This window comes from Triturus cristatus, chromosome 7 (assembly GCF_964204655.1).
Source record: "Triturus cristatus chromosome 7, aTriCri1.1, whole genome shotgun sequence".
Taxonomy (NCBI): Eukaryota; Metazoa; Chordata; class Amphibia; order Caudata; family Salamandridae; genus Triturus; species Triturus cristatus.
In genome coordinates, this window is record NC_140590.1 from 1,804,724,822 (window position 1) to 1,804,796,910 (window position 72,089).

The window sequence follows — 72,089 nt, forward strand, 5'->3', positions numbered from 1 at the left end:
CGATGCTCGATCTCCGGATCTACATTTGAATAAGACCCAAGATTCCTTGGTATTAATGACTCCCACTGAGGAGGAGGGGGTGCTGGGAGTACAAGGGTGCCTAGACCTACCAGATCCTCTGATTAGTGAGCCCCCTGATATTGCTAATGGACTGGCTAAGTCTATAGATATATCCATGCCGGCAGCATTAGATGGCACACGTCTGGATAAAATTAAAAATCGGTCTACTACTAGCACCAAGGGGGTGCCGTCAAAAGATGAACAGGGTCCCTCTTATAAAAGGAGTCGTACAAATAACAAATTACAGATCCCTATCAAGAACAAAAGAATTAGCAAAGCTCACTCCGCTAATATGCTTCCAATTCAACCTGGAAGCATCTGCCCTGCCAGTGAAGTTATGATCAATGTCCCGCTTGATGAACAATCTACCACAACGGACATAACCCCATTCTTCTGGATCAAAATGGAACATCTGATTAAGAAGTCCTGGGCTCCTCTCAGTGAACAGTTGGACTCAATTAATTCTAGACTGTCATGCCTTGAATTACTTTTATTGCCATCTCGAGGTAGGGATGGGAAACAAGTCTCAGAATCTGGGGATAAGCAAGCTGGGAGAGGGGGGGCGGGGTCTAACACAAACCAGGGCACAGAGATCCCACCCTTTGCCCCACGCAAGACAGCTCCAACTAGTAATTCTACTACAGCCCAGGGTAATCCACCGGAATCTGCCCCTCTTAACTCACCAAGGGTAGTGCACCCAGATGTTGGGGGAGCGTTGCCACAAAGAGAGTTTGAGCCGACTGTTAATCAGAAAGTAGCTCCGCTTATGAATATTGGAGATTACAGTAAAACTCCGTTACCCACCATCCAGCTCGCCCCGGAGTCAGCTCCTTACGTAGTGGTTCTGGCAGGGGTACCTTCATTAGGTCCGGGCAAGGGGCAATTATATCAGGAGCTTAGGAATAAGTCCATTCACTGGCTCAATAAGAATCGCCCCCTCCCATTACAGGTCTCTGCGGAAATTCTTCATGTCAGAAGAGTGGGCTGGGTGGGGAACAAACCAAAGTCTGTAGGGGGGGATTGCATAATTGTCAATTTTAGAGACAGGAGGACGGTGGAATATATATGTGACTGGTTTGAAAATGATCTAGGTACAACCATCCTTCCTTTCCCCCTGTCCTATTTTTATGCAGTAGTACCTCCAAAAAGGGGTAGTAACCAGTATTATGGAGGACAAAAGGCCCGGTGGAATGTGGAAAATATAGAGCTGGCTAATAGGTTTGAAGTGCTTTCTGGTTTGGAAGATTGCGACTGACTTCAAAAGATTAATCTTGAACAGGAGAAGTCTAATACTGCCCCTAGTGAGGCAGCGGTGGATACAGTACATAGGGTAATTGCTCTAGACAGTTCTGGGTTTAATACTGCCCCTTTGACTTCCACCTGTAAAATTCTGAGTTGGAATATTGCGGGATTGAGAAGTAAATGTAAGGATAAGATTTGGTTGGATGAGATAAATTCTTACGATATTTTGGCATTTCAGGAAACGTGGGACACAGACCTTAATTTCTGTATAGATGGGTATTCACATTTTTTTATCCCTGCTAAACCGGCACACTATGGAAGAGCATTGGGAGGTTTAGCTATGTTTTTTTCCCTAAATGTAAATGGCTTATTAAAACAGATTGACGCGAGCTGCCATAACTGTTTAGCAGTGGAGCTATCTCGACCACATCACAGGAAACTATTATTGGTTAATTTTTATAATTCCCCAAATAGTGATTGTACAATTCTATTTCTATCACGTTTAGAGGACTTTTTAAACGCCTATCAAGCAAATAATCCATGGGCTGAGGTTATTGTTATGGGTGATTTTAATATTCATCCATGTGGACTAAATTGTATATTCAATAACTCAGATGGTCCCCCATATTCTGCTCCAATACATTTTGAACATACTGAGCAAGGAGAGAACATAGAGAAGCTTTTGGCTACTATTAACCTCTATGAATCGGGATGTACCAACGGTGGCCCGAGGCTAGCTACCTTTAAGGGCACCGCCATTGGTACAATCATAGATTATATCTTTATGTCCGCTGCAGTCCTAAGTAGTGTTGTCTCCTATAAAGTAGGGTTTTCTGTTTTTAGTGATCATAATCCAGTAATTTTAGAAATGGCACAGGGGGCACAATTAACACTCACAGCGTCAGTGCACAGAGCCATTAGCCGTGAGGTGACTTTATTGGATCAAGGCAGGAGACTGAAATGGTCGAAAGTGATCCCAGAAATGTTTTTAGGGGAAGTCCTTTCCAACTCAGAGAAGGAAGTTAATATTTGTTTGGACACTAATGCGTCAAACACAATGATCATAGGGGCTTTTGAATCTATCTGCAAACAAATTAGCAGTAAATTGACAAAGCAAACACCCCCTGTATCAATTAATAGAGGGAAAAGGTGGTTTGATAAAAACTGCACTAGAGCACATTCTGCCCTCCTGAAAGTTCTAAAGCAGTGCGCGAGAAATAGGGAACAAATTAGGGGGTTAAGGAAACGTTATAAACAAGCCATTCGGATTAGAAAAAGTCAGATTAAAGACGAGGCATGGGACAAACTTTTGTCCCGGGAGGTCCTGAGGGACAGTGGTAAATTTTGGCAAACCATTAATGATCCTTACTTCTCAAGTGAGGATAAACCTTGTCTTGATTGTAACATTCAAGATGAGCAATGGACAGCCCATTTTGAAAAAATATATGGTAGTCAGCGGGCCGAGAGTCGGCAAGAGTTTATCTATAATCTGGAATCACCGCCATTAGTGGTCTTTCAGGAGAGTGAGGTACTTAAAGCAATAATGGAGACCATGCCAAATAAGGCGCCAGGCCCAGATGGGGTCCCGGCAGACCTTTATAAAAGTCATCCTAAATTTTGGGCAAGGATACTGACCAATATTTGTAATGCCTCTGGCTCAAATATTACCCCCGTCTCTTGGTCAAAATCTACTATTATCCCGGTATTCATAAAAGGCCAAAGAGATGATCCAGCCTGTTATAGGCCTATCTCCCTGATAGACTCTGCTGTGAAGATCCTAGGCAGAGTCATATTAGCTAGATTGTCAGAACATCTGGAGGGCAGGGGGATCCTTTCTAATGCTCAATATGGATTTAGAGCAAAAAGGAGCACCATAAATCAATGTCTCAATTTACAGCTCCTTATTAGCCAGTATTCTGTTGCTAAAAAGAGTTCCCTCTATATGGGTTTTATGGACCTTTCAACAGCATTTGATCTAGTTAATAGGTCAAAGCTGTGGCAAATTTTAATTGATATGGGGATTGATTATGCCTTAGTTAAATTTCTCGCCGATCTCCATTGTGGCTTGATTGCCTCTATACGAGTCACACTAGATGGTAGATGTACAAGGTATATCAAATCTGAAAGAGGAGTTAGGAAGGGGTGCATTTTGGCCCCCCTGCTTTTCACTTTATACATTAATGCATTAGAACCTGCCCTGAAGGATGCCTCCTTAGATGTTCCGAAAGCAGGAGTCACACCTATTCCAGTTCTCCTCTATGCAGATGATGCTGTCCTATTGGCCCGCACAGGAATTGGGTTAAACAAATTGTTAATGAACTTTGATAAATTTATGGACTCACTTGATCTAAAAGTAAACGCAAAAAAATCCCACGTAATGATAGTAGGGGCTCAAAGTAAGAAGAAAAATATAATGACATTTTTTTGTGGCAAGGACGAGGTTAGTAGGGTCCCTGTTTTTACATATCTAGGTCTCTTATTCGATGAAAAGGGGTCCTGGGGCCCGCAATTGAAACTTAAAAGAAATGCATTTGCAAGATCCATATCAGCCCTATTGGGTTTCTCAAAACGTATAGGAGCCAGACCCATGGAAGCTATGTTTAAGGTTTATAAGGCAAAATGCCTTGCAATAGCCACTTATGGCTCTGAGCTCTGGGGGTACGTTGCTGAAACCCAGCAAATTCAAGTGATGGAAAATAATTTCCTAAGAATCCTGTTATCCTTGCCACAGTCTTCCCCTACTTTTTCAATACATGCGGAGACGGGGCTGGATTATGTTGTGGACAAAATGAAAATGGCCCCGATAATTTGTTGGCTTAAGACCTGGCTCAATGAAGAGATTTCCTTGAATCATCTGATATTAAAAGATTGTCTGGCATTAGATATGGCTAGCAAAATCCCGTGGTTGGCATATATCGAATCAACTCTTAATAAACTTGGCAGACTGGAGATTTTTTCAAGTCCAGACACTATTAAGAAAGCAGATCTGGATTCAATAAAACTTGCTGTGGTAATTTTTCAACGCACAGAAAGAGAAGATCTTGAGTTGAAAAAACCTATAGTAAGATTGCACTTTGGACTAGTGAGTTTACCTGGCCTGGAATCCTACCTTAAGTTAGTTACACACCCCTTTCATCGTTTTCTGTTAACCAGATTCCGATTTAATTTAATTCATCTCTCTTTGGGAGATTTTTCTAAATGGGTGGCTCCAGATAAAGCTGAGCCCTGCAAGTGCGATAATTTATCGTTACAAGACACATTACATTTCATTATGTTTTGCAGGTTTTACACAGACATTAGAAAAAGGTATTTAGTACCATTGCTTAAGGATACTGGGTTTGTTCAGGTGAGACCAGCGCTTGTATATCTACAATTATTGAGTAATGTTCGGACAACTTTTTATGTTGCCAACTTTCTAGTTGCTGCTGTTCGCATTAATAAGATGAAAAAAAAAGAAGAGGCCGACCTGAGTCTTGTCGTATTTTGACCTGGTTTGACGTTGAGATTTTTTATTCTGATTTTAACAGCTGGTTATGACTTTTAATGTGATTTTAGCCAAATATTTATTATTGATGTTTTTAACTTGTATGGAATTTTTTATTATATACCCCTGTATGAATTTTTGGGAACGTGTCCTAGATTCCTGTCTTTTTGCCTTTATCAGAATTGATTGACGGTGTTATATCTGTTTCCATATTGTATCTGTTCATTGATGTAATTTATTGTCTCTGTCTCTTTTTGTGATATTAATTTTATCGAATAAAGTATTTGACTGACTGACTGACTACTGGACTAGCCCAGGGGCTGCCTGAGGGTTCAATGACTCCCAAATCCAACATCTTTTGGACTTCTGTCCTTTTACAGTCGCTGACATGATCAGGTTACTTGTAGATCTTATTCTTCACAGGCAGACTGTCCCGAGTGTCCACTTCATGAGTGCACCAGGTGGTCTGACTTGGAGTCAGAGAAAACATATGTCTAAACTGGCTGAGACATTTTCTGCAGTCAGTTTTCTGCTGGACAGTGAGGCTGCCTGCCAAGGCTACACCATCTACTGATCCATCATCAGGGTTCTGAGAGAGCACGTCAGGGAGTGGGTCACTCTCTTCCTCCTGTTCCTCATCTGTAGCCATGAGCAAGCCCATGTCTGTAGTGGTCCTAAGTGGAATGGCTTCTGGGTACCTAGTGGCATGGTCCACCACCACCAGGATACATCTGTGCCCGGATGCTGTTTTTAGATCCTTGGGACCAACAAGGTCAATCCCCACCCTCTCAAAGGAAACCCCCACCACAGGTAGTGGTATCAGGGGGGCCTTTGTGGTTCCACCTGCCTTGCCACTGGCTTGACAGGTCACACAGGAGCGACAAAACTCCTTAGCCCCTAAACTTCAAAGGTATTACCAACCTCCTGGAAGCACCAGACTTGGGGTCTCTACACTCTGAATAAAGGAGTCCATCATCCCAATAATGTTTATGGGTGCCACTAGCATTCCCAGCAGCCTCATCAGCAGCTTGCTTTCTGAGGGGTTCAAGAGAGGGGCAGGTTTTCTGTTCCTGGGTCAGATCTGCCCTGGAAGACCCCCTGTCCCCAATAATTCAACCTGGTCAGGTTCCAGCTCCTCTGAGACAGTTCCTTCTTCAGGTCCAAGATCATCTCCCTCAGGAGGCTGATCTGTATTCTAAGTCAGGGGGGAAGGCACTACCTTAAGCCTACTGCTCCTCCTCTTGGGAGGCACCTGGTTCATTCTTCCAGAATCCAGGGCATGTCCAGTGTTAGACACTTGGGCCTGTGACCTAGTCACAGCAAATACATGTGCAGGGATCCCTAGCATTTCTACATGTGTTCTGAGCTCCACTTCAGGCCAAGCTGAAGTTTTTAGATCACTGCCAAGCAAGCATTCAACAGGGAGGTATCCACTTACCACAACCTTTTTGAGGCCAGTTACACCTCCCCAGGAGAAATTAACAACTGCCAGGGAATGGTCTGTCCTGACATTGCTAGCATTGGTCACTTGGTACATTTCACCAAGTATAATCTGCCCAGGATCCACAAGATCTTTTGTCACCATTGTGACACTTGCTCCTGTGTCCCTGCATGCCAAAGCCTATTTTCCATTAATCAAAGGCTGCTGTCTGTATTTGCCCAAGTTACTGGGACTCACAAATAATGAGGACATGTTCATGCCTCCATCACAGATCAGGACAGCCTGAGTTGGAACTCTGACTAGGCCAGAGTCAATCTCAGAACCCAGGGTTAACCCTACTACACCCTTATTTTGAGTATTACCACCACCAATTGTAGCTGCACTAGGGGGAACAGTTGCCTTTGGGGCAATGGAAGCTGGAGTTGAGTCTTTGGACTTGGTGAAATCACTAGTCCAGGGAGTTTTCTGTTTACAGATCTTGCACCATGGTTTCTTTTGGCCTTTTCTTTTATTAGATTGGGATTCCCCCCCTTGAAGAAGATTTTTTGGGACCTTGTGAAGACTTCTGGTCTTTACCCTTCTTCCCACCCTTGTCAGAGTTCTTAGAATCTTGCTTCTTCTGGTCACCACCTTGGTTCTGAACCTTCTGCCTCACCCTGATTCTGACCCATTTGTCTGCCTTCTTTCCCAATTCTTGGGGAGAGGTCAGATCAGAGTCTACCAGGTACTGATGCAACAGCTGATTTTGACAATTATTGAGGATGTGCTCCCTCATAATTAAATTGTACAATCCTTGAAAGTCATGCACCTTGCTGCCAAGTAACCAACCCTCCAGATCCTTAGTAGCACAATCTGCAAAGTCCACCCAGTCTTGATTTTGTGCCTTTTGGGTATCTCTGAACTTTAACCTATATTGTTCAGTGGTTAGGCCAAACCCTTCAATCAATACACTTTTCAGACTGGAGTAATCATCAGCATTCTCCTCTCTAACAGTGAGGACCTTATCGCTACAAAGGAGAGCCATAAGATTGCTGCCCACTGCTCCTGGGGACCCTTTGAACTTTATAGGCCCTTTCCAGTGCATTAATCCATTTGTGGATGTCATTTCCACTCTGGTAGGGAGGGACAATCGTATTTAGGTTTCTATGGTCATTAGACCACTTCCTAACAATAGGGAAGTTGCTGCCACCATGGGACTCTAGTCCCATCTTCTTTCTAGCTCTATGGAGCTCTATGGACTTTCTAGGGCTATCTGATCTCCCTTAATTTTCAGCTGAGCTTGCTCATACTGGAGCAGTCTCTCTCTCCTTTCCTGGGAGGTTTCCCTCCTGTGAGCGGAGATAGAGGTCCCTACAGATGAACCAGAAAGGTTAGACTCCACTGAGGGAGATCTGGACCTTCTAGGCCCACCACCAACTCTCTCAGGAGGGATATTGTTGTCCTCTTTCTCATCTTCCAGGGGAGCTGAGTTTTCCAGGTCAAGATCGTTGTCATCTTCTTGGTCAACATCAGAGGTATGGTCAAGGGGAATTTCACCCCTAGACCCTTCCTCATCTGCTGCCCCTCCCACTCTGCCTACCCTTTCAGACTCTATAGGTCTTCTGAGATCATCCAACAGAAGTACCTCTATGAGACGTTGGTGCACTGCCATCAATGTGAGAAGTTGGCCTGGTATATGCTGTCCACTATTTATAGTGGGCACCTTGCACCAGTCCAAACAACCCCTTATTGATGATAGGTTAAAGACAACCTTTATTGAAAGCTATCCTAGTGGTAGCTATGGGTAGCAGCCTTCAGGCTAAGTCTTGAAAGAATGTAAAGCAGCTTGTTTTAGCAGTCTATAATCTCTTGAATGGCTAAATTAAAGGAAACCACACCAGGTATATATATATAAAATATATGCATTTATTACTAAACACACCCTGCTAGTCTCTTTACGGGACTAGAGGTCAAAACACATAAGTTACACTTCAAATATTACAGTAAAATAGCATAAATATACTTTAGGCCCTAGGGTCGAGCCAAACCATATACTAAAATAGTGGTATAAGAACCACAACTTAACTAGACACAAGGCCTAGAGCCTGTAGAATCGATGGGACTCCAAGGAACAACCCAAGGTAGTGACACAGGGGACCCACGGGGTACGTGTGCAGTGTGAGAACACAGCCGCGAGTTCCCGTTAGCTTCTATGGGGAAAGTCGTGATTAGATTTTTAAAGATTAGGGACACTTAGAGATGGACTAGGGTCAACACCCACGGGAGCACCGGCGTACTCGAGTTACCTCACCCAGGGAAGTTGGGTGCTTGGTGTCAAATGGTGTTGGGTCGCGTCATCATTTTCAATGGGAGCTGGCAAAGAAGTGCTGCTGCCGGGAAGATGCGAAGTGTCCGAAGAGATCCAAGCCCAGATCAAAGATGTGATGAGCCTGAAAGCAGAGGGGACAGAGTCTGGGTCACTTTCCAGTGACCAGGGGCACGATAGACGAATGCCCACCGATGACGGGTGTTTCAGGTGAAGAAGGTGAAGCTTGACTCTTCAGCCACGAGAACCAGGAGGGGTCGAGGACAACCAGGAGCTGGATTCGAGATGCTCCACAAAGGATGTCGAGTGCTGCAGTGTCGGTGCCCGGATTTGACCCAACAAGCCTTGGCAACAGCAACCCACGCAGAAAGGAGAAAGATGCTTCGGTGCAGACCAGCGCGGTCTGAGGGACTGTCCATGTAGTAGGGAGTCAGAGCACGTCTGGAGGAACCAGGGAAGCCCAAAGAAAGTCAGAGTTACCTTCACAGGGGCCCATCAGTCGACGGACCAGGGATTGCAAAGTTACCTCGCGAGTAATCACAAAATGGCAACCCACGGGTCACTCGGGGGGACTAGCCTGACAATCTTCAGTGGATTTCCTCCTCGTGGTGTGGGCTACATGTAACCTGATGCGTAGCATCAGGGGACATTGAGAAGCTGATGCACTTGCAAATGTGCACGGTGTCCAGGGGTTCCGGTTCCACATCACTCACGATGGCTGCGGGTCTCAGCTTTTCTGGGGACTTGGGTCAGCCTCTGAGAAGTCTGGAAATCCTCTTCCTCGGCTGCAGATACTTTGGAGTATGTCGGGAGCTTCTGAGATGCAGACCGGCAATTGCTTTGTTGCCGCCTGCCAAGCAGGGGAGTCAATCCTTGACCCAAGGGAGATTTCTTCAGTCCTCTAGTCTTGAGTAGAGCATCGAAGTTCCAGGATTCAGTTGCAGAGTTTCATCCAGGGATATCTACAGTTCTGCTTATAGAGGTTCCTTCTTTATACCCAAGGAAGGGGGTGGACTAACTCAGGGGACCTACCTATGGGAGGGTTTGGAAAGAGGGGTGGCTACACCCATTTCCTTTGTCCAGTTTTATGCCAGAGCAGGGGCTGGGAGCCCCTGAACCGGTTTGAGCTGGACTATGCACAGGGACACCAATGTGCCCCCAGTGCAGGACTTCAAAGCACTCTCAGAGTGCACCCACCCAGCCCCAATACACTAAAGCCTGTCTGGGAGGTGGAGACACCTCCTTGTGACAAGAAACCTATTGTCCAGGCCTCCCCTGCCAGAGTTTTGGTCAGCAGCAGGAGGCCAGACTTGTGTCTGTGGCTGCAGCATCCATTTTGTGGTGCCAGGGCTCTTATATGTTGGTTCGGGTATACCAGTGCTGTCATGTCTCTCCCTCTAGAAGGATGGGATCATACTCCATCAGTTACTGGTGTGGGGGTATGATTCCAAGGTGTTTGTCACCAAACACCACATGTTTCCATGCAGCCAGTCCAAAGTTAGCATTTACCATTTGGTTTTAATGCACTTAAGAGTTTATGGTCAGGCTGCATCACAGACAACCCCGGAGAAGAGATTCCGAAGGCTGCAGAGGGGCTCTGCTCATGCCTGGGCACCCTCTCACACAAAACCAAGCACCCTGTCTTCAGGATTGATAAGGCCTGCCATAGGGGTGACTGATGTGCTGTGATAGGTGAGATATAGTGAACCTATATCTCTGTAAGGGGTGCATGCACCACATTACCCAGGCTGAGGTGGCAGACCTGTGGTGTCATTTTGGAAGGCTTTCCGGGGATGGCATAATACATGCTTCAGGCCCTGGTAGGCATCAGGGGTGCCTGTGCCCTGGGTACATAGTATACCATATACTAGGAACTGATAAGGGCACCCCAGAATCCAATCTGTGGAGTACCTAAAGTACATGGAATCAGTTTAGAGATGAAGCAGCTAGGCTGGGGTCCTGAATAGCAGGGCACCAGCCAGACTAACATCGAAAAACAGTGTTAGATCAGCAAAAAGTGGGGGTAACCATAGGAAGCAGATCCTACTCTCCTACAGTACCCACCTTAGCAATGGTGAATAATGATTACCGATTCTCGACACCGCTATAATATCGCTATACATGTAGAGTGCCTGGAACACCTTGTTAATATCAGGGCAGGTAGGATCCAGCTCGACATGACTTTTTATATGTTGTACGGTGCCTAAACCCATTCTTAATTTACCCATACAGTTAAAGATTGTATTACGATTTGAAGCTTTAAGGAACACCTTCCTTCTAACATTATCTAATACTAGCTGAATATTCATATATCTTTGATCATCGCAGCAACAGTTGGGTAATATCTATGTGGAAAGCTTGCATGGATGCTCAGGGAATCCTGTTCATGCTTTATGTTAAATTTGGCCTTGAGTATTGTAAATATATTTAATGTTTTTGGGTATTGGATTTCTTCTAGGGCGACCTCCCAGTCCCCTTTCAGGTCCACCAGTTTAGCCAATTTCCCAGTATAATTGGAAATTTGATTGCCCGGGAACATGTCCTTAAAGGAGCTGAACGGTAGGGTAATGTAAAAGGGTGTTGTCTCCATCTTTATATCTGCGGTGAGACCTCCCCATACTCACCCACCCTGCAGGGAGCTGGTCAGCACCCAACAGGTAAATTTCTCGGGCCATCCCCGTCATTTAACAAATGCCTGCCTATTAGCCCCACTACCTTTCCTTATCACAATTTTTTCAACCCGGTACACCCTGTGTGGATCACCAGGTACCTTTTGTAACTCCTCCTTGTAAAAGATCCCAACACCATATTCCCATCATAGTCCTTTAACCTGTGAATATATACACCTTCTTTTAACTCCACACTTTCCACTATAAATATCTCATTGCTAAGAGTTCAATGGTAACCCTTTGTAAATACCCCTTTCAACTTTGAAACCCTTACATGGTCACCTTCTTTTATAGAGGCTTCTTTAGCGTTGCAGCGAAGCACCTCAATACACAGTTTGCCTCACCATTAAAGAATTATCACTCATTACCTCTATGGGAGCCATTTTGATGGTTCTGTAGTAACTGGTGTTCTAAACATCTATGAAAGCCTGCAGAACATCCACATATTGGTAGGTGTTGTGGGCCATAAAATATTGGCACATCTTTTACGTTATGTTCTGTTAAAATGTTCTATCACAGCTTCTTTTACCTTTGTGTGAATTACAAAATGATGAACAACGTGCTGTTTTAATAATTTCTGAAACGCTTGGATTAAGAATTATTTTCCTGCATCTGTTCGTAGTTTTTGAGGAGTTTGATCTTTGCTGAAGATGGCTTTAAAGGCTTTGGTGATGCTAGTCCCACTTAGTGTTTAGTGCTTCTGAAAAGGTGTACTTGGACTATACATCTATGACCGTTAATATATATTAGAACATTGGAATGCTGGAAGCTCCATTGAAAACAATGGAGTGCTCCGGGCTTATAATGGCTGGTATAAGCCCGGAGCTCCAACATTCCAATGTTTCTTTGTTCACAGCTCTGGCTGTGAACAAAGGCTTCAGGGAGACTGAGAGGATTTGAATCCCCTCGCGCTCCCTGAATGCTTTGTTTTATTTGTTAGAACATTCTGCCCTCTAGTGGCAGAATGTTCTAATAGCCTTCTAGCCCTTCGTAGCAGGGCTATACCGGCTTTTAAAGTGCAGCTGCTTTGTTAAAGTCCCTCGCCTTCGGCTCGGGCCTTAATGATGCAGCGGGCCTTTAATAGCCGGTATAGCCTGCTACGAAGGGCTATAATGCTATATTGAGCGAGGTTATTATGCTGTGCAAGATCTTGAAGACTGAATATGTCCGGCAGCCATTGATGATCTATTTTTTGCATTAACAATGGTATGTGTCCTCTTAAAATGCCTCCTTGCGGTCTTTTGGAGTACAAATGCCTCTTCCTCAGATAACAATGTCTTCACCAGCACTTTTTTTGCTCACTGGTTTTCAACTAAAATTCTTCTAAACAACGCTTCAGCGCTTCCAAAGCTTTGGACCTCTCTTGTATCGTCAAAAAGCTTTCTTAACCCATCCACTGTCATGTTATCCGCCGCTACAACTCAGGAAATTAAAGATGCATGATTTGTGTAAGGACATTTTGTTAAAAATAAAGAATGCTAACAAAACAATACAATTTGTTGTCTTTTGACTACATATAGATAATATGGGACATTCTACATACATTATCAGGGGTAGGGCAGCTAATCTGCACCAGCGTCAACAGTTTTTATATATTTACAGACTTAAGCTCAATGGCTTTAGACAGGACTTCTCTCTCACCCCTCCTATAATTTCATACACTCTGGATACTGACAGCTTTAAAAACGTAGTACAGTTCTAGGTGGGACAATGCAAAACTTTTATTTCTAAAATAATCTTCGGTCAAAAGCTCCAAGACGCTGCCTAAACTGGTCATCAGCGATAGTCTTAAATCATGTGTACACCCTGCCGTAGAGGGTAAATGTGCACGAGTGCCCCTCGCTGGGGGAGGAGTCCCGCATTGTTTCACGGATCAGCACAAGAGATGCGGTGAGTGGAGCCTTTCATTGCTGGGCCCCATTGCGCTTTGCCCTGTCCCCCGCATTGCCGGCTGAGATCAACGGCCACACCTGTTGCACGCGACCTACTGAGGACCCCCGGCCTCGCTGGCATTGCGCCCCACTGGGCCCGCTGTACCAGGGGGCGTGCGGGCGAGGCGGTTGAACTTCCACATCGTTACCGGAGGGGGGAAGAGGTTCACCACTGCAGAGGGGGAGAGACCCGCAGCCTGACGCAGGGGGCGTGGCCAGCATAGGGTCCCATATCCACCGGGACAAATCTGTGCGCAGCCATTGTTCTTGGGATTAGAGCTGGGGCACATCTTTACCGGTGGGAAACAGGCCTGGTCTGGTCCTCTTGGACATTGGCACCTTTTCCATCCAGTAATTCATCAGCAAGCTATTTGTGGCGGTGTGGCCTGGGTGCACCCGTACAAGCTGTGAGTGGACAGTGAGTGACACCACGGAGCGCAGTTAGGCCGCAGGGGCCCGTGGGCCGAAGGTGACACAAACAAACAAACTGGACCGGTACACCGTGTCCAGGGAGGTACAACAGCCCCGATTGTCCAGAGACGCGGTTCCAGGGGGTTTGGGTGAGGAGGAGCAGGAGATCTCACTTAAGGACGTGATGGAAGCCATCACCGGTGTCAAGTCTTCCCTGGACACAGTGGCAATAGACGTTAACCAAATTAGGGCAGACCTGGCGAAACTGATTGAGAAGGTCATACAAGTGGAACTTACCACAACTGGTCTTGTCAGCGATGTTGCCCAGCTTCAGGGGGAAATCCGTGACCTTCAGGACTTTCGCAAGCCTACTGACCTCAAGCTGGATGACTATGAGGGCCGTCAGCAGCGCAACAACCTCCGTATCCGAGGCGTTCCAGAAAAATCGGAAGGACAATCCCCGGATCTCTTGGTCGAGGACCTTATCCTTAAACATCTGCAGCCCAAAGGACTCAGTAAGTTCTTCGTTATCGAATGTGCCCACAGGGTCCTGGGCGGCCATCCCAAACCGGGCGCTCCTCCGCGGCCCATGCTGGCAAGGGTTTTGAACTATCGTAACAGGCATGTCATCATCCAGAACTCCAGGGCAGGCGTGCCCCTCCGGTATGAAAATGCGGATATTTCCTTTTTCCCGGACTTTTGCACACAGAGAGTACAGCGTCAGAGGAGGTCGTTCATGTCAGTCAAACGAGACCTCAGGCAGCGGGGTTTGAAATACTCCATGTTGTTTCCGGTGCATTTTCGGATTGAGGCGGAGGGGAGAGCGTGGTTGTTTGAGCATCCTGAAGCCGCGGCGGAGTGGATTGAGCGCCATGGAATAGGGAGTCTAGGCGATCACTGCGGCAGAGACAGTGCGGACAGTCGGTCAGCCTGAGACGGTGACGTGCTCAGAAGTGGCATCTGAACCGAGTAATTGGGGCCTGACTGGGGGTGGGCCGGGGGGTTGTCTTTCTTTTCTTTACTTCTGTGTATTGGAGTTAATGGACTCAATTGGACCTGAAGTATTTACTTTCATAGGGGTATACATTGTACCTTTTCGGGGTCGGGAATTGGAGTGCTTTAATTTCCCCCCTTTTTCCTTCTCTTTTCTATCTTGAACTTTTCTGGGGTGAAAGGCACTCTGCAAGTTTTAGGCCCAGAGTGCAGGGCAGCGGGGTGGGGGGTTGTTGGAAGGGAGAGTTTTGTTTTGTTTATGTGGTATTCATTGCATCAGTGACTTCTATTGTAGTTTTAATTGCGGAAGTAGACATATGTACCGTGTCTTCCACAGAGGATATGGAGGACTGTATACTTTGATGTGGCAACAAGTTGGGACGGTAGGATTAAACTGTTAAGTTGGAATGTCAATGGATTGGGGGACAAGATAAAGCGGATTGTGGTCCTTCAATACATCAAGCGTTAGGCCCCAGATGTTATTCCACTTCAGGAAACTCATCTTATAGGCAACGTATGTAAGGCATTGCACAGAGAGGGTTACGTGCTGCTGGCCCATGCGGGATTCACCACGGGCTCCCGAGGGGTGGGAGTCCTGATGAAGATGTCCTTCCCCCTGGTAGGGCAGGAGACTTGGACAGACAACAGGGGGCGATATGTCGGGGTGTCGGGCACGTGGAGGGGCATCCAATCACCTTTTTGACGGTTTACATGCCCCCGGGTCTCCAAGCAGTTACCTTTAGAGACCTTGGAACACTACTATTGGACATCCCTGAGGGTCTGTTATTGCTAGGGGGGGTCTAAATTCAGTGATATCAGGTACATTAGACGGTCACCCCCCACGTGAGATTGCCCGCTCCTCTGTCTGGCTTGGTGATTTCCTGGAAACTATGGGGCTGGCGGACAGTTGGCGGGCCTTCCACTTAAATTCGTTACAATACACTTTCCATTCTGGGGCGCATTGGAGCCTATCCCGGATTGACTATTTCTTGATTCCCGCATCTCAAATTGCCCATGTCCGAGAAGTCAAACATCTCACTAGAGGCATTTCTGATCACTCGCCGGTATGGCTTCATGTGGCCCTCAATTACAAACAGGTGGGACGAGTGGCTCCCATTAACCCCTGGGACCTTCGAGACCCTCACATTCACAGGGAACTCCTTACTGCTATAGACAACTACTTCACTGAGGATGAGGGCTCTGCAGCATCCTCGCAGACACTCTGGGAGGCCTTTAAGACGGTCATCCGGGGCCATGCCCTCTCTCTGATCTCGGGGAAGAAGAGGGAGCGCCTTCTATTCTGGAGCCAGCAATCATAGTCTCCCTAGATGCCGCCATGGCATTTGACACCATCGAATGGCAATATTTGTGGGCGGTGTTGGAGAAAATGGGATTTGGCCCTAATTACATACAATGGGTGCAACTATGATACTCCAGGCCTTTGGCCCAAGTTGTAGTCAATAATGAAAAATCGGCCACCTTTTAGTTGGGTAGGGTTACAGAAATGAAGATCCCCTTCCCCTAGACCTTCCAAAGTAGAATTTGTATGCTGTATTTTGTCTGCTGTTCCCACGATGCCTGATGTACTACTTCTTCTGCAATGTCTATTGAAACGCTGATGTTTGTTTCTCAATTAAAAAGAAAGAAAAGTTTTACAAAAAAAAAAATCATGCGTACAGCATTCAGTCGTTGTAGATAGCAAAGCATTTATAAACACTTGGTTTTACACTCAGGACTGATCCACTGCATCGCAGTGGGCGACACACAAAGCGTCAGATAACGCAGAGTTACAGAGTGTATTTCAACTATTTTTTCTTACAGCAAGATGTATATTAATCTGGCAAAACATGTGAATCCTGGGTGTAACTCGCAGGCATCTTGCACCGCAATATTCTGAGGCTTGTCCTAAAAGTGAGTAATTATGTAACATTACATAATACACTGATGACTCGCTACCTAGGGACTCAGCATTTTTTCAGGGGACTAAAGATTTGATTATTCTATTTTTAAAATACATATCACACACACATCTTTCTATGACTCTTTCTATAATCCTTCTTTCAAAATATGTGCACAGCCGTTGCAAACGGACGAGTTTTGAGCTCGGTTTTGCTCGAGTATTGGATTTCCTTGAATGTTGTTCACAAGACCTCAATCTTATCAGAGTGGACATATTTCTTTTCCTTGGTCAGCCCATACACTAACCTTAACAGTTTATATGTCTTGTTGGGGTCTAGCAAACCACATATATCGGTGGTTGAGTTTGAGTTGTGTAGACACTTGTGAGCCTCCTGCTGTAGATCATAAATTTTATGGCAGTAACAACGGTTACAATAGTCACTTTTGACACAGGTGTTCACAACAGTTGCAGCAAAACTTTAACAGACCATATGGCATCATAGGGGACGCTGTAAGTTTCCTTTTCAAAATCTGTGATACTATAAGCTTGAACACATTTCTTATAGGGTCCCTTGTTTTGACTTGTGGAACTTTTAGACTGTTTTGAACAGAATAAGCAGCACAATTTACATTGTTAAACTTTGGTATCTGGCCCTCTACCACAGCTCTTTTTACTGATACTTTCTACGGTTCAAAACAAGTAAGGAAGATACACTATTAGTTTAAATAAAATCTAGATGTATTTAGGTTAAGTGTCTACAGATTTTTTTTTGCTAATCTCTGCATTTTCATTGGACTTTCAATCAATCAATCAATCAAGGGAATTGTAAGCCCGCTATTCACTCGTGAGGGTCTCAAGGTGTTGGGGGAGGGGGTAAGCAGCTCCGTGCAGTTGAAGAGCTAGGTCTTGAGCATCTTTCTGATTATGTTCAGGGAGGGGGCGCATCTGATGTTGATTGGGAGCTCGTTTCAGGTCTTGGTCGCAATGTTGGAGAAGGTTCTTCCACCTGTTCTGTCTCTGCTGATGCGCAGGGTTTTGGTGAGAGCAAGGTTGGCAGATCAGAGGATTCTCTTGGGTACGTGGAAAGAGATTCTCTCGTTGAGGTATTGGGGTCCGATTTTGTGGAGGCATTTGTAGGTTTGGGTGAGTATCTTGACGGTGACTCTCTCCTCAACTAAAGTGACTCTATGGCTGCTCTGAAATCTTAAGAGTCACAAAGGTCCATTGGTGCATAACCGTCATTGTCATTTACATGCAGCTGTTGCACTACTACAGTCTCTGGAACCCCTTCCCCCAGAGACCCCATATCGTCATAGAGCAGGGAGTGAGGAGGGGCTGTAAATTACTTACCCTCCTCCATGTCAATGGAATTGTTTTCAGCATTTACTTTGTTACTTGAGGTTTTGCTACTGCTGCTGGCACCCTTGAAAGGATGAGGGAGCTCCTTAAGACTTAGCGCATCCATCTGACGGCAGAGGTCCTCTTGAAAACCAGTAACATCATAATAACCATCTTTATGGACGATCTGCTGCGCATTCTCATCCATGACCTCCTGTGTCAGGACACAGTAATATCTATCAATAGTGTTCAATCCCCATCAGAGGGCATCAGGGTAGGACAACTATCACTTTCTAAATGACAAGTAAAGGAATCCATGCAGTCTACTTCCATGTCTTGGCATTTCTTGAAAAATTGGGGACCATTACAGAAGCATCTGAAACTTTGGACTGTTGTCTTCATCTACCACTTTGCTCCCATTTTGGGACGACTCGTGTCTTAAGTAGTTGAAGAACTGCAACAAAGCTATTTTTCTTCTATAAAGTGTTGTAGTGATTGCCTGTCAGAGGAACTTGCAAGGCATGCACAGCTTTTGGAAACATAGCAGCATTTGTTGAAACTTCTATTGTAAAAAATCCAAACTATTACAATAGCATAAGAAAATTAGTACAACTAGAGGGTCAAAACATGCCTGGGGACATCACAATAAAATAGTGAAAACTAAACACAACACAACAACTACGGAACAAAATAACATTGCAACAATGCAGCACAAAAACAAAACAGTACAAACAACAACAGAACACATCTTCGTAACATCTCCACCCACCAAAACTTCACATACTTTCTTATACCATATTACCAGCTATAGAAGTCTGTTTTTATAATTCAATGATAAAATGAGTTTGGAACAAGCAAGTACCTTAACCTGCAAGACAAGAAATAATACCAGTCAAAAATGTTCTGTGATTTGTCAATGGTGTTATTCATAGCAGTGAAATGAATCAACATTACAAAAACTTGCCTGTTAAAAAATGCCCAACTTTAGAAGGCTCTGTAGTGGCTGAGTTAGGGTCTTGATAATGTACTCTAGATCTTTGGTTTTAAAAATATTGTTTTGGATGATTATTTTATGTCTTGTGGTGTGATTTTGAGTCTGTCTGTACCAGAGAACAAAGCACAGGTAATATTGCATGTGAAACAGCTACAACACAGCAAAGTTAGCACCATAAAACCACCTAACTCATCAAATGTATATGAAACAAAGTGATATGACCAATCTTACGATCATTGTCTTTATTGATGAACACAAAATATTGATTTGGATTGGCAAGGATCTACTAAATGCCTTTTGTGAATACCGAAAGTCGTAAAGTTAGGATTTTGTCTCAGTGTAGTAGCAGTAAAGTTAGGAGTCCTAACTTTACTACTACTAAAGGCCTTCTGTGAATACCAAAAGTAGTAAATTTAGGATTTTATCTCAGATTAGTTCTGTGAATCGGCCCCACTGATGGGCTGATAATAAGCGCAATACTCAGCTTTACACCTGGAATAGCCACAGCATGGGGCCGATGAGCCACCACTCACCAACAAACAAAGAGAATGTCTTAAAGAATGCTCACAAATATCACTGGTGGACATGCATGATACAAGGGATTACCAGCATATTACTAGCAAGGGCCATACATAGTTCAGGGATGGGTCAGTATTCTGCATCAATAGCAATCATGTTACAACTATTAACACTGCTACTGTTTTGCAGGAACACACAACATGTCAATAGGAATGGCTGCACTTTGCCATAGATCGGACTCATTATGGATGAATGAGTCCAACTCTCTTCCTAAGACACAGGCATCCTCTCACCCATTTGTAGAGATATATCCACCCATGCATTCTCACTCCCACATTGGCACACCCTATTACACATATATACATTCAACCCTCTCTTCCTATCCCTTTCTTGTTATCTTCCAGGTGAATTTAGTGGTCCTGGCCTACTGGACCTGGCCCCCAGTAACTGTTCTTCCTGGATTGAGTCATGCTGGGAGGTGGCAGTTGGTTGCCTGTGGAGAAATACATTAAACCCAGGTCCACTCCATGTAGTGCTACAGCTTTCCAGGACTCAGTAGAGTGAGTGAATTGCATTTCAGTCTTTATCTCCTAACCCCTACTACTAGATGCTGTGCATGAAGTTAAAATATGTACATTCAGTACCTGTAAATACTTTAAGTGACACTATCAAACTATAGCAAGAACTTTATAATGATAACCTCCACCAGCATTGCCAGACGAAACAACATAATAAGGGGGGGTGTCATTTTGTATGAGGCAGGCCAATGCCTTTGTCAAGGGCTCACCAAATCAATATAAAAAGAGAAGTGGTCACTCATCAGTATTTAAAGGAAAGCCTATTTGCTGTGTCTATATAGCCCTACCTAAATAAAATAGTAATGACTCGTTAAGACTCAACATTAAAAACAATAGAATTAAAAACCACATTCAAGGATTCTCTTTATCAATAACAAGCATTGCAATGTATGTCAATAAATATTTAAATGTAGCTTTTTTATTCAAAGCAACATTAACCGTATATCAACAAAACCAACCACAACTACCCCTGGTAATTCTCAGCTGAACAGCAAAAGCTCTAGTTCTTATAATGCTTGAAAACATCAAAAACATTTCCACATGGCGCATTCTATATGCCTGAGAAAATATACATTCAATTTAATCAATCATTTCTGGGGAGCTGCTCCACTCTTTGCAGAACCCCCCAATAGTCTGAAAATCATGTTGCTATAGCCCCTGCCAAGATTGGGGCACCACTAAGGTGAAAAAAGTCCAAATAAGCCCATAAAGGGATAGTCAGGAGCACAGAATAATACATGAGCAGCTCCAGCAGCTTTCAAAGTGCCACACCAGGTTCTTGATTTTTTTTGGGTGGATTCCCGGGTCCCTTGCAGGACACACACAGCTTACCACATTGTCAGAGGTACACTAGGGAGCTCCAAGGCCTCCAAGGCTCCTGCGGCATCACAGGCTCCCCACATGCAGCCCCTAACCTCCAGGAGCTAGCTACATTTCTTGTTGCTCCCGTCAGGTGGGAACACCCTTTCATCTTGTCTCCCACATGATGGAAGAAAAACTTGGATTGGCAGAGCTTGCAGCATTTCTCTCCGTGAAATTCCGCGTAGTTACCTAAAAAGTCAGTGAGATTCTACAGAGTACCGAGAGTGGTAGAGTTTGGTATTTTGACGGAGCATGCTTATTCCTTGCACTGGGTGCTTCTCCCGCACTGTAAAAGCAGTGCATATTACACCATGCGACATGCCAGAGGGAGCTGCTTCTTTCTGCTGAACAAGCAGATTTTCTACTTCAGAGGCAGCCTTCTCAATACGAGTGGCAGCTTTCTCAAAATGAGTGGTAGCGACCTGCCACGACCACCGGCATAGTAACATCTCCCCAGGAGGAAGTCTGGCACTCAATTTTTTTGCTTGTGCTCACATACTTAACGTTCGCAAGCCATGTGCAAGGAAAAACTCCAGACAAGAGGTTTTTGCTACCCACCCCTAATCAAAACACTGTTTCCCCTCCTGGCAGAGAACTGTGCCTTAAATCACCACTTTGTCCTAAGGGATGGGGTCCCCAAGAAAGTCCTACATCAGGTCTTGAGGGATGAGGACCCTGGGGCAAACGTTGGAATGAGTGGGTCATTGCCCCCTCTGCAAATAAAAACAAAATCACAATAGTCCCAGACCCTGGACCACTCAGGGGGTAATTTATCGAAGTATGGGAGCCCACCTTTTTAAAGTTTTGTGCGAGCCTTGTGGCATACTTGTGTAAGACCTCTAAACTAAAAAAAGCATTTGGCCCAGTGGACTTCCTCTTGGAATGCCATTGCCAGGTCTAAGGATCAGGGTGTCCCTAACCGTCCCCCTTATGTCCTTTTTCAAAACAAACATCAGGACAGGGGATCAAGTCTCTTAGTCCTGAAATGGCTTCTCCAACATTTATTTTCACGTTGCAGCCAGACAAAGTGCCCTAGATCATCATTCAATCAAAAAGCTTGAGTTTTTGAGTTTCAGTGCATCAGTCAATATATATATATATAAACTTTGAACCTTAATTTCTCAAGGACTATTGACTGTATTTACACCAAATCATAAAAAACAGATTTTATGTATGAAGATCTAGTTCCCTGCCAAATTTGGTGTAATTTTGTTTAGGTGTTTTGGCTGTCCTGCTGTTGAAAGGTCCCCACAGATATTCCATGGAGAAGAAATGTTTTGGGAAGGAACTGAGATAGACGAAGATTTTTTTGTGAAGATTCGCCAAATGGTGACAGAGTTATTAGCAAAACAAAAAATATTCTTTTTATTGAAAGTCTGACTTAACTACAACTCCATAGTGGTGACCACCACTGTGTAATACATCTCTCTCTCTCTCTCTCTCTCTCTCTCTCTTCCTTAAACTGACATACTGACATTATAGTTAGGTATGGTAATAATACCTTACTTTACATTTGAAAAAATCCTCAGAAATTCACTTAAAAAAAACAATATGTTATAGTTAGGTTAAAATGTCATTTAAAACATACCTTAAGTGAATTTCTAAGGTTTCTTTGTAAATGTGAAATAAGTTATTATTACGATGCCTAAATATAATGTAAGAAATAAGTTAATATTACAATGCCTAAATATAATGTAATTTGAACCTTTGGCTTTTCAGAGATTGTCTATGTTTTTTTAGCATAAAGTAGGATGTAGGTATATGTGATGTAATATAAAAGGATATAGGCAGTGCATGAGTGTTTGGTGAGTTGTTGTTGTGCGGTTAGTGAGCCGAAAACAATGTGTATGAAAGAACACTATTTATAATAATGTAAAGGTGGAATAACATTATACATTTATGGTATAACTGCAACTTTTAATTTGTACATTTTTGTCTACTTCAAGTTTGGTGTATATAGAAGGAAGAAATAAAGTAATTTTATGTAAATGTGTTGTGTAAATTATAAATGTAAGGTACAACATGTTTGTGTTCAATTCTGCTTTGTATAGACAGACGTTTTCCTAATATAAATGCATATTGAAGTGATGTTACACCTGTGATGACATATTGGAGGGATATCAGCATTATCTGACTTGGTTGACTAACACCCAATATCTGTTTGTGTTAACCAGATTGCGATTCGCTATTGTCCATCATCTGGTCACCACTACGCCTTGTCCTTGCAATGGTGTTTCAGCTCAAAGCACACAGCACGTTATGCTATTTTGTGGTTTTTATGAGGGTTTAAGAAAATATTATCTAAAACTACATTTCCTTGAAAGTAATATCAAGCATTACAGAGTGGCTTTGAAATTCTTATTTGCACTAATGAACCCCTTGTCCTGCATTAGAATCGCTTTTTATATTTGGGCTGCCATTTATCTCAGGAAAAGTAAAGTATTGTAATGTATTTTATGTTGGGTGGTTTCAAGCTGGTTTTTATCTTTATTTTATTATATTGCTCTGTATTTATTTATTTTTAAGATGATGTTTTTCTTTATTTACTTTTTTATGGCCTTTTGTTTCTGAGCCCAATAAAGTTTTGAATCAAATCAACTGTGTCATTCTGCATTGAATCCCAACCATGTGATCCCTCATATTGAGCTCTTTTCTGATTATTTATCTTTCCAGGAGCGTTAAGGAGACTTCAGTAGCAAACATTCTATGGAACATCAAGCATCCTGGTCTATATGGAACATCTTCAACTCTCTTCTGATTATAGTCGTGGTGTGTCCCTGCACCTACATGGATATGGGGAAAACCAGATATTACTTCTGAAGCCTCTGCCATAACAAATATCAAGGCGTTGTTTACCAAGATGCTACAGAACTCCTCTCTCTTGAGTTCTTTTCACTCCTCTATACATCCTTGTGTAAATGAAAATAAATGGTTCTCCTATATTATAGCAGTACGAGATTTAGAGAAAACCCAAGTAAGACCTTGTCTTGGAACCTCACTGCTATGTCTAACACAGAGGCAATCCCATAGCTAGGGGAGGACGGTTCTCCCCCGGAGGCATACGTTTTGGGGGCGGCAGCCTCCCCCTGACCCCCCGCTCTAACCTGTGGCCATCACGGGGCAGCCACTGCAAGAATTGCCACCCCCCACTCTTCAAACAGCAGCCACGGGTGGCAACTGCAGGGACCACCATGGGAGGCCGAAGGTCTAGCTATACCACTACACAGAGGTTGTCTGTTTGAAGACCGGTCATGATCATTCAGGTATCCACTACACACAATCAATACTGGTGAGCTTTACCCAAGCCACCTGCTACTAATTATTTTAAACATACAAAGATACATTTTGAGGACATCATCTGCCTGCTGTCCTGAGAACTGTGCATCAACATGGGGATTGCTCAATTACAAGGACACATCATGCTAATTTTGTTTAGAAAACAAAATACATTTTGCAGTTGTAGTTATGGCCCTTGCAGCTCCAGGGACTGTATCTCTGGAGAGCTTCAGACAGAGTGAATGCTGCCTCCAGCTTCATATAAGCAGGTGAGAGAAGAAGGGAGAGAGAGGATGGCGAACACATCATGTGAATTCCATGGATGCTGTCGACCCTCTTTTGTAGTGTGGAAGTTTACAAGTAATGTGGCCTCATAGGAATATGTTTCTTCTCTTCTTCCTCTTCTATGAATGCCTCCTCATCCCCAGAATGTGCACGACTTACCAATCCTTTGATCACGGTATTCACAAAGTAAGTGCCTAGAATTTACTTTAGACAAGACAGAGAGAGAAGATTTAAGGCATGGACAAAGTGGGCTCTGGCCCAGGGCCCCAGCCTTTCAGGGGGCCTTCTGACAAACGCCCTGATGACCTTGAATAATTCTTAAATAGAATGTTTTGAATACCATTTTCTTTTAATTGATGTGTGAGAGTCTATCATAGACATTTTGTTGTGTTTATGTTGGATGAAACATCCATAAGAACGTTTCTTTTATATCAAAACAGAACTTTGCATAGGAGACATGGGAGGGTGTCTCAGAGATTATTTGTCACAATATTAGTGAGGTGATGCTGTGTTACAATATTGAAAACACACGTCACTGTGCACTGTCACTGACTTTACTAAAGAAGGCATGAAAGAGCTGAAATTGGATCATAAATTCAAAGCTATTCAAACAGGGGCCCTTAAAATTTCATTGGTCCACGGCCCCCAGCATCCTTAAGATGTCCATGAAGACAGAAACCATACACACCAAGATGCATTATTTATTGATTACTTACAAGTGGTGCTCAAATCTATCAAAAGTTATTTGATGCTCATTATGTTGTCTTCACCCACTCATGCCAGGCAGCTGCAGGGCGCCCATGAGACCAGTAAAGTCATGTTTGGCTCCTTTTGGGACATGTTCCTGTCCAGCAAATGCATCGATTGTGTTAATATGCTGGATATTAAACACAAATTCTGTTGAACTCTTCAAACAGATGCAGCACTGAACAGGCATTTGTTATCTGCTAGCGCCAAGGAAATGTGCCAAAAGTGTCTTTCAGTGTTATGGTGTAACTGGTGTATAAGCAATGAGACACTGCAATCTGTGTACATGTGACACAGCATGTGAAAAGGAAACCGGCAGTCTGTGAACAATGGCACACCAACAGAACATGTAAAGTCTGGCATGCAAGATGATCTCACTGGCATGTTTCTTCATAATACATACAACAACGATCTGGGGAAATGTGCACCCCAGAGTTTATGCATTGCTTCCCAAGGCTTAAGCAACAATCAGATGTATCCCAATGTTGGGGGTCGCAAAGCACCTTTTGGGGATTCACTACTCATAATCACCTTTAAAATGGACCTTCCATTCAGACTTTCTGTAGGAAAGAATGTGTACAGGGGAACAGTGTGCATCTACAGTAGCCCTTGTCGCTGGGATTCTTTGACATTTAAGATGAAGGTAAATACATTCGCTGTTAAGTACGTGTGGTTGATATGTTGACCACTTCACTGATTAAATCAGCACATAGGTGATTGCATTGTACACAATCAGCTCACACTTTAACCCCAGTTTTGAGTTCTCTTTAACACAGCTGTGAGATACCGGTAAGTGTCTCACCATGTGTTAAGGCAGATGGTGAGTTAAACTTCGCAAAATGGTGAATACATTGCTTGATTTATAACTACCAGTTTCTTGAAGTCGAGGTTTCCCTGACATTGGAGAGGTTATACGAGACATTAGCCACCTGCATTGAGTAGGTGGTACATATCTGTAGTAGAGTAGGTGCAGCTCTGGGATATTTGAACTGGTGAGAGAGTCTGTGGGTGTGCTGGATGGTGAGGTCATGGGTCAGTCTGATGCCTTTGCAATCAGCCCTTGTCCCTCTCCATCTATGGTTTTATCATGTGCGGATACACACCAGGTTACATTTAGTTTGGTGATTCCAGAACTGTACATTTTGGGTCTGGAAAAACTGATTACTTGCAGTTACACAAACCATCATCCCCTCCCCCCCCCTTGGATACCACTCTGGGCAATTTGTTTTTGGACACTTAACACCGTGAAAAGCAATTCTACGCCTTGTACACTTTGAGGATAGCATGTAATATGCATCACATGCTATCCCGGGACATTATTATGTAATTCTGTTTTGACTGCCAGGGCTATGCCTTAAGGGTGCTTACATTACTAGATACTGATCTGCAGACAAGATATTGTCCTAAAAAATATATAGGGGCAATGGTTGAAACAGTGCAATCAACTAGCCTGCAAGAGGTGCTTCTGGTAGCACTGAATACAGGAAGGGGCTTACAGATAAGAGGTACATGTACAGTAGCCTCTCACTGTGTCTAATTTCGATCATTTGAGGAAATACGTCCCAGATGCTTGTTCTGCAAGGATAAATTCCAGATGTTTCATTGGCATTTCTATTTCACCCAGGTTGTCACTGCTCAGCTGGTACCGCATCACAGAAAGTGTCCCAGGGATGCAATAGTTGTTTTCGAATGCTTTCCACTCCCCTTGGGGACTTTGGAATGACAGAAAGAGCCACAGACGCTTGTGCGGCCCCTTCTGTAATACAGATAGCGCTGGTGCACATGAAGAGCCAGCTCTATGTTCAGGGGACGTTCCTTCATTTGCATGGGAGATTGCTTTCCTTTGCCTCTGCACTGTATTACAGACACGGGCGTTGAGGCAAAGAAGCCCTGAGAAGGTGCACTGACAGTGCACCATTTAAAAGGTTGCGCACTGTCAGTGAGCCCCATGAGAGTAGCCCAGTCAACCCCTTTAAAAGTGCAGGCGGGTGCCGCCTGCACTGGAAAAACATGGAGGGGCTTAGTTTTTCACTGGAATGCACTTCCCAGGGCAGCGCAAGTTCCTGGCTGCCCTGGGGCAGCACATTCATGGTAATATATCTCATCTATGCACACCTTTTAAAAGGTGCGCCCAGCGCAAACAATGACCCCAAGAGTTGGAATCAGTTACCCCACTCCATTCGATTGTGAGGGTGGCATTACCATCCATGGTCTATTCCGCTGAAGGTCGTCGTGTTCATACAAGCGTCTCGATTCAGTGTTAACGTATTGTCTCTCTCTGTGAAGCGCAGACTGCCTGGATTTGCATTTCTTTGAGAGCTGGCATCTAAACATCATAAAGTCCTGTGACCACTGAACATACACATCGCTCCCTCTCTTCTGTGTGTAGCATGGATTCCATGGAAGTGAGGTGCCAGAACATTGAGCACTGAATATCATCATACCCTAATATCATTTACAAATTTATGACCAAAATATGGAAAAGGGTAAGAGCATATCATTAAGACTAGATTGACTTTGTTTCAGTCCACATATAGCTACCATGGCCAAATATAAATCTTCAAAGTATGTATATAGGCACAGTAAATTTATACATAGCAAGATAAGCTCACTACTCTCAGTATTTTGATTGTCAAATTTGTGAGGAGGTATTATCATATCACAATAGTCAGCAGCCAATATTGTGACACACTACCTACTGCACTACAAACTGTGGGCCAGATTTATCGATACTTTGCATCGCTACCGTCTTACCAAAAGTAACACAAATGAGCTCAAATGGATGAATTTGGATTCACTTTCCAGCGCACATCTTGTTTTCTGATGCACAGTAGGCACACAATAATGCAAAGTTGCACTGTGCATCATTTTGTGTTCGCTGTATTGCCTCAAGGGGCATACTATGGGCAGCACAAGGGTGATCCCATGGAATGACACATTATTTTTTAGGAAAAGTCTTGCCATCTAACATTTGTATATAGACCTTTTAGAGAAACCTGTTCTTTCCCAATTTTTGCAAACGTAACTTTTGTGCCGCAAGTATACAGCGCACTTACTATGCTGGAAGCATCTTAAACTATGTCCTGGTATAGTATTTTGTATTGACAAGGTACTCCTAGGAGCACCCGCACTGGCGGAGACAGCAACAGTGCTATATCTTTGTACATATAGCACTCATAAATTTCCTTTTCATGTGCTGCAACATCTCTGGTTGCTGTGCTGCATTGCATGAGAGGAAAGTCAATTTGCCCCTGCGGTGTCAATGGTCATTGTCCTGGAATTTAGGGCCTGATTTAGAGTTTGGCTGATGGGTTATCCCACCAAAAACATGACGGATATCTGGTCCAAGATATTGCAAGTGCATTATGTCCTATGGAGCTTGTAATACGGCAGACGGGATATCCATCAGGCTTGTGATGGAGTAAACTGAGCACCAAACAATAGATCAAGCCTTTAGTCTGGTAGATCCTGTGCCTTTTGATTTCTGGTTGAAGACCACCACACACAGATCTGACAGCACCACACACAAGTCTTGATTCACCACAGTATGCAGCAGTCACATGTGTTAATTGATAACCACACAACCAGTCCAGCACTCACTCAATCCATGGATAGTTTTATTGATGGGACATTTTAATGATAATTGGTCTCCTGAGTGTAAAAACATGGGTATTTCATACAGTTAGATTCTACTTTCTTGGCAAGCACCTTGAAATCTTCCCAAACAGATTTCGGTTGCAGATCCGTCTCTTAACTTATTTCATGCAGTTATAAACTATTTTGTTAGGCAAATCGCTATTTTTTAGGTTTTAAATACAGTTAAGGTACATTTATGTATTGTCTTTGTGCTTTATGTCAGCCCATCCCCCCCTTTCCGAAGATGCAAATGGGAACACATTAAGAAGTTAAACAATTATATGCTTTTGTGAGATGAAATCCCATAACAAAAGCCTGAACATTCGCAGAAAGTCTCAACAATCGAAGTGCTCATTTGACCTCAGACTTCAGGGAGGCTGTGGGGTAGCAAGGTTGTCATTAGCCCTAATGCAAGCAAAGGACAAGACCCCTTCATCCCCACAGATGCGGGGCTGAAGTCATCAGCAGCCTCCAGCATCAGTTCCCAATCTGAGGAGCATCACCTGAACCCACCAGTGGCACAACGCAAAATGATAGCCCCTCTCCCCACCCCAGGTGTATTTGATGAAGGGGACACTGAGTCTAGCATAACTCACAGATATTCATGGTCTGAATGGGACCCCCGAAGAGTTGGGTGCGCCCTCTCCTTTGGAAGGACTGCAGGAGTTCAAGGGCCAATATTACGCCCCAGGACCTGCTTGTATGTCCACTACCATTCTAAATCACCCAATCTATTGTATTTGGTGGGAGTATTTGCCTTCAATGGCCTGAAGCCTTGCGACAAGAGCTTTTTTTCAAGCATGTTTCATATGGTGGCCGATATAACAAAGGTTGTGGCGGGGACACAATGGAAAGCTTCTTTCTCTTTGCCAGCCTGTGGTACCAATTATAGGGAATTTTGATCAGCCCTAGAACTTACCTCTGTAAATCTCAAGTAGCTACATTGTTTTATCAAATGCTGCTGCATCATCCACACTTTTAAAACTTTACTCCAAAGAATGGTCTGAATGACCGAGTGAAGTTTTCAAGTGAGATATGATTCATTTAAGGAGACCCGAATTTTTAAATTACTTCCTGGAATTTGTAATCTTGTACATATTATGAAAAAAGGAAAACTAAACAAGTGTCCACATGCAAAGGATTTAAAAATAATGGGACGAGCTTCCCACAACTAACCTGGAACACCTGGAGATGTCTTAGCGAGTAGCTACTTTTATAAGGCACAACTTTACTAGTAGTCAGTTTCTGGGCGCTATGGATGGTGTGGAGAAGTAGATTAATGGTTACTGGGTGGGTGCATCAAGGACGAGTTGGTGATACAATGCAGTTTAAGGTTTCCAGATTACCATGGCCTCCATTTTCCACAGACTGCCCCATAATCTTTGATGTGCTCAGGACACATCTTCCTTGTTAGGGATCCTTCCTCCTGCCAAGGGGCTCACTGTTATGTTTAACACACTTACTAGTAGTGCTTTTACTGAAAAACAACTCTGCATTTTGAGGCTTGTAGTTTTGTTTCTGTTTAATTATGGGCATCAGAACACAGCATACAGTGTTTTGATGGGTAAAAAAGAAAGGTTTGACTGAAGGTGCCAGACATAGCAAGGTGCAAATGGCAGATGCAAAGTATGCATTCTGAGATTCTTAATTGCATATGTATGAAGGAAGAAGTGGGGACAAAAGTATTAGGATGCCACGTGTCATTTCATACAACCATAACTTGCTGATGGTGTCACACAACACCGCTTGGCAGCCATGGAAGTGTGGTAAGAAGTTTCCAAATTTAAGATGGCTGCTGTGATTGTACTGATATCCACCCTCCCCCAGCATTCTAGTCAAGTGGACACAATGACCCACAGACAGCAGTAGGTCCAGGAGGCAACAGGGCCCAGGGCCATGGCCATATTTGGGGACTTTCCTGTTGGGTGTAGGCTGTGGTAGATGCTTTCAGGGCTCGAAGGACTGCTCTCTAAGCAGTGCCTAACTTGTAAAAGAATAAGCACGTGTGGTCTCACCAGGAGGCCACTACAGCTTGCACCACACATTGCCCCTACCATGCTGCCAATGATAGTAACAACAAGGCCTACTAACCATTAAACTCCTACAAGTGTGACAATCCAGACTATTTCAATCCCCCAAAGGTTATAAGAATGGCTTGGGCGGCAGGTAACAGTCATTTTTAATGTATATTGAATTAACTGTTGTTGTGGTCATCTCTAAATTGGCCAGATGGCGCCACCATGCAGCAGACTGTCACTAGCAACAGTGTTAACAATTAAGCTTGTTGCCCAGCACCGAAAACCACCGGCTCAAATTAAGCACTGCCTCCAAACCCTGTAAAGAACCCGACAAAAGAGAAGCTCCACCAGCCTGTGCCCAACACTTACAAATTACACTCATTAAAGGCCTGCACATTGCCAACTTTTCTTTCCCAGACCCCTGGAGCTCCAGCTCAGGGCCTCTACCAAATCTGCAGTTCTAGCAGGCAAAACGGACAGAGAAAGGGTGCAGTTGGATCCTGCAGGTGACAAGTGACATACGGCACATGGAGAAGAGTGTTGGTAAAGAATGCAGATGTGTGATATTAAAATAAGGGAGGAGTACAAAAAAGAGATGCTAGGAGGACAGAGGATGATTACTGGAGGGTGAAAGCAAAACACAAGAGGTAGGAATGACAATTACGATAAAACAATTACATCAAAAGAGAATGGGGAGAAAAAGTTGAGCAATGAGACAGAATAAAGAAAGAGTGACAGAAAGGAACAGGGAACAGAAGAGATGCCAGAAAACTAGAAGAGTAAAGTTTAGTGAATCATGGGTAAAACCGAGGAAAAGACATTAGTGAAACAAAAGATGAGAAAGAGAATTCTGAGGAATGAGTGTAAGAAGGAAGGGGCATAGTGTAAAATGAAAGGCACACCAGAGTGAGGAAAGGAGTAACAAGAAAAGAAAAACAAGTGTAACCACAAAGAAAGCAAGATGGCTGTAGCATGCTGATGATGCATTGTGACTCTAGTCAGGCTGCACATTATCCTCTTGTGCAGGAGGAGCTAGAGTCCCATCAAGTGAGTCTGGACATGACAAAAAACTGTGGGGGCCCTGGAGGTGTTTATGGACACAGACCTGAGGATGAGTATTAAGACACTAACACATTTCATTGGAGAGCAGTGCATTACATATTAGGGCAGATGTATTCTAACAGTTTTACTCTGAGCCCCCTCTCCAAAACTATATGGATTACTAGCTTAAATTTACTAAGATGGCAAATATTTTGGGAGGGATGATCCCTGGGTTCAGGGATCGTGAGATCATTTCAGGAGTGCCTTTCTGTAGCTCAGAATCCACACTAACTGTGGTACTTATAAAAAAGAAACCGCTGCAAACAAGAACAGAATTGACCAAAATCACTTCTGCCCATACGTGGGGTGCTGTGGACCCCATTGCACTGCACTTGCTGCACTAATGATGGCTGTATCCCTGAGAGGCAGGTCATCTCTTCTTCTTTCACTCCTTCCTCACCATATCTGACCATCACTTCAACCTGGAAACAAGTCATGTCTCTTCCTGAAAGAAAATGAGCTACCCCTTGCTTCCCCCTTTTTTGGACCACAGGCACCTGATGCAAAAAAGGAAAATGAGTCCCCATGCCCATTTTTTATTGTAAAATTGTCATATTTGTGATGCAGTGGGCCCCTGGGCAAAAGTGTCCCTGCACCTGTTTCGTTGCCTTGCTGTCGCCTCTGAGATTTGTTAACAACATGGGCAAGTGATAAATCTGGGGTAGAAAATGAGTAGAAATGTACTATGTCAATTAATATGTGTAGATCTGGAATGTACTTTACAAATATGTATGTGTCTGCACATGCTGTTATAGGGAATGGATGTAAGAGGGGTAGAAGTGGGGGTCATTAGGTTAGTAATATTTATTGTATTGTTGTCCATTTTTTTTAATACATTTCAATAAAAATATATTTTAAAAAAACATGGGCACCCTTCTCACAACCTTTCTCTCTCCTTTCTCAATGTCCCTCTCATCTCTCTGCCCAGGTGTCTCCTATGTTTCATGTTTTCCCCTCCCTTGGGCCATTGCTCCAAGACTCAAAGAAGCACTAGCACAGCATGTATGCCCTGGACCTCTAATGCAATTGCAGCACCAATGATACCTAAAGCTTTAGAAGCAGGCTGTCTACTCTGGCCAGTCACCAGAGCCATTGCTTCCAGGCAGATGCCCCAAGCAGGCATTTTGCCATTTTGTGTAGAAAACAACATTTAGCCCCCTTCTTCCCTGTTGTTTGGGCCCTGTTCTGTGTGCAACAATGGTGACCTGGGCCCTAATGCTAGCAAGGAAAATGCACCCCATGTTCTTTTTCATAGTAAGACAGCCATAACTGGGGTCCTGTGCCCACTTACAGGGTTGGGGGGGGGGGGCTCCTGCGCTGTGGAACAGATTAAAGAGAACTATATAAGTAACATGTTGCTTTGGAGCCAGTGTAGCTTTTAATTAATGTCACTCAGCTTCATGGAGACACATTTTTATTCTTTTTGAGAGGTAGTAAGTGTGACCAGTAAAAGGAGTGCACCCTTTTAATGGACACATATAAAAATGTTTACACTAGATATAGCATGAGTGCTTTCACTAAAAACTGTATTTTGCAACAGCCTGATTTACACTGTGCAATACAAATTTAGATTAATAACATTCACTGTGCTTTCTGTCACTGAATGGAACATCGTAACACTTTGAACAGGTTACTATTACTCACTGCAACAATCAGGATTTGATTCTGTCTTCAAAATCACAAACCCTGCCCCATGCCACCCAGTAGTACCTGTATGCACACTGTTTTTATGGGCTTTAACTGCTGAGTATAAATGAAGACAGCCTAGAAGTGTGCCTTTCATGTTTCATTTACATTTAATTGTAGACTGATTTGCACCTCCCCCCTGGGAACATATCCATGACCCCCCAAGGGGGCGCACTCAACAGTTTGAAGACCGCTGTATAAGAATGTTAGACTTGGCATCTTTTGGCGTGTTTCCCCTGAGTTTTTGCTTTATGAACTCCTGTTTTTGCAGGCGTAGTGTTTGTGTGCACTTTTCTCACTCCTGATCAGTGGAAATGTGCAAGTGCTCTTGTGGTAAATTGTGTTATGGATTGGTGTTTCCATGATAGGATATTTGATTTACTTGTTAGTCCCTAGTAAAGTGCACTGAGTGTGCCAGGGCATGTAAATCAAATGCTACTAGTGGGCCTGCAGCACTGATTGTGCCACCCACGTGAGTAGCCATGAAAAGGTAACTTAGACCGCCATTATGGATTCTGCATGTGGTTTGTAACTGCCATGTTGACTTGGCTGGTGCACACACTTGCCAGTCCCTTACCTTCCCTTTTCTTACATGTCTGACACCCCAAAGGTACACCCAAGATACCCCTGTAGGCCGAGAGCAGTGTATGTGAAAGGTAGGACATGCCCTGGTACATGTGGCAAGTCCTAGTAGAGAATTACGGCCATTTTTGTTTTTCGCTATTGCAAGGCTACCTTGTTCCCAGAAGACAGAATGGGGAGTTTGTTTATAACCTCTTATAAACATAACCGGGCCAGAGAATTAGGTAAGATATAAGTTTAGTATGCCTGAACTCAGAATCTAAAGATGCATCATTTAGTGAAGGTGATTTTTAAATTCTGTGTTTGAAAATACCATTTAAAAAAAAAGGTATTTTCTTGCTCAGTCATCCCTTGGCCTCTGCTGGAATGTGGATTGCCTGTCTTGGTTTTGGATGACAGAAGGCAGGAGTTGCTCCAGATAATCTAGGCGGGTCAGGAAAGGGCTGAATAGACTTGGGCTGCAATTGGAGAAGGAGATGAGATTTCCTTGCTCCTCAAAGGGCCTGGTCTGCCTCATATCATGCCGTCTCCACCTCCTGACAGGAAGTCACACCAGAGAAGGCAGAACTGGTACTGGCTGGGCACAGCCACTCTCTGCCCAAGAGATTAAAGCATATTGGGATATAAATATTGGGGCCCTGACCCCTGAACTTTATAACTCTTTTGGACCAAGAAGACTGCGAAGAAGAAGAGCTGGAGTAGCTATGAGGAGGAACTACCACATTGCTGTGTGCTTTGCTGTGTTGGACTGCAGTGGCTACTTCTGTCTTGGGCAGTAAAAGGACTGGACTGAACTTTCTACAATCTGCTTTTGTGAGTTTCTCCAAGGGCTTGAGGTAGAGCTTGCCCCCTGTTCAAGAAGTCTCAGGAACAGAAAAGACTTCAAGCTCTTCTGCCGTCAGCACTGGGGACTGTGTGTTTTGTGTGTTGTGCTGAAATTGAAGGAAAGCAACCCGACGACCGCCACAATGCTGCACTAATCAGTCAGTTATACAATCAATTTTTAAAAACAATCATCCATTTAGACACTTATATACCCATTTATTCTTCCATCGACCTATAAAACATATGTAATTTTCAGAAAAACACACATTCACTAGATGATGTCATCAGTGATGTCATTTGAGATGTCATCAGTGATGTCATGAGTGATGTCACTGACCATGTCATGAGTGATGTAATATGTGACGTCATCAGCAGTGCATTGCGGGCGCGCGAGTTATAGTTAGCTGAACTAACTATAACAGGAGAATTTCAATGGTATTGTACGAGTGAATAGTCCAGCTAGCTATAACGTCCCTGAAACCTATGGTTTTTTCAGTGAATTTTTAAGGTTTTTTAAATGCTAATTCCTAACTCTAACGTGCCTGAAACCTATGTTTTTTTCAGTGAATATATATATATATATATATAACCTACTGGCGGTCGCCAGTAGGTAGTTATAGTTAGGACCTATTTTTCATAGGAAATCTTCAACATTCTATTCCCAATAAGTCTGGCGCCGGTCGACGAATCTTCCAAACTTTTGGCCAGCTCCAGTACGCTCCTATTCTGAAAGTTTTGGGGTGATTCTTCAAGCGGGGGCTGAGAAAAAAGGTCCCAATACGCGTTTTCCCCATGCAATTTACCATAGGACCTTTAGATGCAGCTACAGCCCGAACTGCTTAACGGAATTACACCAAATTGGGCAAAAGGGTAGTCCTCAGCTCAGACTCGTGCCTTTTGCTTAAATGGTGTAAATCCATTCAGTAGTTCCTGAGATAATTAGAGTTAAAAGTACATATATATCTATGCCTCGGAGGATCCGCGCACCCTATGCGCACCCTGAGCGCACCCTCTGCGAACCGTGTGTACACCCTCCCGATCATGCGCCGAATGCTAATTGGCTGTCAAGTGTCTGTCAACATTCAAAACCAGGAACTGTTGGCAGCCATTTTGTGCCTCAGTAATAGCGAGGCTGAAGAAGTAAGGGAAATAAGTGTGTGAAAGATATAAAGGGGGCAGGGTAGAAATACTCCGAACCTCTAGAGTTGCTTAGGGGGTCCCAGTCGCGGGGAAAAAATGTGTAAAAAATTAATGGGGGGCCCAGGGGGGCCCCGGGGACCGCTACCCCCGGGGCTACAAAATAAAATGGTGGGGGGGCTGAACGGCCCCCCCAAGCTCCGGGGACCACCATCTTCTGGGACTTTATTTATTGAGGGAGGGGGCTGCGTGGTCCCCCTCCTGGAGCCTTCGAGGGCCCTCGGGACCGCCACCCCACAGGGCTGGCTCCTACAGTGTCCTGGGGTGCCCACCCCCAGGAAACTGTTGTTTGCTATGAGAGGGCGGGAGTCTACCGCCCTCCCATAGCAAACTTTGTTTGGATTTTGAAAGAAAGAGCAGGGAAACCTGCTCTCTCTTTCAAAATCCAAACCATATTGCTTTTCCACACTGGGAGCTGCATGTCAGCAGCTCCCCATGTGGAAAAGCAATGCCAGCTCCCGAAGGACGCGGAGAGCCGGCTGGGACCGTGGGGGCGTTGGGGCTCCCCCCCACGGTCCCCAACGTTTTTTATAAGCCCCGGGGGATTGGGTCCCCGGGGATAATAAAAATTAGTGATAGGGGCTATTTTTTTTTTACTGTAAAATTAGGAGTCGCACATCCTAACGCGTCGGGTGCACGATTTCTCTCGTGTAGGGTGCGCGGTTCCTAACTAAAACTTAAATTTTTGGGAGCTAAACATCAAGCTTAAGTGTTTTGTTCTTGAGTGGCTCTAAAAATAGCCGTTGTGTTCATTGAGAGTTTTTGGTACTTATATGTAAGTACCTATACAGAGTCTAAAGTTGTTGAGGAAGACTCTGTTTCCTTCATCAGTAAAGTGTACTCCATCTCTCCTATACATCTCTTGCATATAAAAGCACAGATTGTTATTGTAAATGGACCCCATTCTATAGTCTCGGAGAAAAGCAGAAACAGATTTATTCACGTTTCCTAGCTTTCTCAATCTGTGGACAAAAATGATTGGACAAGTTCCATTTCTGCCTTGGGCATATGTTAGAATACACAAAGGCAGTTTTGGGTAAAAGTGAAATCAATTCTGCAAAGGTATCCTTCATAACCATTTCCAGACCTACCCCAGTCAAAGTGCCTAGGTCATTTCCACCACAGTGCACTATTATGAGGTCAGGAGATGCATAAAGGATTTTATCAATGGCATCAATTGGTGCCACTTTAACCCTCTCTGTCCAATCCATTTAATGTCTATATTTGGCAAACCTAGGTCTTTGTGAATGCCTTTGTTTTCTGCATACCTTTGGCTCCAGAAAATATAGCTGTGTCCCACAATCCACACTCTAAGCATCTTGAAGGGAGGTCTGGATGCACTCAGATGGTCTCAGTAAATGAAATGGCAGTTTGAAAAGTAAGATTTTTCTAAAACGGTGGCTAAGATGCAGTTTTGAAATAAGAAAACACATCATTGGTTATTTGACAACCTTCTACACTGAAAACTAGGGTGCATGTTTCTGTTTTTTAAACACAGGATTCTTATTGGTTAACAAAATCTGATTGACAGGAACATTATATATGATAATCTGATATGTTGAGAAGTCAAGCATACTTGATGTTTTGATTAGCAACATTGTGTGTGCTGAACTTGTGACCTGTGTGCTCAGTACAGTGTTCCATGAACTGTTTCAATGGTAACAGGCAGAAGGTAGATTGGGGGTAGGTTTCAAATTTCTGTCATTTGGAAAGGGTTGAATTGTTTAACCAATAGAAATGTGTGTTATCTTTTGAATTAATGTGGGAAGGAATGTGTTTACATGTATATGTGTGCAAAATGAGAGGGAAACTTTGCCATTCTTTGGTTTTGCTGGCAGGTGCACAGTACAGAGATTCTGTATAAGAAACTCTGGTGTGTGACTGACATACTTCTTAATCTACAAAACAACTTGAAAGGTGAGTGTTTTAATTGTGAGGGGATGTATGTGGTGTATTTTGATTTTAATCAGACTAATGTATTTCTCTTATTAAAGTGCATGGAGTACTTTTTTTTGTCTACAAACTTATTGTCGGTGTGTGTGCATGTAAAAACCATTCTGTGATAAGCATTTGTGTTTTTCATGTGTTTGCATACGGATAACTGTGCTGTTTTTTTTGGTAGAATTAGAAACCAGTCATTGTTTATGTATTTGCAAAATGAGTCACGTGTCTACACTAAAATGTAGTACTCCTTCTAGATTAAGACATATATTTTGGAACAGTGCAAGGGATAGTGTTGTTTGTCTAAAATCACACAGTGAGTCGGTGTGCATTTAGGAATCATTTTGAGAGAAACATTTTGGTACTAATGTGTACTACAAGATTTTCTGCAATGTGTGCAGTCACCTTACATCTTGTAGACAATTAAATGTATTTTGTTCAAGGGATAGTTGGCTGTCTACAATCACACTGTGAGTCTGTGTGCATTTGAGCAATTATTGTGAGAAAAATGCATTTGGTAACATCATGTATTTGCTTGCAGAATACTGCTTTAAAATCAGGTATGTTGTCCAGTTTGAGTAGCATTAGAGGCCAGTCATTGCTTATGCATTGATAAAATGAGTCAGGCTTTCACAGTAGTGTGCAGTATTGAAATATGTAGAATGTGTGCAGTCCCCTTACCCCTTCCAGAGTAGTGAATGACTTTTGGTAAACTCCTAGAGATAGTGTTGCTTGTCTAGAATCACACTGTGAGTCTGTGTGCATTTGGGTAAGCATTGTGAGAGAAGCATTTGGTAACATCGTGTATTTGCTGACAGATAACTGTTTTACAACCTGTTATGTTGTCAAGTTTTAGTAGTATTAGAAGCCAGTTATTGCTTATGCATTCATAAAATGAGTCAGGCTTTGACACTAAAGTGCAGTACTGAGATATGTAGATTGTGTGCAGTCCCCTTACCCCTTCCAGAGTAGTGAATGACTTTTTGTAAACTCCAAGGGATAGTGCTGCTTGGCTAGAATCACACTGTGAGTCTGTGTGCATTAGGGCAACCATTGTGAGATAAGCATTTGGTTACATCGTGTATTTGCTGATAGATAATGGCTTAAAATCCAGTCATGTTGTCAAGTTTTAGTAGTATTAGAGGCTAGTGATTGCTTATGTATTCACAAAATGAGTCAGGCTTTGACACTAAACTGCAGTACTGAAATATGTAGAGTGTGTACAGTCCCCTTACCCCTTCCAGAGTAGTGAATGAGTCTTGGTAAACTCCAAGGGATACTGTTGCTTGTCAGACTAGAATCACACTGTGAGTCTGTGTGCATTTGGGTAACCATTGTGAGAGAAGCATTTGGTAACATTGTGTATTTGTTGACAGATAACTGTTTTAAAGCCTGTCATGTTGTCAAGTTTTAGTAGCATTAGAAGCCAGTCATTGCTTATGCATTCATAAAATGAGTCAGGGTTTGACACTAAAGTGCAGTACTGAAATATGTAGATTGTATGCAGTCCCCTTACCCCTTCCAGTGTAGTGAATGAGTTTTGGTAAACTCCAGGGGATAGTGTTGCTTGTCTAGAATCACATTTAGTTAATATCCAAGTAGTAATGGAGTGAGGCAGGCTTTAGCACATGGATTGATTGAAACGCAAATCCACTATGTATGCAGACCTCTAACCACCTACACATTTGTCTTTCACAATATCCCAGACTGTATTCATACAGTTCCTACAAACACCCTGTCATTCCTCTTAAACTCTTTTAGTGACTCATTCAGCATCATGTAGTAATCCATTTGCTGCACCAAAACCAAAACACTTATAAATTCACCCAGGAACTCTCCTTGCAATACTGTATACATTCAGTTAATATGCAAGTAGTAATGGAGTTAGGCAGGCCTTAGCACATGGATTGATTCAATGCATATCCACTATGCATGGAGGCCTCTAACCACCTACACAACTGTCTTTCAGACCTTCAATTTCCCAGAAGTATTGATCAACTCCAGAAAACACTCTTTTAGTCCACTTGCACACCTCTAGTGACTCATCTGGCACTATGTACTAATCTATTCACAGCGCCAAAACTCAAAAAAAATTTAAAAAGATTAACCCAGGCACTCTCCTTGCAGTACTGTAATGATTCAGTCAGTACCCAGCTAATCATGCAGTGACTGAGCCCTTAGCTCATGGACTGTTTAAACGTCTATCCACTATGCATGCAGGCCTCTAGTCACCTACACACTTGTCTTTCACTTCTTCAATTAACAAGTCAGTATATAAATACTTCAATAAACACCCTGTCACTCATCTTGCACTCCTCCAGTGACTGATCAAGTACCATGTACTAATCTATTCACTGCGCCAAAACCGAAAAACTTAAAAGTTTCACCCAGGCAGTCTCCTAGCAGTAGTCTAATGATTCAGTCAGTATCCAGGTACTCATGCAGTGAACCATGCATTACCATATGAACTGCTTCAAATGTCTATCCAGTATGCATGCAGGCTTCTAACCTACTATACACTTGTCTTTAACAGCTTGAATTCCCCAGTCAGTATCCATGTACTTCCCTTGCACTCTTCCAGTGACTTATTCAGCACCATGTAGTAATGCATTCACTGCGCCAAAACCCAAACACTTATGAATTCACCCAGGCACTCTCCTTGCAATACTCTAATCATTCAGTCAGTACCCAAGTACTAATGGAGTGAGGCAGGCCTTAGCACATGGATTGATTCAAATGCGTATCCTCTATGCATGAAGGCCTCTAACCACCTACACAATTGTCTTTCAGACCTTCCATTTCCCAGTCAGTATCTATAAACTCCAATAAACACCCTGTTACTCCAATTGCACACCTCCACTGACTCATTTGGCACTATGTACTAATCTATTCACTGCGCCAAAACCCAAAAACTTAAAAAGATTCACCCAGGCACTCTCCTTGCAGTACTCTAATGATTCAGTCAGTACCCAGGTAGTTATGCAGTGATCCAGGCGTTAGTCCATGGACTGTTTCAAATGTCTATCCACTATGCATGCAGGTGTCTAGCCACCTACACACTTCAATTCCCCAGTCAGTATCCATACAGTTCCAGCAAACACCCTGTCACTCCCATTACAGTCTTCCAGTGACTCATTCAGCACCATGTACTAATGTATTTACGGCGCCAAAATACAAATACTTATAAATTCATCCAGGCACTCTCCTTGCAATACTCAAAACATTCAGTCAGTACCCAAGTACTAATGGAGTGAGGCAGGCCTTCGCACATGGATTGATTCAAATGCCTATCCACTATGCATGTAGGTCTCTAACCACCTACACACTTGTCTTTCACACCATCAATATCCCAGTCAGTATCCATACAGTTTTTGCAAACACCCTGTCACTCCCTTTGCACTTCTCCAGTGATTTTATCAGTAACATGAAGTAATCCGTTAACTGTGCCAAAAAACAAACACTTAGAAATTCATGCAGGCACTCTCCTTGCAATACTCTAAACATTCAGTCAGTACCCAAGTACTAAATGAGGCAGGCCTTAGCACATGGATTGATTCAAACGCCTATCCACTATGCATGTAGGCCTCTAACCAAGTACACAATTGTCTTTCACACCTTCAATTCGCCAGTCAGTATCCATACACTTCCAGCAGACACCCTGTCAATCGCATTGATCTCCTCTAGTGACTCATCCAGCACCATGTAGTAATCTTTACTGCACAAACACCCAAACCCTTAAAAGATTCATTCCGGTACTATCCTTGCATTACTCTAATGTTTCAGTCTGTATTCAGGTACTCATGCAGTGAAGCATGCCTTTTGACAATGACTGTTTGAAGTAACTATCCACTATGTATATCGTGGTCTAACCAGTTTTACACTTGTGCATCAGGCCTACTTTTCCACAGTTACTATGCATACACTCCAGCAAACACACTGTGACTGCTGTTGCAAACCCATAGTGAGTCTTTTAGTAGCATGTAGTGATCTTTTCAATGAAGTATAATTCAAACAACTGTGATTTCACCCAGTGTCTCTCCTTATAGTACTGTGATCATTCAGTCAGTTAGCATGTAGTCTTTCAGTGAGGCAGGCTTTAGGGCATGAACTGCTTCAAAGTAGTATGCACTATGCATGTAGTGTTTTAACCATCGTCACACTTGTGCTTCAGGGCAATAATTTCTTAGTCAGTATTTATATAAAATGTGTTTGTATAGTAATAGAAAAGTATAAATTATAAAGTTATTAATATATATTAATTTGTGATTATTTTTTACAGCTACTGTTTTTCACCATTAAAATAGAGAAATCATGCCGGAAAAAGAAAGAAAAAAAGAACAGAAAAAGGACAGTTACTTGAAGAAAAATCAACCACAAGTATTGAATGAACAACATAATGTGGCTAAAAAGAAAAAATCTTCTGGGAAGATCACAAAGCAATTTATTAAAAATGTTTGTAGGACCAGACAGAATGTACAGAATGCTGAAACCTATGAGAATGCTTCAACTTGAAAAAATATTTAAAATAATAGGAAAAGCAAGAAAGCAAATGGACAGTCAAAGGAGACGAAGTATGGTAAAAGAAGGCAAAATCAGTATAAGGAAATATGCCAAAAAATATTTTACAAGAGAGTAGCACATAATTTGCTGAAAGATGTGAAGAAATATAAAAAGAGAGCTCTGTTTTATAAAAAGAAGAAGCATATTGAAACCATTGTTGAAAACGCTTTTGAAGTAAAAAAGAAACTATTCATTTTAGTATTAAACAGAATTCGATCACTAGATAAACAAATCCATTTAATGAAGGCCAAAAGTAGGAGGAAAAGAGTAATTACTAGAACACATTTTAGTGATTTTTTTGAGACAATGGAAACACAGATTAAGTTCAGAGCCTTTCTTTAATGAAGAGAGTTATTTACGGAGCAAAAATGTATTGCATGCAGTTGACACCAGTGGTCGAGGTTATGAGGTTAGAAATGGTTGTCAAATTGACAAAGAGAAAATGGTTGAGAGAAATGCAGAAGAAGTGATAGCTGATGAAGTTCAAGGGAGACATCCTAAACACCCTGTGTACACTTGGGATTGCAGTAGTATTTGTAGTGTATGACAAGAATCTATTGATAAATTATGTAGTCTCTTATAAGCATATAGTAAAAAAAGTGTTAAACAAAAGATTAAGGTGTTGCAAGGACTAGACCCTTGCAGAGTGAGAAAAAATACTGATTTGCAAGGTCATTCTTTGGCTTATCTTTCTAGGAAAGTTTGTCAAAAGTGTTTTTCACCATTTCAGGATGTTGGCAGTACATCATACTCAAATGCGGAGGTTAGTGAGAAGATTGTATTATGCAAAAAGTCCAGCACTAAAGTTAAATGAGTTGAACAGTGCTCTTTTGCGTGGGTCAGTATCAGATGTGAAGAAGGTTTGTGATGATATTGAGTTTTGTTACTTTGGTCCTCAGCAAGAGAGTGCAGAAACTGACACATTAGTAGAACAAAATGTTGAAGACAATGTAGAACCCATGATTACAAAAAATGTTGAACATCAAATCACAAAGTTTAAGGTAATTTCAGGTGAAAGACCAAATGTGCCTTGTATTTGTTGTCGGCGAAGTCACTATAAAAATCAGACTAGGAGTATCAATCTGTATTCAAAAAGTGAAACAGAAAATAATGAGAAGTGGAAGGAATTTGCAACTTATTTCTTGGTAGAGGATTGTTTTGATTTGGGATCTGAGCAGCGTATTTGCAAATATTGTTATAACAAAATACAAGAGAATAAAATGCCTGCTAGAGCTGTGCATAATAATCTAGAGTTGGTTGCTATTCCTCCAGAGCTGATAGATTTAAATACCTATGAGTCTATTCTCATTCAATATGTGCACCTGTTTCAGGCTATTGTTCGTATGGAGCCTAAAACAGGTAAATTGCCTCCATCAGAGTTACAAAGAGGATTGAAAGGAAGAGTTGTGTATTTACCGTTAGATTTAAAGAAAAACATTGAAACTATTGGTGTAGACCATGCAGAAAATGAGCCACTAGTCATTCTAGTTAATGGTGTTCCAACTAAGAATAAGAAAATCTGGCAAGAGTTAGTGGATGTTAGAAAAGTGCAAAAGGCATCATTGTATCTGATAAAAAATAATGAGTACTATAGAAATATGTTTGTAGGAGAAGAAGAAATAGATTTAGCAGAAGATAATGAAACATTAAGTGGACAAATTGAAAAAGTGGACATGTCCAGATGTGAAGAAATCTATGGACATTACAGTGTACATCCACTTCATTCCAAAGAGGTGATGGGGAATACGATTGAGCTGTTCCAGATGAAAAAAGCAAAAGGAAGTCCCATGAGTGTATGGGAAGAGAGCTTGGAAGCTCGTTGTTTCCCGCAGTTGTTTCCAACAGGAAATGGGGGGCGATATGATGACCGTCCTGTGCAGATTCCTGCATCTGAATATCGGACAACAAGATTGTATGCAGAAGATCCAAGATTTCGACAATGAATCCCTTATATGTTTCATCTTCTGTTTGAAAGTGACTTGTCTGGACTTTCATATGCAGTAAATCACATTTTAAAAGCTGGAATGCATCTACAAAATGTAAAGGATTTTATGGATAAAGTGCATCAGAGAGATGATCATTTAGAATCTCAGTTGATTAATCTGATGGCATGTCAGTGTGGGACTAATGAATATTGGTACCATCGTCAGAGATGGAGAACTGAAATGTATGCTACGGAACTTAGGAACTCCTACATGGTTCGTTACACTAAGCTGTGCTGAGTATGCTTGGGATGATTTACTTGAATTTATTCGAGAGGCAAATTTCAATATAAAAAATATTGAATACAAGACACCTGGAGAATTGTGCTCTTTGGATCCTGTTAATGTATGGAGATATTTGAATCATAGATTTGAAGCTATGATGTCTTTCATCTGCAATAAAAAAAATCCTCCACTTGGAGAAGTTGTGGATTTCTTTTGGAGAAAGGAGTATAAAGCAAGAGGTGCTCCTCATATACATATGTTGTTATGGATCAAGGACGCCCTCAAATTTGGAACAGATTCAGATGATACTGTTTTGTCTTTCATTGAAGATTATGCCACATGTGATGTACCCAATAGCAGAGAAGATAAAAACTTAAAACAACAAGTCTGACGATTAACCCTGGGCGTAGTTCGCAAAGTAGCACTTCGCGAAACTACGCAAAGTGCAGTTCGCACTACGCGGGCTACATGTAGCACTTCGCGAACTGCGTAGTACCTTGTTCGCACTGTGCCAGATGTCGGTTTCAATGATTGCACAGTGCGGACAAGCAACCGGCACTGTGCAATCATTGAAAATGGCATCTTGCACAGTGCGAGCTGTAGTTTTCTGCTGCTCGAGTAGATTTTTACTCGAGCGGCAGCTTTCTCAATGCGAACTGGTAGTTTCTCATCACGAGTGGTCGCGAGCATACGCGACCCCTCGCAATGAGAAACCTGACATCCTCGCGTTGGGAATCTCGCCGGGAGGTTTATTTTCCATGCTCGCGATCGCCAACTTGATTTTGCTGATCGCGAACAAGGAAAAAGTCTCGCCGGGATGTCACTTTGCTTGCTCGCGGTCGCCAACTTGACGTTGAAGACCGCGAGCAAGCAAAATATGACCGCAGCACTACGCAACACTACGCTACGCGTGTTCGCACTGTGCTACGTGCAATTCGCGTAGTGCGAAGTAGCGCGAACTTCGCAAACTACGCCAGCGTAGCGTAGTGCTTTGCCCAGGCTTACTTACGATTCCAAAGCAATAGATGTGGAAAATACTGTCAACGAAAGTACAAGTCAAAGTATAAGTTCTATACCAAACGTTGTTTTGGATTTCCACGTCCTGTATTATCCAAAGTAAGAATGAACAGTTTTATGTCAGCTATGCGACATACCATCACAAGAAAGTCTCTGAAAAATACCTACAACTTAAGAAGAAGCAAAGAGTCAAAATACATAAATGACAACAATCCAGTTATTTTATCCATGTGGATCGCTAACATGGATATTCAGTAAGTTGCAGACAATTCCAATGCTGTTGCTCGATATGTTACATCCTACATTACTAAATCAGAAAAGACGGAATTGAAAGAAATGTTGGAAGAGATTTCTTACGAGAAGCCTCTAAGTAAGAAATTATACAGTTTCAGTTTGAAGATGTTATCGCATCGTGAAATTGGAGCATATGAATGATCAGATCGGTTATCATCATATTACCCAAACAGAAGTCATCATCTTGAGAACATGTGTCTCTATGAAGTGCTGCAAAACTACACTTTTAAACGGAATACTACAGAGAACATCAATGATGTAAAATATGCAGTGATTGGTTCCGAAGGATGTTTGGTGAAACAAAGGAAAGGAAATTTAATTAATCACAGGAAACTGAGTTGCGACACTGCTGATGAAAGGGAATTTTACTATTTAGCCCTTTTGCAAATGTTCAAACCATGGCGTTCAGAACTAGAATTACTTGGAGATTTTCAGAGCTATGAAGATTCATTTAATGCTTGTAAAGATAGCATACAATGCAGTGCTTTCGCAAATTATGTGAAAATGTTGAATGATGAAATTGATCCAGAAGCTTCAATTGCAGCTGAGATTGCTAGAGACAGTTCTCAAGTCAGTCAAAGTTCTGCTGCACTGAGTCAAGATCCACTTGGACAACCAATTGTTGAAAATGAAGCAGCAACTGCCATGAATGAGCTGGAAACAACAATGTATCAAGCTCAAGAAGATGTAATACAGTTAGGAAACTTGGAAGAACAACTAAGGTGCCGATCACTATCCGGTAAAAAAAAACCCCGTACGACTCGTATCCGGTCTTTTTACCGTACGAATCGTACAAGTGCCGTACAAACTAGCAAGTACGATTCGTATGGTAAAAAGTCCATACGAATCGCATTGGGAATTATTCCCCACACGTCCTCGGGTCGGAAAAAGTGTCCGGCACGTCCTCGGACGATTTACCGTACAAACGTGAAAAGCGAAGTCCGACCGTGCAAGTACGATCCGTCCCGGGCGTCCGATTTTACAACCGTATGGTAAAAAGACCGTCCGGAGCGAACTCCTATAGCAACCATGGAGATGTCCAAACAGGTGCCCGGTACGCGCTGAACCCCCCCCAGCCCCTGTAAGTACACGCCGAACCCCCCCAGCCCCCGTATGTACGCGCCGAACCCCCCCCAGCCCCCGTATGTACGCACCGAACCCCCACCCATGTATGTACGCACCGTACCCCCACCCGTGCATGTACGCACCGTACCCCCACTGTGTATGTACGCACCGTACCCCCACCCGTGTATGTACGCACCGTACCCCCACCCCAACCGTGTATGTACGACACGTACCCTCACCTGCGTATGCATGGAGCGTACCCCCACCCCAACCGTGTATGTACGACACGTACCCTCACCCGCGTATGCATGGAGCGTACCCCCACCCCAACCGTGTATGTACGCACTGTACCCCCACCCCAACCGTGTATGTATGACACGTACCCTCACCCGCGTATGCATGGAGCGGACCCCCAGCCCAACCGTGTCTGTACGCACCGTACCCCCACCCCAACCGTGTATGTATGACACGTACCCTCACCCGCGTATGCATGGAGTGTACCCCCACCCCAACCGTGTCTGTATGACACGTACCCTCACCCGCGCATGCATGGAGCGTACCCCCACCCCAACCGTGTATGTACGACACGTACCCTCACCCGCGTAAGCATGGAGCGTACCCCCACCCCAACCATGTATGTACGCACCGTACCCCTACCCCAACCGTGTATGTACGACACGTACCCTCACCCGCGTATGCATGGAGCGTACCCCCACCCCAACCGTGTATGTACGCACCATACCCCCACCCCAACCGTGTATGTACGACACGTACCCTCACCCGCGTATGCATGGAGCATACCCCCACCCCAACCGTGTATGTACGCACCGTACCCCCACCCCAACCGTGTATGTAAGACACGTACCCTCACCCGCGTATGCATGGAGCGTACCCCCACCCCAACCGTGTATGTACGACACGTACCCTCACCCGCGCATGCATGGAGCGTACCCCCACCCCAACCATGTATGTATGACACGTACCCTCACCCGCGTATGCATGGAGCGTACCCCCACCCCAACGTGTATGTACGCACCATACCCCCACCCCAACCGTGTATGTACGACAAGTACCCTCACCCGCGTATGCATGGAGCGTACCACCACCCCGACATTCTAAGTACTGAGCGCACCCCAGGCCCCAACACCAGCACCTCCACACAACATAGCGCATGTACGAGTCGTACCAAGCCAAACACAAGGACAGCACTGTACAACAAACTAGCCTGAGTACACACCCTACACACGCAAAAAACACACGTACACAACCAGGACAAAGCACAACAACACAAGAATACACTATTCGAATGGCACAAAGCCACAAAACATGTCCAACAAGCAAAAATACAACACATTCACTGACCTGCAACTGCCAAAATTCCAAACAGAGGCCCAAAACACAACCACTCCTTATAACACACCCACCCAAACTTCAAACACAGCCACACCCACCAATGGACCAATAAAAAGGGCCCACACACACAAACCATGAGACTTTGCAACAGACTCACTGCTGCCAGACCCCACAGACAACCTACAACACCAGACTTGAACCTTTACTACACCTTACACTTGCACACCTTCACACACACACCTTCACAAACACCCCCTCATCACATTCACACACACACACAAACAACCACACCCACACACCCACAACCATCCACACCCACACCCCCCACAACCATCCACACCCACACCCCTCACCATGCCCACTAACAAGAATCCAAAGTTCACTAGCCGAGAGTTGGAGGTCCTCGTCGATGAAATCCTCAGATTCGAGCCACACCTCTTTGGAACATTGGTCAGACAGACCAGCATCTCCGACAAAACAGCCATGTGGCGGAGGATCGTCGATGCTGTGAATGCTGTTGCGGCCACCAGAAGGACCAGGCAGGAATGCCAAAACAGGTGGTACGATCTGCGGAGGAGGGTCCGAGCCAAGATGACCGACGAACACAACAACGCTAACATCACTGGAGGAGGCCCGCCCCGCAGACCGGTACACTACCAGCCCTGGGAGGAGAGGGTGATGGCCATACTGCCGGTGGTGGCAGTCGACGGAGTAGAAGGACTCCGAGAGCCTGGTGAGTACACAAACAACTCACCTCACATGGGGGAACCTCATCCACAACCAAACTCACAATCATGCACGCAACCACCCCAAAGCTATCGCATGACTCAACCACACCCCAGAAACACGCACATGCCACTGGCGCCACCATGCCACATGCACCCAGCTGGACAATCCCAAGTCACAGGCCACAGAAAACACCAACACAAGACACGGGAACCCGGATGGTGGAAGTGTGGGCCTCAAAAATAACATAGTGCAACTCAGAAACAGACAACAATGCCCTCTGCCCATATGGCACAGGTCACACCCAGACAAACAGTGGGTCCCCACACAGGAAAGACTTGCCTGCAAATGGCGCATGCCTAGCATGAAGACATGGGCTACAAGGCACCTTTTTGCACATGACACCAGCCAATGAGCAGCCAACACTGTGAAATAGTGGCAGCACACACCACCACAGCAGCAGCGCAGACACACACAATACACCCAATGGGTGCCTGGATATCACAAACACACTCACATGAACAAGCCAAGGGCCATTCAAAGATCTGCAAAAACTGTGTGCCTAGGAAGCTGGGCTGAGGTGACAGAGGGTGACACACAGAGGGAGGGAGAGGGGGACAGAGAGGGAGGGAGACACAGGGAGACGGACAGAGGGAGGAGGCTGACACAGGGAGGGAGGGAGAGGGGGGACAGAGGGAGGAAGACACAGGGAGACGGACAGAGGGAGGAGGCTGACACAGGGAGAGAGGGAGGGAGGGAGGGAGAGGGGGAGAGAGAGGGAGGGAGACACAGGGAGATGGACAGAGGGAGGAGGCTGACACAGGGAGTGAGGGAGAGGGGGACAGAGAGGGAGGGAGACACAGGTAGACGGACAGAGGGAGTAGGCTGACACAGGGAGGGAGGGAGGGAGGGAGGGAGAGGGGGAGAGAGAGGGAGGGAGACACAGGGAGATGGACAGAGGGAGGAGGCTGACACACAGAGGGAGGGAGAGGGGGAGAGAAAGGGAGGGAGACACAGGGAGACGGACAGAGGGAGGAGGCTGACACAGGGAGGGAGGGAGAGGGGGACAGAGAGGGATTGAGAAAGGGAAACACAGGGAGAACAATCCAGCCCTGGGTGGAGTGGGAATGTCTGCTCATGAGCAGGTGGACTGCGTGCATGTAGACAAGGGTGGCCAGTGCATGAATCCCCCTCTCTTCTCCATGGCAAAACACTGGGCCATGTCTCAACCTGTACACGAGCACAACGACAGCTACCTGCATTACATAAGTTGTGGAACAACTCCATGTGCCCACGTACAGTGCAACACGGAAGGCGCTAATGCATGGCATGCCACACCTGCCCACTCCACTGCTGACTGCTGTCACAATTCACGCAGCAAGTAAGACTGTGTCACACATTGGTAAAGTCTCAAAAGCTGTGGACAAGGGACATACTCATGCACAAGTGCACTGTGAGTGGAATGCAAGACATATCCAAATACCCAGAGGAAATGTGCTAACTGTGAAACAAATTAAACAGGGATGTTGCATGGAACAAAATTAACATTGTCTCTCACACACACAGGTCAACGTGGTGGATCACCCCCCAACACTGGGGGGGAAGACTCACAGGACCCGGCTCTGCGGGATGACGACCCCACCGCCAGCGACGACTCACACCACGCTGTGGACGACCCCGACCAACCTGGCCCCTCTGGTGTCCAACCACCTGCAGCACCTGCGTCACGTACAACTGGGCCAACCACCACCCCCACTCCTGCCACATCCCAGGAGACACCCAGGATCCCTGCCCCACCACCACAACGCAGCCAGGCTGACCAGGAGGGACACGGTGTACCGGTCACCCAGGAGGAGGCAGGCGACAACGCAAATGCCACCCCTCAGGGGTCCCGGAGACCCGATGTGCCCACAAGGGCAGGCCAGGCGCAAGTGGGCAGGGGTGGTGGGAGTGGAGGACGGCGGAGGCGCGAGCCTGACCAGTTGGCTGCGGAACCGGTATATGCCCATGTCAGAAGCATCATGGACACATACCGGCAGGACATCACGGGCATGGCCAAGGTTGTGTCCATCCTCGAGGAGCTCAAGACCCAGCAGGCCCAGCAACATGCGGAGCAACATGCCTGTCTACTGCGACACCAAGGGCGGATGGAGGACAGACAGGCTGAGCTCGTGACGGTGTTCACGGGAATTCACAGTACACTCCGTCGGATAGCCGACAACATGGGCAACCCTCCCTGTGCCATCAGGCGTAGAACATCACCACCCACAGGGAGGGATGAGGAGGAGGAGGAGGAAACATCTGACGGAGCTTCCCAAGCATCGTCACGGCCTGCTTCTGAGGGTTCCCGCAGGAGGGTGGGTCGTCCACGGAAAAGACCGTGAGGGTCGGCGCTACAGCACCATCTCCCAGGACACCTGGCCTGGCACCTGGCCCACTGGAGCAACACCAGCACAGCAGCAAAAGACATTCTCTGCCACATGGACTTGCTGGTCACTGTCTGACCAATGTTGACAAAGACTGTGGCATGGACTCTGAGGATTTCAAATGGCAAGGACACCAACTCCCCTAGTGAACTTTGGATTCCACACACCCGGAAAGCCCCTCATGTCAAACCCCCCCCTACCCCAACCAAAATAAAAAGTCACACCATAAAGAGAAGATGCCTACTGATTGCATTCTTACCTTACATGTGTCTTGTAAAGTGTAACCATGCCTGAGTTCTCATTTGACTTCAACCATCCACACCCTGGGGCCTGAGTCTGGCACAGGAACAACACATGGGTCACATTGTATTAGGCAAGACAGACATGGAGCACCATACACACCCATGATGGGCCCAAGCAGCTGAGGGGGTGGCCGCACAACCGTGCAGACAGACATATTGAGTACAGCGACAGACATGCGCAGAGGTCAGGGATCATGTGGAGTGGCCTGGGGGGCACACAGGTATGTGTGGACAGGTGGCAGAACCATGTCCTGCAATCTTGAGTCAGGTGGATGCAGAGAATGGTGGGCTGGCCAACGTTGCATGCATGGGGATGGCACATGCCACAATACCCACACAGTCATGGACATCATGCACAATACACAGTCTAATCCCACATAAACAGCTTGCATCTTGCTACTCGACACATAGACACATAGCCACTATCACGGAAAACCATGCCAGACATGCCGGATGCACCGTGACAACACACCAGCATTGACTGAGAAGAGGCACCTTTGAGGCATAGGGACACCTTTATTAGTCATGTATTCGGGATTGCAGAGGAAACTCGGAGTACACATGAACGTGTCATGAGGAGTAACATGTGGGTCCAACACTGGCACCCCCCTTCTGCACCACAAATGCGTGATAGCCATGGAACTGGCACACAAGTGTCGGCTAACAGCTAAACAACCCCTGCTGCTCACGGAGAGACTGCCATACACCATTGATCCGCTGATGGGGAAGTCCCACACCATGTCAAGCCAATGCAAACTGTATATGTCCGAGGGCAGTGTAACACACATTGATGCCATCATCACATTCCACAATCCCATCACTGATGACTGTCAACAAGTCTGACCATCTATTCAGGTGTACCCAGCTGCATGTCATGTGTACCATGGTGATGCGACATGTCTGCAGAGGAACCAAACATCGACAGGGGCAGTGTGCATACATCGTAAACAACTGCCACACCCAATACACCCCTGATGCATCCCTTACCCTAAGGAGACTTCCAAACTTGTCTGTGCGTGTAACGCTGAGTCAGCACACGATGACGTGTCCATGAGGAATAGCTGTGCCACAACAATGCAACCAGCAGACGGCATGCGCAAGTACCTGGGGAAGAGAGACACACAAGAAGTCAGCCACAAAAAGCACAGCCACTTCATGTGCATGTACTCGACACATGTAAGGATGACAACATGCTAGGTCACAATTATGACTGGGGAAATTCACATCACTGGCACCATCACTCCAGTGACACATCCACACACACCTCTGACTCACGTGACATACATGCAGATGGACACACACATCGCAACACATGCCACACGGGGACCAATGCGTGCACACACAGACACTGGTACTCACCACTAAGCAAAGAAGTCGCGTATGAGCCAAGTCCGGATGTCCTCTTGCAGATCCACATCCTCCACATCACTAGCCCCATTGCCAAGACCTTCGTCCTCCACGGGTGGATGGTCCTGATCATCTTGATCCAGGATGAGTGGCACAGCTTTCTCAACTGCCATGTTGTGCAGCATGCAGCACACCATGAAGATTTTGCAGACCTTCGCCGGGGCATATGGGAGGGCGCCGCCGGTCTTGTGGAGGCATCGGAATCGGCTCTTCAGGAGGCCAAATGTCATCTCTATCACTCGCCTTGTCCGGCCATGGGCGGTGTTGTAGCGGAGCTGGGCCGGCGTGATGGGGTTGCAGAGAGGTGTGATCAGCCATGGCATGGTGGGATACCCAGCGTCCCCTACATGGAAAGCACATGGACATAAGTAGGACAGGAGAAGTGATCGTGCTGGAAGTCTACGCAAAATACAGGACAGACAGAGTGTACCCACCAACAACACATGCTCGTTCGTTGCGCAGCTGCGTCATCATTTCAGGCACCCTGCTACGCCTCATGATGTAGGCATCGTGTGCATGCTGATCCTGGAAAACGAGCACAGACATGTGAAATCACCATGTTGGACAGACACACCACAAGGGCATTGATGGAGTGGTAGTGTTTGCGATTCCTGTACGCTACCTCCTGTGCCTGTGGTGGTACCAAAGCCACATGTGTCCCATCTATGGACCCAATGACATGGGGCATCCCTCCCAGGGCATAGAAGCCACGCTTGACAACAGTCAACATTTCAGGGGTTGGGAAATGTATGAACTCATCCAGGTGAAGCAACATGGCCTCTAAGAAATCATGCAGCACACGGCAGAACATGCTCTGGGACATGCCACCAACATGAGCAATGGTATATTGAAAGGTACCCGTGGCAAAAAAATGTAGGGCTGCCATTACCTTTAGCTTGGGTGTCAGTGCCGTAGGATACCTGTTCAGCGGTTGGAGGTGTGGTGCCAGCCTCACCGTCAACTCCAGAATCAACCGTTGGGGGAAGCAGTAGCACCAGATACAGTCATTCTCCCGCATGTCAGCCAAGTCCGGAATTGCTCTGGGAAGAGGCGGCGCTATGCAGTAATTTGGAAGTGACAAGGAAGAGTGAGTGCACTACAACAACAATTTCTTGGTGCTGAGCACATGTTAATCTGTCAATACACATATGCGACATACGGAGTCAGGTATGTGCCACATGCCCTGGACACGTATGGCTGCCAGGTGACACTCCTACCAAGACCCAGCTACACACGGAGATTGTGAACCTCCACATGCCATGGCATGGGATTAGCTGTGTCCCAGTGTAAGTGAACAGCCAGACGCAACACAGGAGTGACCTACATCCACACATCAGCAGAAGTAGGATGTCGATTGCAGAGACTGGTAGCGGAACACTAGAGCCACAGGTCACATGACATTACACTAGGACAGCCCACACACCTTGCCATGAAGGTGTACATGTAATGACTCACCACACATTCATAGAGAGGACGCAGACTTGTCCTTGTTACGCTACTCCGTGTCCCATGCATACATAGGCACCTCACATCCGATACCGCATGTGGCCTGGTGTGCGTAACAGTGTGCCATGTCCATCTACACACAGACACATGTTGGTTGCTGCAACAGCTGATGCTTTTGAGGGAGCTCCAACATCAAACTAATGGGAACCCTCGACACATACATGACATAGTCACATCGTGCACCGTGGGTAGTGACATGTCTGGTGTGGTAACCCATGTAGCGGCCATCAGGGGACACTTGCGTGTGTTGTTGACCATGCCATGCCAGTGACGCTCATCCCAAGTATGCAGTACGACATGCACACATGTCAAAGGAGTCAAGGGCATGCCTGGCACACATTGCACCGTCACACATAACACCTGTACACATCACATCATACATCTGGTGCCTTCTCGACTGTGGAGTAATGTGCCACATCACAGCCATTCACACCTGTGCCCCACACATGTAGTACTGCCCAGACAATGCCTTGATGTCCATCCATGGCAGCCCTATTCCTTCCTGTGTGCTGCCTGTCACCACTGTGATGTGTGAAAGGCACCGTACATCCGCTAAGAGGGCCTGTGTGCATTCCCTATCACTATGGGAGTGCTGCCGTATGTGTACACATAGTGATACGGACCGTACACACGCATGTACGCTCACTATCACAACGAGTACGCATACGCGAGGACACCCATAGTGGTACGGACCGTACACACGCGTGTACGCTCACTATCACAATGAGTACGCATACGCGAGAACACCCATAGTGATAGTGAGCGTACACGCGTGTGTATGGTCCGTACCACTATGGGTGTCCTCGTGTATGCGTACTCGTTGTGATAGTGAGCGTACACGCGTGTTTACGGTCCGTACCACTATGGGTGTCCTCGCGTATGCGTACTCGTTGTGATAGTGAGCGTACACACGTGTGTACGGTCCGTACCACTGTGGGTGTCCTCGCGTATGCGTAGTCGTTGTGATGGTGAGCGTACACGCGTGTGTACGGTCCGTACCACTATGGGTGTCCTCGCGTATGCGTACTCGTTGTGATAGTGAGCGTACACGCGTGTGTACGGTCCGTACCACTATGGGTGTCCTCGCGTATGCGTACTCGTTGTGATAGTGAGCGTACACGCGTGTGTACGGTCCGTACCACTATGGGTGTCCTCGCGTATGCGTACTCGTTGTGATAGTGAGTGTACACACGTGTGTACGGTCCGTACCACTATGGGTGTCCTCGCGTATGCGTACTCGTTGTGATAGTGAGCGTACACGCGTGTGTACGGTCCGTACCACTATGGGCACGCATACGCGAGCGTACCCATAGTGATACGGGCCATGCACACGCGCGTACGGGCCGTTGCCATGCATTTGGGGTACCCTAGGGCACCGGTATGCACCGTACCTGTGTGTGAAACTCCATATTACATAGGGGACACATGAGGGACAAGTATTAATGCCTACATGCATGCTGGTTGTCATGGAGACCAATTTAAAAGTTTGAATTTCTTCTGGAAGGTGCACAGCAGAAATCAGTTTGAATGAATCTACTTTGTTGCAATGTGGTTCTGGAGTTGACATCATGCTGAAGAAAAAAAGTATGAAAAACAAATTAGTGTGCTAGGTTTGAAGGGATTGGAGGAAACATAGGATGCAAATGTGAGTGACCAATCACTCAGTACTCATGTGCATGAAACAGGCCATCAATGCAGATATAAGGCAGCCAGGTCCCATGAGGGATCACTTGCCTGCACATATTTGGATTCTACCACACTGCTGCTGCTCCTGATTCCCTGGAACCATGTCAAGGTCTGTGGAGAGCTCACAGCCTTTCACCCTGGAGGAGAACCTGGCATTGCTGGATGTGATCCTCCCACAGTACCCCCTGCTGTATGGGCGACCAGGGTATCAGGTGAGTGCAGAGGCTACTAGCACAGACTGTGTCCCTTTTTTGTGACTGTGACTTCTGTCATTGTGTCCAGGTGTGACACACATGCTATGTACTGTAGGGGGGGTCCCAGGGGGGGAATGCCTGATGTCTCCCAGTCAGTGCATGCTGTGGTGCATGTCTGCTCTCCTCACTTGCATTGTGTGTACTGTGACAATCACTGCATGTGGCATTACACATTCAGCCTGTGTAATCCTCCTGGTAATGTTCTTACTACAGTCCTCATGTGAATCTGTGTTCCACCCAGTGTGACAGGTGGCAGTACCCACAGATGTGTGTTTGTTCAGTGTACGTGTGCTGAGAGTGTACAAATGATGTGTTTGTCCCCTGGACATTGGTGTGTGTGTGTAAGTCCCCTGTCATGTGGGTGAGTGCATATGTTGAGTGTAGCACCTGGGCTGCATGAGGGATGGATATCACCTGGCCATCTGATGTGAGCAGGGAGCAGTGCTGTGTGTCTGACGTGCAGAGCCAGCCCCACACCTGTGAGCCCCCCGTCTAGTGGCACATGTGCAGAGTGAAGTATGTCGCAGCATTTGGCAATGGCAGGTGAATGTCCTGTGCCTGTGTGTGTTTGTGTACTCTGCTGAGGTGGCGTCAGTGGCCTGTGGCATGTGACAGCTTCGAAGTGCTGCCCAGACACAGGAGGGGCGTGTGCAGAGTCCTCCCAGCAGCGCCCAGAGACAGGAGGGGTGGGTGCAGAGTCCTCCCAGCAGTGCCCAGACAGGAGGGGTGGGTGCAGGGTCCTCCCAGCAGTGCCCAGAGACAGGAGGGGTGGGTGCAGGGTCCTCCCAGCAGTGCCCAGACATGAGAGGGGTGGGTGCAGAGTCCTCCCAGCAGTGCCCAGAGACAGGAGGGGTGGGTGCAGAGTCCTCCCAGCAGTGCCCAGAGACAGGAGGGGTGGGTGCAGAGTCCTCCCAGCAGTGCCCACACATGAGAGGGGTGGGTGCAGAGTCCTCCCAGCAGTGCCGAGAGACAGGAGGGGTGGGTGCAGAGTCCTCCCAGCAGTGCCCAGACAGGAGGGGTGGGTGCAGAGTCTTCCCAGCAGTGCCCAGACATGAGAGGGGTGGGTGCAGGGTCCTCCCAGCAGTGCCCAGTCATGAGAGGGGTGGGTGCAGAGTCCTCCCAGCAGTGCCCAGACGCAGGAGGGATGGGTGTGATGCACAGTGTGAGCCTTGATCATTGATTGTGTCTTTGCCCCCATTCCACCTGTGTACTTTCACTGGCACGTACTGCTTTTGCCCTTCCCCAGAGGAGAATGTCCCTATGGCAAAGGTGCAATACGTTGGCTGCATGACATGCCTTGTTGTAACCAGCTAATTTTTTCTCATATGTGTCTCTGTGACGTGTTGAAGGTGTATTGATTTAGTGCCACTTGTTTATCCTCACAGGTAGGCGCCTCTGCCAAGGAGCAGATCTGGCTGAACGCCGTCAGTGCCGTGAGGAGTGCGGATGGTCGCAAGCGGCGCCTGTCCCAGGTGAGGAAACGCTGGCAGGATATCCGGTGCTGGACGCGGAGGATCACACGGGTCCTGCTGGGGGACTCACCTGAGAGCCATAAGAACCGCGGGTGCCGCCGTCTCTCCCACATCCACAAGCGTGTGCCGGCGGTGGTATTTCCAGACTTGGACAGGCGCTTACAGGAGAAGCAGCAGCAGGAAGGGGGTAGGTACATGTGTGTTGGTTGTGTTTCACCAGCATTTGTAAGTGCACTGTTCCATGGATACACTGCCAGGGTTAATGGTGCTGTGCAGATCCTGTTACCCACAGTATTGCAGTGCTCTCCTGCCTCCCTTCCCCTCCTTGCAATGTGTTCCCTGGTCTGTGTGTAGTCACTCCGTCACAAGGTTATGTAGCCTGGCACCTTCTCCACGTGTACAATGCCTGCAGCATCATGTGTGGGGGTGGTGTGTAACAGGTTTTGGGACCTTGCCTGTGCCCTGTCCAGTCCTGGACTTGTGGGTTCCATGTCAGTTGGCACTAATGCTGAGTCCAGACATGGGAGTTAGTCTCTCAAGTGGGAGGCCTTACAGCACGCATGTCCTATGTGGTGGCCTGTGACATGATGTGCATGAGTGTGCGGTACGCATAGTGCCTGGGCGAAGCACTACGCTACGCTCGCGTAGTTTGCGAAGTTCGCGCTACTTCGCACTACGCGAACTGCACGTAGCACAGTGCGAACACGCGTAGCGTAGTGTTGCGTAGTGCTGCAGTCATTTTTTGCTTGCTCGCGGTCCTCAACGTCAAGTTGGCGACCGCGAGCAAGCAAAATGACATCCCGGCGAGACTTTTTCCTTGTTCGCGATCAGCAACTTCAAGTTGGCGATAGCGAGCATGGAAAATAAACCTCCTGGCGAGATTCCCAACGCGAGGAGGTCAGGTTTCTCATTGGGAGTGGTCGCGTAAGCTCGCGACCGCTCGCGATGAGAAACTACCAGTTCGCGTTGAGAAAGCTGAAGCTCGAGTAAAAATCTACTCGAGCAGCAGAAAACTACAGCTCGCACTGTGCAAGATGCCATTTTCAATGATTGCACAGTGCCGGTTACTTGTCCGCACTGTGCAATCATTGAAAACGACATCTGGCACAGTGCGAACAAGGTACTACGCAGTTCGCGAAGTGCTACGCGTAGCTCGCGTAGTGCGAACTGCACTTTGCGTAGCTTCGCGAAGTGCTACTTCGCGAACTACGCCCAGGCCTAAATTGGTAGCGTGTGTTGCAGTCATTCCCCTTCAGAAGCATGGAGTTGTGTGGCCACTACTGTCCCCAGGGGCATATTTTCCTAGGTATCATGTGTGTAATCCGAAAATGTCGACAATCTCTGTGTCTACAACATAGGTTGTGCTCTGTGCCATTGTCCCCTGGCCCAATGTATATTAACGTGAAATGTAGTACTAGTGTCCACTGTACAGCCTGACCTGATTTTCCTTGTTCATACTCACGGTGGCCAGTGCCTATGTGTCTTGTTACAATCATCTGATGGTGCCCATTTATACATGATTATTTGGACAGGCGCACCTTGGGTATTTTGTGTGCAATCTTGAATTTTTGCATCCCATGTGTATTTCACCCAGACTAAGAGATGTAAGTGCTTCCTGTGTCTCCAAAGAATTGTCTCATGTAGGGGGGGGGGTTGGTGCGGGCATGGCCTACATATCAGTACCATTAGTCTTTATTCGATTTAACAAAATCATGAAAGACACAAACACAAATCAAAAAACATTACATATAAAAACACATTAAAATCGTTAAGTTCATCAATAAATAAGCTAAAATGAATTCTAAAAGAGCATTAAACTAATCAGACTAACAGCAATTCTAACAATGTATGATTAAAAAACCCCCTGGGCTGCAGCATTGTAAAAACATTTTACAGAATTTGGCACTAGGCAACAGCGATGGTGATAGCTTGAGAGGGAATTATCTGTGATTTGCTAGAGGCTTTCGCCCTTAGGTTCCACGCCCAACCCAGAAATTTTGCTAATGGGATAGAAATGGTTGGGGAAGTGCTGGTACATAAAATTCTTAATGCAATGGCACTGCTCGTGGTACCCAAATTCCTACATAATGGTGACAACCACACTCGCCTTGGAACAGCAAGTGCTGGACAGACAAACAGTAGATGGGCGATAGATTCAACATGCACCCCACAAGCTGGACAGATCTCTTCATTTGCACTAGACCATCTGCCTGTAAGAGACTTAATTGGAAGAGAACCTGCTCGCAACTGAAAATACAGCTTCCTGTCTCTAGGCTTTGTGATCAGGTCCCAATAGGGTTCAAAGGCGGGTGTAAACTTCGCCTCCAAATAACGACCAGCCATCCCATTAGGATTTACCCGGTTCCACACCTGGTGGTTAACCCACTCCCAATAAATAGCTTTCATAACTTTCTTTGGGGGGAACTGCACAGTTGTTGGTTCACTCCATAGTCCCGCCATGCCCAAGGCTGTTAAGGTCTGACTGAGCTGTTTCAGCCATTCGATTTTATGAAAGACATCTAGTTCTATGACATCAATAATCCCTTTAGCATACGAAGAGAGCTCGGGAGTAGTCCAAAGCCTTCGCCAGTATAAAATTGGACGTAATCTGGCGATATCTGCAACGGCATTCCTGCCAAGCTCGTACCTTACAGGGACCATTGGTGAACTCTGCGGGAGGCTTGTTACGCTACGGAGAAAGGAATTTTCTGCTGTTGTTAGGGGAGCCAGCCGACTAAACCCCCATAATTCTGCCCCGTACAAAGCTGAACCCAGTGCCTTTGCCTCATAAACTTGGAGTACAGGTTTAACGGGCTTGGTAAAAGACTTCTTGTGTTCTTTTGTCAGGGTTCCCGAGATTTGTCTAAGCTTCAAGGCAGCGACCTCAATGTGCTTATCCCACTTGCCGGTACTAGTTATGTGTATACCCAAGTAGACAAAGTTGGAAACCATTTCTATTTGTTGCCCATCCAAAAAAAACTTACTCACTCTACGATTTGGATGCGGATTAAAGGCCATGAGTTTGGTCTTGGTCACGTTTACCTCCAAACCATGGCCAGACTTTTAATGCTCTTTGCAAGCCACTTGGAGTTTTTGATACGATTAGCGTATCATCCGCAAACATTAATATCGGAGTAGTAACTCCAGCAAGTTTTGGGGCATCAATAGTGGCGTTGAGCATAGCTTGGGCAATCCCATTAATATACAAGGAAAAGAGGGTTGGAGCCATGGTGCAGCCTTGCCTCACACCCCGCTCAACCGGAAACTCTGGGGTGACTTCACCTGCTCCACCCCACTGGATCCTGGCAAAATTAGACTCATGGAGCCTCCTTATCATTGTCAAAATTTCTACCGGGAGTCCTAATTTATTGAGCACAGCCCATAGCCGATGACGGGGGACAAGGTCGAAGGCAGCTCTCAGATCCACAAATGCTACATAGAGACTGCCTTTCCCCAGGGTGACCACTTTCCAGTGGAGTTGCACAAATCTAAAGACCTGATCCAATGTGCTGGTTGCCTTACGAAAACCAGCTTGAAGGTCAGAGAGAACCATATTATCGTCAGCCCATGCTAACACCTGGTTCAATAACATCCTCCCAATAACCTTCTGGATTGTGTCAATTAGACTGATTGGTCTGTAGTTTCCAGGGAGGGTTCTGTCACCCTTTTTAAACACAGGAATTATGACAGCCCCCCCCCCAGGATTTAGGAACTGGCGCACCAACAGCAATTGCATTTGCCAAAAGGGTAATGTATTCGCTCCAGGATTTTTTGTTACCAAGGAAAAGATCAGATGGTATCCCATCGAGACCTGGAGCGCGCCCAGCTGCTACGGATCCCAGGGCCAATAGAGTGTCTTTGGTGCAAAAAGGGCCACTAGAGAAAAAAACAAGGGATATTTCCCCTGTGGGGTTTGACTGGGGGTCACATGCATATTGGGGCCTAAAATAGTTTACCCAGTCATCTTGTGAAACATGATTTGTTGGTCTATCTGGGGACCCTCCCCTGCCCCACTTGATGATGTTCCAAAATAATCGTGAGTCCCTGACATCACTAGCATCTTTCAGGGCTATCCAATATTGCTCGTCCCAATTCTTTTTTGCTGTAGCTATGCATTTCTTATATACTTGGCGAGCTTCCCTCACGTGATCAATACTGCCACTGGAGAGGGCTATAGTGAGATTAGTTCTGGCACTTTTGCAATCAGCGTCATACCACCGTAAATGTTTAGGGGGTGGTCGACTACCTCTCCTAGATGGTTTAACAAAAAACTGGCGTAGTTCCTCAAAGAACATTTCATGGTGGCCAGTTGCTGCCATTACTCCTTGGTCAGAGAGCCTACATCTTTCAAGCTCCACAATGACTTCAGACAGCAATATATTAATGCTATCAATTGCCTTTTCGTTAGACCTAACCAAACTCCACTTAAGCCTGCGCATATCGTTTGAGGGAAATACCTCAGGTGGAGGAGATGACGCCTCTGCTGGTTCTTCATTACTACTTTTCCACCAGCGATGCGTTACACATAGAGGATTATGGTCACTTTCTGGTCTGGGAGCTACAACCATATCTCTTACAGATTGCCATAACCTCATGCTGCAGAGTACATAATCAATTCTGCTCTTGTGTCGGCCATTGTCAAAGGTATAGGCCCCTTCCTTATCACCAGGGGTTCTTCCATTCAAAGCCCTCAGGCCTCTTTCATAACAAAGGGCGTTAACCTGCACTGCTGCTTCAGACCAGCGTTTTATTGGGTCCATATCTAGGCCGGGGATACCCCATAATTGTTCTTCTACTGGGTCAAGTCCCCAGCAAGAATCTGAACTTAAGAGCGGTTCAAAAGTTACATTCAGATCCCCTGCAACAAGCACTCCCCTTTCACTTGAACGCTGTGTGATAAGGGAATCCAGTGCAACCAGAGTCCTGGACTTCGTCCCATTAGTCCCCCTCGAGTACAAGTTATAGATGTCCACATCACCCAATGGGCCCGCGGATAGTCTGACCAATTGAATGTCTGGGGAACCTGTGTTAATTTCATTGACCGCCAAGAATAATGCTTGTCGAGCCCATATTGTTAGCCCACCCATCGGACGCCCTTTGGGTCCCTTTGATGCAGGAACGTGGAAATTCAGAAAGCCTTGAAGAAACTGCGGTTCGCAGGACCAGGTCTCCTGAAGGAGACAAACATCAAAATTACCCATAAATTGGACCCACTCAGGGGAATCCATTTTTGACTTAAGGCCAGCAACATTCCACGAGATCATTGAGCCCAGCCCTATTCCCGACAGATTAGACTGACTGATATTATTGGGGCTACTGTGAAGATGGTTTGAGTGCCCTAGATGAGTTTGCAAAGGGGATTGACTAGAAAGATTTGTTACCCCGGCAAAAGGGAATTCGACTTCAGCCCTATTATTCTCAGTGTCAGCACTCACTGCCGTAACTTCCCTTTGGGTATGAGATACTGGTCAATTGAAACGACCCAAGATGCAATTAAAATTAGGATTGTAATGATCAGAATGGGAAATAATGGGCTCTGAGAGCACTCTAGGCACTCCCCAATGATGGAAAAAACTTTCAGCGCTATGGGAGGGTACATGGTAGAAATATCCAAGATCACGCACCCCTATCCCCAACTGTCCCCCGGATAAGTTATCATCACAGATAAGGCGCACTATACGTCTATCCTGGAAATTTACAACAATGACGTCTCCCTCCACATCTTTAGGCCTTGTTCCAACCCAACCAACCCTTCTGGCAAATAAGATCTTCCCATCCAAACCAGAGTACATAGGTCTATTTTTATTTAGCCAGAAGGTCACTTTATTTTTAAGTTCTGGGTAGGATTCAGACTTGCCATCCTTTAATTCTGGGACTCCAGTTAACACTGCTACATAAGGAGAAGAAGCTGGTGGAAGATGGAGGTGAACGTTTACAGGTTTCGCAGAATCTATACAAACAATACTGCTGGGTCCTTCCTTCGAGCCCCTACTTGTCCCATTAGAGTTCTTTGCTTCAGTGTCATTGCCCCTGCTATTACTTTTAACGGGGCTTTTGCATGGCAAAATATGGTTAGTACTGTCCAAAGCAATAGGTGGGTCAGTCTCTGACCTGTCTCTAGAGGTGATCACAGGGCCAACAACACGGTTAACTATAGTGTTTGTTGAAGGTACAACCGCAGGAGTTTTGGAAAAATTAGAATTAACTCTCTCACTTGTTACGAGTTTGATAACATTTTTTAGGGAGCAGAAGTTATCAAGCATCGTCTGCTCCAAAGACTCGACTTTTATATTAATCACTTTGACCCTCTCAACCAGGGGAAGTAGTAAAGAGCGTACCACCTGTTCAATCTTGGTGACAAGCTCATCCGAATGCGACCGGTCAAGAGTGATCATTCTACCCACGCCATTAGTATCACAATCCCCCTCTAATAGCGTACAAGTACCAGTATTTAAATTGGTAGGTTTTTTTGAGAGTTTCAGCTGCCTCCCTCCTTGAATATCATCAGCTCTTTTTCTTTTGGGGTTAGGCATACCTTTGGATTTCTTTCTAGCCCGTGTCTGGGGGGGTGTATCATCAGATCTTGAGAGATTTTCAACTACCAAAGCATCCTCAGCAGGGGACTCTAGAATCCTGGTATTACTTTGATTCAGAAAGGGACGAATCTCAAGGTCCTCTACCTGAGAAGGGCTAACAACCACAGGCTCAACTAATCTTAAAGGGGATCTAGCTAATGCTAGAGGCCCAATAGATGAGCGTCTTAACAATGTTGGATCAGTAGAGAGCCGTCGCTCAGTTATGGCGATTTCATGCTCTAGAACAGAGACAGCGCGTGTTATAAACTGGTCCATAGTGCCAGTAACTGTCCCGCCACCCCCCGTACGTTTGCCCTTCCCTGCCATTGCCCAACCTGAAAAACAGTACAAGGGGCCAAATTACTGCCTTAAAATAAAACTATAAACATATATTGGAGAAGAAAATATACAAAACACAAAATCTCATAACTTTGCATGAGAAATTTTATCCCAATTTTGTCCCAATGTGATGGTGCAAAGTCCAGCGATTGGTCACAAAATGTACTTAGCAAAAGAAATAGAACAGGTATATGCCCTCAGGGGGTAAAATGCTCCAGTAGCACACTGTCCTCGAAGCACCACGTTACAATAATAGTCACAGTTTCACCTTACTCTTTAACAGTCCGTGGAGTAATAAAACGGGGGTGGCTCCATAAGTTTGGAGAGAGGAAGAGTGTCTGAACGAAGCATGCACTCCCCAGGAAATCAAAGAAAAATGTTCGTTGAGCGTCTCTTTCTTCCAACAGAAAGTGGTGCCAGTGCAATTCCCAGTAATCGTTGGCTGACAAAAAACGGGAGAGTTCTCTGTCCCTGAGTTAACTGTCGCTCAAGAAAACATCCCTTTCACCGCAATGCAGTGGCCAATACGTGCTGAGAGGTAAATAATAGTTCAACAGTCTAAACACAGCTTAATTGCTTCCTATGTGCCCTCGCTTCGTTTCCGTAAGCGTACGAGCGTCATAAGCAAATAATAAACAAATATTGTCTTACTGTTATCGTGTTGGCTGGTCCTTCGCCAAGACTCCGGATAACAAAGTTTTTTCGCGCTAGCGTGCTTCAGAAAGGGGAGACTGGGGAAGCACCCGGCAGCGGGATCATTCTCTTCCCGAAGGCGTTCCGTAAATCCCACAAGGCAGCTGAGGCAATGATGCCGGAAAGAGAAGGAGGGAGTACGTGCTGCTCCGCACGGCGGGATTCAAACGAGTTACCGGGATTCCTAATTACCACAGAAAAACGCCAAGCTGCTGAAGGTTTCTTCGCTCTGTAACATCAAGGCAGCAGCTCTCTGTTCTGCAAAGCTCGGGCCAATCCCTCACATCAGTAGGTTCAACATTAACACTGCTCCTCTTCTGTCAGAAGTGCTTTAATTCGATGTAATCAACAAATTGTGACATCAGTGCGTTCCCATCCAGTCCAGGCTGCACCTCACACTTCCAGCGACGCCGGCAGGGCCCAGGGCGGATATCAAAACCTGAAATCTCCTTGCTAGGACTGGCCAGTTTTTGATGTTTGTCTGGACATACATTCAAGGTGCAGTGAGCCAGTCAGGGTGGGCATGTTTTCAGTATAACCTATGCTGCATGTGCCTCTAGTTCATGGATATGGTCCCTGCTCATCCCTATTTCCTGCCACGCTGTGTGGTGCAGATGCAGTGCTGGATTGTCCCCAGGGCCTTGCTCCTCAGTCAAGATTCCATTTAATCTCATTTGCCATTGTGTCATGCTCTCCATAGTTTTTCAGTGGCATGGTGGGTCAAACAACTGTGTCTTGCATGCCCTACATATGTACCTTGTTTTGTAGATGTAACTCTTCTTTTGTTTCAGGCTATGCACTGTAACCTATGTAGATTGGACTCATGTGACATATGTATACAGGTGTATGATTAATTTCTGTCTCTTCACCCTGCCCACAGCATCGTCGGGGGACACGGAGGGAGACATGGGCACAGACGGAGCAGAGGGACCGAGCACCAGTGCCAGCGGTGACATCGTGGCTGGCACATCGAGTGGGACTGAGGCGGAGGAGAGTGAAGCCGGGGACCTGTCGACTGGCACAACAGAGTATGAAGCTGACGGGAACGAGGATGATCTCTCCGAGTGGGCGAAGGCTGCACCAGCAGCTGACAGCGGCACAACATCTCGCCCCGCCCCCTCCATTGCCATCAGCCACCTCCCACTTGCTCGTGTCCCTTCCCAGCGTGCCCAGTCACCGCATGTCTCCTTCATGCCAGGCTTCGCACCCCCTGCCCCTGTCTCCACTGCTGCCGTCAATGCCGAGTCTGTGGACATCCAGCGGCAGTTGCAGATTGGTCAGGCTGCGATCCTTAATGTCCTTCATGGCCACAGCAAGGTCCTCAATAACATGGAGGCATACTTGGAGGGCATTCACTCATCGCAGGCTGACCAACGCAGCTTGCTGAGATCGATAGACTCGACACTGACTGCAGCAGTGGGTCTCCTGCAGCGCTTCATCCAACCCCCTACACCTGCCCCATCCACACTTCCCACTCCCATGCCTGTCCCACGTACACCCAGACGCCAGCATGCACACACCACGACGGACACATGCACCACACCAGCAGGGAAGGTCACCCGCACACCTCCTGGCACGCACACACAGGGTGAAGTAGGCACACCCACTGGGTCGGGGGGCAAACGTAAGACAAACAGCCAGAGTGGGAGTCCGCATTCCACAAAATCAACTCCCTCCAAATCCCCTACCCTCAGCTCTCCTGGCCACATATCCCAGAAAGACTCCTTCATGCCCGCTCTGTCCCTGAGCCCCATAGTGACACCACCCCGCAAGCGGTCAAGGGAGTCCCCGGTCAGGGTGGTTGAGTCCCCTCCCTGTCTCCAGCCTCCCCCAGTGGTGCTGCGACCCATCCCTCTGACCCCCCCCTCCTTGGGGCCTGTGGTTCCTTCGGGTGCAGGGGATTCCCTGGAGGACCTTGCTAAGGTGTGCACCAACATCCTGGCCTCCGCCTTTGGCCCTGCCCCACCCCCTGTGGTGGAGTCCTCCATCCCTGCACCCATGTCGCCTACCCTTCGCCCTCAAGTCCCTGCGGTGCCTGGTCCTTACCCCCCACATGATGCCCTCACCCCTGTGGAAGACGACGGAATCTAACTGTGCAGGCAAGCTAGGGGACACGCATCCCACTGTGTCCCCCATCCAGCTCTGACTTCTGGACTGCCCTATGGGCTTTGTTAATATTGAACTTCCTACATACAAGATTCTTTTCATCATGCTGAATAAAGCAATTTATTATTTTCCCTTGGAACACTCCTGCTTTGCTGGTATTGCTGTTGGTGGGGCTGCTACATGGTTTTGGGTGGTGTTCATGTGTTGGGGGTGTGGGAAATGTAGTAGTGTGCTGCTCATTGGGGGGACCCTGGGATCTGTGTGCCATCACAAGGTGTTAGCTAGGCCTGGGCGTAATTCGCAAAGTAGCACTTCGCGAAGCTACGCAAAGTGAAGTTCGCACTACGCGAGCTACGCGTAGCACTCCGCGAACTGCGTAGTACCTTGTTCGCACTGTGCCAGATGTCGTTTTCAATGATTGCACAGTGCGGACAAGCAACCGGCACTGTGCAATCATTGAAAATGGCATCTTGCACAGGGCGAGCTGTAGTTTTCTGCTGCTCGGGTAGATTTTTACTCGAGCTTCAGCTTTCTCAACGCGAACTGGTAGTTTCTCATCGCAAGCGGTCGCGAGCATACGCGACCACTCGCAATGAGAAACCTGACCTCCTCGCGTTGGGAATCTCGCCGGGAGGTTTATTTTCCATGCTCGGGATTGCCAACTTGCAGTTGCTGATCGCGAACAAGGAAAAAGTCTCGCCGGGATGTCATTTTGCTTGCTCACGGTCGACAACTTGACGTTGAGGACCGCGAGCAAGCAAAAAATGACCGCAGCACTACGCAACACTACGCTACGCGTGTTCGCACTGTGCTACGTGCAGTTCGCGTAGTGCGAAGTAGCGCGAACTTCGCAAACTACGCGAGCGTAGCGTAGTGCTTTGCCCAGGCTTAGTGTTAGCTAACTTTCTTTGTTCATGTAAGCAGTTACTGCATGGAGAAATTGTCCCAAGGTGTATTCCTTCCTCTGTGTACCCTGATATCTTCCCTGCAGGGTGTTCCCAATATTTAGCGCAGAGCTGTGTCTACATTGGCTGGGTGTGTGACGGACCACTTCAACTTTGGCCATGCATGCAGGGCGATGTCTCCACCTGCATCATTCGTGGCATCCTTGGTGATCACTGTACTTGTGTATGTAGTCCCTCGACATGACTTCATGTGGACATGTTCCCTTTTCGGCTGTATGCATGTGTGTACTCCCAGCCTCGCACACATGTGTTACATGTACTCCAGGGTCTTTGTGCACCTGACTGACAATTGTGTCAATTGGATCTGTGTGTACTCCAGCCTTTTTTCTGTCCATGGGCACTGCTGGGAGGACTCTGCACTCACCCCTCCTGTCTCTGGGCACTGCTGGGAGGACTCTGCACCCACCCCTCCTGTCTCTGGGCACTGCTGGGAGGACTCTGCACCCACCCCTCCTGTGTCTGGGCACTGCTGGGAGGACTCTGCACACACCCCTCCTGCGTCAGGGCACTGCTGGGAGGACTCTGCACCCACTCCTCCTGTCTCTGGGCACTACTGGGAGGACTCTGCACCCACCCCTCCTGTCTCTGGGCACTGCTGGGGGGGACTCTGCACACACCCCTCTCATGTCTGGGCACTGCTGGGAGGACTCTGCACACACCCCTCCGGTCTCTGGGCACTGCTGGAAGGACTCTGCACCCACCCCTCCTGTCTCTGGGCACTGCTGGGAGGACTCTACACCCACCCCTCCAGCGTCTGGGCGCTGCTGGGAGGACTCTGCACACACCCCTCCTGTCTCTGGGCACTGCTGGGAGGACTCTGCACCCACCCCTCTCATGTCTTGGCACTGCTGGGAGGACTCTGCACCCACCCCTCTAATGTCTGGGCACTGCTGGGGGGACTCTGCACACTCCCCTCTCATGTCTGGGCACTGCTGGGAGGACTCTGCACACACCCCTCCTGCGTCTGGGCACTGCTGGGAGGACTCTGCACCCACCCCTCCTGTCTCTGGGCACTGCTGGGAGGACTCTGCACCCACCCCTCCTGTCTCTGGGCACTGCTGGGGGGACTCTGCACACACCCCTCTCATGTCTGGGCACTGCTTGGAGGACTCTGCACACACCCCTCCTGTCTCTGGGCACTGCTGGGAGGACCCTGCACCCACCCCTCCTGTCTCTGGGCACTGTTGGGAGGACTCTACACCCACCCCTCCTGCGTCTGGGCACTGCTGGGAGGACTCTGCACACACCCCTCCTGTCTCTGGGCACTGCTGGGAGGACTCTGCACCCACCCCTCTCATGTCTGGGCACTGCTGGGAGGACTCTTCACCCACCCCTCCTGTGTCTGGGCACTGCTGGGAAGACTCTGCACCCACCCCTCCTGAGTCTGGGCACTGCTGGGAGGACTCTGCACCCACCCCACCTGTCTCTGGGCACTGCTGGGAGGACTCTGCACACACCCCTCCTGTCTCTGGGCACTGCTGGGAGGACTCTGCTGAAGTACCGGGGATTTTAGGACCCCAGTGGTGCCAGGGATAGCACCTTATGACTTCGGGTTATCCTGTTGCTGTAGTATTATAAAAGACGCTCTCATGGTAATGTAACAAAGAACTTGGCAAAAGAAGCTGAAATATGAAAAAGACATCTTTATTAGACATTAAATGAGTGAGACTACGTCGCACAGAAGCCTTAGCAACTGAATTAGGCAGTCTGCAGAACAAAAACCAGTCTTCTGTTTTATACAGAATATTACGCTCTGGGCAACACCGCCCTTCTCTTGCAGTTGGTCATTCACATATTTTACTTCAAAGAACAAGCAGAGTCATGATTACAATCCCACATTTCAGTTCAGCCAGCCCGCAATTATTTACCCAGCGAGGCTCAGATCCCTCATCAGATATCGATAGGCCCCAATAAACATGAGCATCTCCTGTTTGGGAAACAAGCCATAAAGCAGGAACAGTCAGGTGTGAAAGAGATTAGCTGGAGGCTCGTGTTTAATGTAAAGGCTTTATGGTGTGTCAAGCCCTGATGCTAATCACAGGTGGCCAGAGGACGGGGGGCTCGTAAGACCGGACTGACCTGGGGCAGCAGAGCCAAGCTGCCCAGGTCATAGAGAAGTCAAAGGAAGGCACATGTGCTCTAAAGGCTCGTATTTGCTTCATAATATGTAGCCTATGTGAGGGCAACCATAAGATGGCCACCGCTCAATGATGGAACCCACGTAGTGATGTATAATATCGTATACATAGTGCATTTATCAATGAAACGTTATATAAAGCACTTGTACATACCGCATTGGCCATTCGCGGTTTGCTAATACCGGAAGAGATAGGGATAGGGCCCTGCCTCCTACGCGGTCCCAAATTTTAAAGTACCACACTGCACACACCCCTCTCATGTCTGGGCACTGCTGGGGGGATTCTGCACACACCCCTCTCATGTCTGGGCACTGCTGGGAGGAATCTGCACACACCCCTCCTGCATCTGGGCACTGCTGGGAGGACTCTGCACCCACCCCTCCTGCATCTGGGCACTGCTGGGAGGACTCTGCACACACCCCTCCTGTCTCTGGGCACTGCTGGGAGGACTCTGCACACACCCCTCCTGTCTCTGGGCACTGCTGGGAGGACTCTGCACCCACCCCTCCTGTCTCTGGGCACTGCTGGGAGGACTCTGCACCCACCCCTCCTGTCTCTGGGCACTGCTGGGAGGACTCTGCACCCACCCCTCCTGTCTCTGGGCACTGCTGGCAGGACTCTGCACCCACCCCTCCTGTGTCTGGGCACTGCTGGGAGGACTCTGCACACACCCCTCTCATGTCTGGGCACTGCTGGGAGGACTCTGCACACACACCTCCTATTTCAGGATATGTACGCTTAGAACATACACGGGTGGGGGTACGCTCCATGCGTCCGCGGGTGAGGGTACGAGTCGTACTTACACTGTTGGCGTGGGGGTACGCTCCATACGACCGCGGGTGGGGGTATGTGTTGTACTTACACTGTTGGGGTGGGGGTACGTTCCATGCATATGCGGGTGAGGGTACGTGTCGTACTTACACTGTTGGCGTGGGGGTACGCTCCATACGACCGCGGGTGGTGGTACGTGTCGTACTT